Below are 72,089 nucleotides of genomic sequence, written 5' to 3'. Positions count from 1 at the left end.
AGCCGCACCAACATAATAGAGATACAGAAACACCGTGGCCCCTTTCTTTGAGATAACTCTGCACTATTGCGAGCTGGAAATGCCACTTCCAGTTTAGCTGTGCAGAAGAAGAACAACAAGAAGCAAAAATATCTCGAAATATGTCCGTTAGGCCCCTTCCCTTGAGATAAATCTGCAAATATCTCGGAAACGAAGCGAGCTATGGCAAAATGTTAAGAGACCTTTTTTGTAGAGAATTAAGTTTCCTACTTTTTATGTTCTATGATATTTTTTGATCAGATGCGTAGTTCTCGAGATATATCAAGATATTTAAAAGTTCCGAAGCCGCACCAACATAATAGAGATACAGAAACACCGTGGCCCCTTTCTTTGAGATAACTCTGCACTATTGCGAGCTGTAAATGCCACTTCCAGCTTAGCTGTGCAGAAGAAGAACAACAAGAAGAAGAAATATCTCGAAATATGTCCGTCAGGCCCCTTCCCTTGAGATATATCTGCAAATATCTCGGAAACGAAGCGAGCTATGGCAAAATGTTAAGAGACCTTTTTTGTAGAGAATTATGTTTCCTACTTTTTATGTTCTATGATATTTTTTGATCAGATGCGTAGTTCTCGAGATATATCAAGATATTTAAAAGTTCCGAAGCCGCACCAACATAATAGAGATACAGAAACACCGTGGCCCCTTTCTTTCAGATAACTCTGCACTATTGCGAGCTGCAAATGCCACTTCCAGCTTAGCTGTGCAGAAGAAGAACAACAAGAAGAAGAAATATCTCGAAATATGTCCGTCAGGCCAGTTCCTTTGAGCTGAATCTGCAAATATCTCGGAAACGAAGCGAGCTATGGCAAAATGTTAACAGACGTTTTTTGTAGAGAATTATGTTTCCTACAATTTATGTTCTATGATATTTTTTGATCAGAAGCGTAGTTTTCGAGATATATCGAGATATTTAAAAGTTCCGAAGACGCACCAACATAATAGAGATACAGAAACACCGTGGCCCCTTTCTTTGAGATAACTGTGCACTAGTGCGAGCCGCAAATGCCACTTCCAGCTTAGCTGTGCAGAAGAAGAACAACAAGAAGAAGAAATATCTCGAAATATGTCCGTCAGGCCCCTTCCCTTGAGAGATATGTGCAAATATCTCGGAAACGAAGCGAGCTATGGCAAAATGTTTAGAGACCGTTTTTGTAGAGAATTAAGTTTCCTACTTTTTATGTTCTATGATATTTTTCGATCAGAGGCGTAGTTCTCGAGATATATCAAGATATTTAAAAGTTCCGAAGCCGCACCAACATAATAGAGATACAGAAACACCGTGGCCCATTTCTTTGAGATAACTCTGCACTATTGCGAGCTGCAAATGCCGCTTCCAGCTTAGCTGTGCAGAAGAAGAACAACAAGAAGAAGAAATATCTCGAAATATGTCCGTCAGGCCCCTTCCCTTGAGAGATATGTGCAAATATCTCGGAAACGAAGCGAGCTATGGCAAAATGTTTAGAGACCGTTTTTGTAGAGAATTAAGTTTCCTACTTTTTATGTTCTATGATATTTTTCGATCAGAGGCGTAGTTCTCGAGATATATCAAGATATTTAAAAGTTCCGAAGCCGCACCAACATAATAGAGATACAGAAACACCGTGGCCCCTTTCTTTGAGATAACTCTGCACGATTGCGAGCTGGAAATGCCACTTCCAGTTTAGCTGTGCAGAAGAAGAACAACAAGAAGAAGAAATATCTCGAAATATGTCCATCAGGACCCTTCCCTTGAGATAAATCTGCAAATATCTCGGAAACGAAGCGAGCTATGGCAAAATGTTAAGAGACCTTTTTTGTAGAGAATTAAGTTTCCTACTTTTTATGTTCTATGATATTTTTTGATCAGATGCGTAGTTCTCGAGATATATCAAGATATTTAAAAGTTCCGAAGCCGCACCAACATAATAGAGATACAGAAACACCGTGGCCCCTTTCTTTGAGATAACTCTGCACTATTGCGAGCTGCAAATGCCACTTCCAGCTTAGCTGTGCAGAAGAAGAACAACAAGACGAAGAAATATCTCGAAATATGTCCGTCAGACCCCTTCCCTTGAGATGAATCTGCAAATATCTCGGAAACGAAGCGAGCTATGGCAAAATGTTAAGAGACCTTTTTTGTAGAGAATAATGTTTCCTACAATTTACGTTCTATGATATTTTTTGATCAGAAGCGTAGTTTTCGAGATATATCGAGATATTTAAAAGTTCCGAAGCCGCACCAACATAATAGAGATACAGAAACACCGTGGCCCCTTTCTTTGAGATAACTCTGCACTATTGCGAGCTGGAAATGCCACCTCAAGTTTAGCTGTGCAGAAGAAGAACAACAAGAAGAAGAAATATCTCGAAATATGTCCGTTAGGCCCCTTCCCTTGAGATAAATCTGCAAATATCTCGGAAACGAAGCGAGCTATGGCAAAATGCTAAGAGACCTTTTTTGTAGAGAATTAAGTTTCCTACTTTTTATGTTCTATGATATTTTTTGATCAGATGCGTAGTTCTCGAGATATATCAAGATATTTAAAAGTTCCGAAGCCGCACCAACATAATAGAGATACAGAAACACCGTGGCCCCTTTCTTTGAGATAACTCTGCACTATTGCGAGCTGCAAATGCCACTTCCAGCTTAGCTGTGCAGAAGAAGAACAACAAGAAGAAGAAATATCTCGAAATATGTCCGTCAGGCCCCTTCCCTTGAGATATATCTGCAAATATCTCGGAAACGAAGCGAGCTATGGCAAAATGTTAAGAGACCTTTTTTGTAGAGAATTAAGTTTCCTACTTTTTATGTTCTAGGATATTTTTTGATCAGATGCGTAGTTCTCGAGATATATCAAGATATTTAAAAGTTCCGAAGCCGCACCATCATAATAGAGATACAGAAACACCGTGGCCCCTCTCTTTGAGATAACTCTGCACTATTGCGAGCTGGAAATGCCACTTCCAGTTTAGCTGTGCAGAAGAAGAACAACAAGAGGAAGAAATATCTCGAAATATGTCCGTTAGGCCCCTTCCCTTGAGATAAATGTGCAAATATCTCGGAAACGAAGCGAGCTATGGCAAAATGTTAAGAGACCTTTTTTGTAGAGAATTAAGTTTCCTACTTTTTATGTTCTATGATATTTTTTGATCAGATGCGTAGTTCTCGAGATATATCAAGATATTTAAAAGTTCCGAAGCCGCACCAACATAATAGAGATACAGAAACACCGTGACCCCTTTCTTTGAGATAACTCTGCACTATTGCGAGCTGCAAATGCCACTTCCAGCTTAGCTGTGCAGAAGAAGAACAACAAGAAGAAGAAATATCTCGAAATATGTCCGTCAGGCCCCTTCCCTTGAGATAAATCTGCAAATATCTCGGAAACGAAGCGAGCTATGGCAAAATGTTAAGCGACTTTATTTGTAGAGAATTAAGTTTCCTACTTTTTACGTTCTATGATATTTTTTAATCAGATGCGTAGTTCTCGAGATATATAAAGATATTTTAAAGTTCCGAAGCCGCACCAACATAATAGAGATACAGAAACACCGTGGCCCCTTTCTTCGAGCTAACTCTGCACTATTGCGAGCTGCAAATGCCACTTCCAGCTTAGCTGTGCAGAGGAAGAACAACAAGAAGAAGAAATATCTCGAAATATGTCCGTCAGGCCAGTTCCTTTGAGTTGAATCTGCAAATATCTCGGAAACGAAGCGAGCTATGGCAAAATGTTAAGAGACCTTTTGTGTAGAGAATTAAGTTTCCTACTTTTTATCTTCTATGATATTTTTTGATCAGATGCGTAGTTCTCGAGATATATCAAGATATTTAAAAGTTCCGAAGCCGCACCAACATAATAGAGATACAGAAACACCGTGGCCCCTTTCTTTGAGATAACTCTGCACTATGGCGAGCTGCAAATGCCACTTCCAGCTTAGCTGTGCAGAAGAAGAACAACAAGAAGAAGAAATATCTCGAAATATGTCCGTCAGGCCCCTTCCCTTGAGATATATCTGCAAATATCTCGGAAACGAAGCGAGCTATGGCAAAATGTTAAGAGACCTTTTTTGTAGAGAATTAAGTTTCCTACTATTTATGTTCAATGATATTTTTTGATCAGATGCGTAGTTCTCGAGATATATCAAGATATTTAAAAGTTCCGAAGCCGCACCAACATAATAGAGATACAGAAATACCGTGGCCCCTTTCTTTGAGATAACTCTGCACTATTGCGAGCTGCAAATGCCACTTCCAGCTTAGCTGTGCAGAGGAAGAACAACAAGAAGAAGAAATATCTCGAAATATGTCCGTCAGGCCAGCTCCTTTGAGCTGAATCTGCAAATATCTCGGAAACGAAGCGAGCTATGGCAAAATGTTAAGAGACGTTTTTTGTAGAGAATTATGTTTCCTACAATTTATGTTCTATGATATTTTTTGATCAGAAGCGTAGTTTTCGAGATATATCGAGATATTTAAAAGTTCCGAAGACGCACCAACATAATAGAGATACAGAAACACCGTGGCCCCTTTCTTTGAGATAACTGTGCACTAGTGCGAGCCGCAAATGCCACTTCCAGCTTAGCTGTGCAGAAGAAGAACAACAAGAAGAAGAAATATCTCGAAATATGTCCGTCAGGCCCCTTCCCTTGAGAGATATGTGCAAATATCTCGGAAACGAAGCGAGCTATGGCAAAATGTTTAGAGACCGTTTTTGTAGAGAATTAAGTTTCCTACTTTTTATGTTCTATGATATTTTTCGATCAGAGGCGTAGTTCTCGAGATATATCAAGATATTTAAAAGTTCCGAAGCCGCACCAACATAATAGAGATACAGAAACACCGTGGCCCATTTCTTTGAGATAACTCTGCACTATTGCGAGCTGCAAATGCCGCTTCCAGCTTAGCTGTGCAGAAGAAGAACAACAAGAAGAAGAAATATCTCGAAATATGTCCGTCAGGCCCCTTCCCTTGAGATATATCTGCAAATATCTCGGAAACGAAGCGAGCTATGGCAAAATGTTAAGAGACCTTTTTTGTAGAGAATTAAGTTTCCTACTTTTTATGTTCTATGATATTTTTTGATCAGATGCGTAGTTCTCGAGATATATCAAGATATTTAAAAGTTCCGAAGCCGCACCATCATAATAGAGATACAGAAACACCGTGGCCCCTCTCTTTGAGATAACTCTGCACTATTGCGAGCTGGAAATGCCACTTCCAGTTTAGCTGTGCAGAAGAAGAACAACAAGAGGAAGAAATATCTCGAAATATGTCCGTTAGGCCCCTTCCCTTGAGATAAATGTGCAAATATCTCGGAAACGAAGCGAGCTATGGCAAAATGTTAAGAGACCTTTTTTGTAGAGAATTAAGTTTCCTACTTTTTATGTTCTATGATATTTTTTGATCAGATGCGTAGTTCTCGAGATATATCAAGATATTTAAAAGTTCCGAAGCCGCACTAACATAATAGAGATACAGAAACACCGTGGCCCCTTTCTTTGAGATAACTCTGCACTATTGCGAGCTGCAAATGCCACTTCCAGCTTAGCTGTGCAGAAGAAGAACAACAAGAAGAAGAAATATCTCGAAATATGTCCGTCAGGCCCCTTCCCTTGAGATATATCTGCAAATATCTCGGAAACGAAGCGAGCTATGGCAAAATGTTAAGAGACCTTTTTTGTAGAGAATTAAGTTTCCTACTTTTTATGTTCAATGATATTTTTTGATCAGATGCGTAGTTCTCGAGATATATCAAGATATTTAAAAGTTCCGAAGCCGCACCAACATAATAGAGATACAGAAACACCGTGGCCCCTTTCTTTGAGATAACTCTGCACTATTGCGAGCTGCAAATGCCACTTCCAGCTTAGCTGTGCAGAGGAAGAACAACAAGAAGAAGAAATATCTCGAAATATGTCCGTCAGGCCAGCTCCTTTGAGCTGAATCTGCAAATATCTCGGAAACGAAGCGAGCTATGGCAAAATGTTAAGAGACGTTTTTTGTAGAGAATTATGTTTCCTACAATTTATGTTCTATGATATTTTTTGATCAGAAGCGTAGTTTTCGAGATATATCGAGATATTTAAAAGTTCCGAAGACGCACCAACATAATAGAGATACAGAAACACCGTGGCCCCTTTCTTTGAGATAACTGTGCACTAGTGCGAGCCGCAAATGCCACTTCCAGCTTAGCTGTGCAGAAGAAGAACAACAAGAAGAAGAAATATCTCGAAATATGTCCGTCAGGCCCCTTCCCTTGAGAGATATGTGCAAATATCTCGGAAACGAAGCGAGCTATGGCAAAATGTTTAGAGACCGTTTTTGTAGAGAATTAAGTTTCCTACTTTTTATGTTCTATGATATTTTTCGATCAGAGGCGTAGTTCTCGAGATATATCAAGATATTTAAAAGTTCCGAAGCCGCACCAACATAATAGAGATACAGAAACACCGTGGCCCCTTTCTTTGAGATAACTCTGCACGATTGCGAGCTGGAAATGCCACTTCCAGTTTAGCTGTGCAGAAGAAGAACAACAAGAAGAAGAAATATCCCGAAATATGTCCATCAGGACCCTTCCCTTGAGATACATCTGCAAATATCTCGGAAACGAAGCGAGCTATGGCAAAATGTTAAGAGACCTTTTTTGTAGAGAATTAAGTTTCCTACTTTTTATGTTCTATGATATTTTTTGATCAGATGCGTAGTTCTCGAGATATATCAAGATATTTAAAAGTTCCGAAGCCGCACCAACATAATAGAGATACAGAAACACCGTGGCCCCTTTCTTTGAGATAACTCTGCACTATTGCGAGCTGCAAATGCCACTTCCAGCTTAGCTGTGCAGAAGAAGAACAACAAGAAGAAGAAATATCTCGAAATATGTCCGTCAGGCCCCTTCCCTTGAGATATATCTGCAAATATCTCGGAAACGAAGCGAGCTATGGCAAAATGTTAAGAGACCTTTTTTGTAGAGAATTAAGTTTCCTACTTTTTATGTTCAATGATATTTTTTGATCAGATGCGTAGTTCTCGAGATATATCAAGATATTTAAAAGTTCCGAAGCCGCACCAACATAATAGAGATACAGAAACACCGTGGCCCCTTTCTTTGAGATAACTCTGCACTATTGCGAGCTGCAAATGCCACTTCCAGCTTAGCTGTGCAGAGGAAGAACAACAAGAAGAAGAAATATCTCGAAATATGTCCGTCAGGCCAGCTCCTTTGAGCTGAATCTGCAAATATCTCGGAAACGAAGCGAGCTATGGCAAAATGTTAAGAGACGTTTTTTGTAGAGAATTATGTTTCCTACAATTTATGTTCTATGATATTTTTTGATCAGAAGCGTAGTTTTCGAGATATATCGAGATATTTAAAAGTTCCGAAGACGCACCAACATAATAGAGATACAGAAACACCGTGGCCCCTTTCTTTGAGATAACTGTGCACTAGTGCGAGCCGCAAATGCCACTTCCAGCTTAGCTGTGCAGAAGAAGAACAACAAGAAGAAGAAATATCTCGAAATATGTCCGTCAGGCCCCTTCCCTTGAGAGATATGTGCAAATATCTCGGAAACGAAGCGAGCTATGGCAAAATGTTTAGAGACCGTTTTTGTAGAGAATTAAGTTTCCTACTTTTTATGTTCTATGATATTTTTCGATCAGAGGCGTAGTTCTCGAGATATATCAAGATATTTAAAAGTTCCGAAGCCGCACCAACATAATAGAGATACAGAAACACCGTGGCCCCTTTCTTTGAGATAACTCTGCACGATTGCGAGCTGGAAATGCCACTTCCAGTTTAGCTGTGCAGAAGAAGAACAACAAGAAGAAGAAATATCTCGAAATATGTCCATCAGGACCCTTCCCTTGAGATAAATCTGCAAATATCTCGGAAACCAAGCGAGCTATGGCAAAATGTTAAGAGACCTTTTTTGTAGAGAATTATGTTTCCTACTTTATATGTTCGATGATATTTTTTGATCAGATGCGTAGTTCTCGAGATATATCAAGATATTTAAAAGTTCCGAAGCTGCACCAACATAATAGAGGTACAGAATCACCGTGGCCTCTTTCTTTGAGATAACTCTGCACTATTGCGAGCTGCAAATGCCACTTCGAACTTAGCTGTGCAGAAGAAGAACAACAAGAAGAAGAAATATCTCGAAATATGTCCCTCAGACCCCTTCCCTTGAGATGAATCTGCAAATATCTCGGGAACGAAGCGAGCTATGGCAAAATGTTAAGAGACCTTTTTTGTAGAGAATAATGTTTCCTACAATTTACGTTCTATGATATTTTTCGATCAGAAGCGTAGTTCTCGAGATATATCAAGATATTTAAAAGTTCCGAAGCCGCACCAACATAATAGAGATACAGAAACACCGTGGCCCCTTTCTTTGAGATAACTCTGCACTAGTGCGAGCCGCAAATGCCACTTCCAGCTTAGCTGTGCAGAAGAAGAACAACAAGAAGAAGAAATATCTCGAAATATGTCCGTCAGGCCCCTTCCCTTGAGATAAATATGCAAATATCTCGGAAACGAAGCGAGCTATGGCAAAATGTTAAGAGACCTTTTTTGTAGAGAATTAAGTTTCCTACTTTTTATGTTCTATGATATTTTTTGATCAGATGCGTAGTTCTCGAGATATATAAAGATATTTTAAAGTTCCGAAGCCGCACCAACATAATAGAGATACAGAAACACCGTGGCCCCTTTCTTCGAGATAACTCTGCACTATTGCGAGCTGCAAATGCCACTTCCAGCTTAGCTGTGCAGAGGAAGAACAACAAGAAGAAGAAATATCTCGAAATATGTCCGTCAGGCCAGTTCCTTTGAGTTGAATCTGCAAATATCTCGGAAACGAAGCGAGCTATGGCAAAATGTTAAGAGACCTTTTTTGTAGAGAATTATGTTTCCTATAATTTATGTTCTATGATATTTTTTGATCAGAAGCGTAGTTTTCGAGATATATCGAGATATTTAAAAGTTCCGAAGCCGCACCAACATAATAGAGATACAGAAACACCGTGGCCCCTTTCTTTGAGATAACTCTGCACTAGTGCGAGCCGCAAATGCCACTTCCAGCTTAGCTGTGCAGAAGAAGAACAACAAGAAGAAGAAATATCTCGAAATATGTCCGTGAGGCCCCTTCCCTTGAGATAAATCTGCACATATCTCGGAAACGAAGCGAGCTATGGCAAAATGTCAAGAGACCTTTTGTGTAGAGAATTAAGTTTCCTACTTTTTATCCTCTATGATATTTTTTGATCAGATGCGTAGTTCTCGAGATATATCAAGATATTTAAAAGTTCCGAAGCCGCACCAACATAATAGAGATACAGAAACACCGTGGCCCCTCTCTTTGAGATAACTCTGCACTATTGCGAGCTGGAAATGCCACCTCCAGTTTAGCTGTGCAGAAGAAGAACAACAAGAAGAAGAAATATCTCGAAATATGTCCGTTAGGCCCCTTCCCTTGAGATAAATCTGCAAATGTCTCGGAAACGAAGCGAGCTATGGCAAAATGTTAAGAGACCTTTTTTGTAGAGAATTAAGTTTCCTACTTTTTATGTTCTATGATATTTTTTGATCAGATGCGTAGTTCTCGAGATATATCAAGATATTTAAAAGTTCCGAAGCCGCACCAACATAATAGAGATACAGAAACACCGTGGCCCCTTTCTTTGAGATAACTCTGCACTATTGCGAGCTGCAAATGCCACTTCCAGCTTAGCTGTGCAGAGGAAGAACAACAAGAAGAAGAAATATCTCGAAATATGTCCGTCAGGCCAGTTCCTTTGAGTTGAATCTGCAAATATCTCGGAAACGAAGCGAGCTATGGCAAAATGTTAAGAGACCTTTTTTGTAGAGAATTATGTTTCCTATAATTTATGTTCTATGATATTTTTTGATCAGAAGCGTAGTTTTCGAGATATATCGAGATATTTAAAAGTTCCGAAGACGCACCAACATAATAGAGATACAGAAACACCGTGGCCCCTTTCTTTGAGATAACTCTGCACTAGTGCGAGCCGCAAATGCCACTTCCAGCTTAGCTGTGCAGAAGAAGAACAACAAGAAGAAGAAATATCTCGAAATATGTCCGTGAGGCCCCTTCCCTTGAGATAAATCTGCACATATCTCGGAAACGAAGCGAGCTATGGCAAAATGTCAAGAGACCTTTTGTGTAGAGAATTAAGTTTCCTACTTTTTATCCTCTATGATATTTTTTGATCAGATGCGTAGTTCTCGAGATATATCAAGATATTTAAAAGTTCCGAAGCCGCACCAACATAATAGAGATACAGAAACACCGTGGCCCCTCTCTTTGAGATAACTCTGCACTATTGCGAGCTGGAAATGCCACTTCCAGTTTAGCTGTGCAGAAGAAGAACAACAAGAAGAAGAAATATCTCGAAATATGTCCGTTAGGCCCCTTCCCTTGAGATAAATCTGCAAATATCTCGGAAACGAAGCGAGCTATGACAAAATGTTAAGAGACCTTTTTTGTAGAGAATTAAGTTTCCTGCTTTTTATGTTCTATGATATTTTATGATCAGAAGCGTAGTTTTCGAGATATATCGAGATATTTAAAAGTTCCGAAGCCGCACCAACATAATAGAGATACAGAAACACCGTGGCCCCTCTCTTTGAGATAACTCTGCACTATTGCGAGCTGGAAATGCCACTTCCAGTTTAGCTGTGCAGAAGAAGAACAACAAGAAGAAGAAATATCTCGAAATATGTCCGTTAGGCCCCTTCCCTTGAGATAAATCTGCAAATATCTCGGAAACGAAGCGAGCTATGACAAAATGTTAAGAGACCTTTTTTGTAGAGAATTAAGTTTCCTGCTTTTTATGTTCTATGATATTTTATGATCAGAAGCGTAGTTTTCGAGATATATCGAGATATTTAAAAGTTCCGAAGCCGCACCAACATAATAGAGATACAGAAACACCGTGGCCCCTTTCTTTGAGATAACTGTGCACTAGTGCGAGCCGCAAATGCAACTTCCGGCTTCGCTGTGCAGAAGAAGAACAACAAGAAGAAGAAATATCTCGAAATATGTCCGTCAGGCCCCTTCCCTTGAGATATATCTGCAAATATCTCGGAAACGAAGCGAGCTATGGCGAAATGTTAAGAGACCTTTTTTGTAGAGAATTAAGTTTCCCACTTTTTATCTTCTATGATATTTTTTGATCAGATGCGTAGTTCTCGAGATATATCAAGATATTTAAAAGTTCCGAAGCCGCACCAACATAATAGAGATACAGAAACACCGTGGCCCCTCTCTTTGAGATAACTCTGCACTATTGCGAGCTGCAAATGCCACTTCCAGCTTAGCTGTGCAGAAGAAGAACAACAAGAAGAAGAAATATCTCGAAATATGTCCGTCAGGCCCCTTCCCTTGAGATAAATCTGCAAATATCTCGGAAACGAAGCGAGCTATGGCAAAATGTTTAGAGACCTTTCTTGTAGAGAATTAAGTTTCCTACTTTTTATGTAGTATGATATTTTTTGATCAGATGCGTAGTTCTCGAGATATATCAAGATATTTAAAAGTTCCGAAGCCGCACCAACATAATAGAGATACAGAAACACCGTGGCCCCTTTCTTTGGGATAACTCTGCACTATTGCGAGCTGCAAATGCCACTTCCAGCTTAGTTGTGCAGAACAAGAACAACAAGAAGAAGAAATATCTCGAAATATGTCCGTCAGGCCCCTTCCCTTGAGATATATCTGCAAATATCTCGGAAACGAAGCGAGCTATGGCAAAATGTTAAGAGACCTTTTTTGTAGAGAATTATGTTTCCTACAATTTATGTTCTATGATATTTTTTGATCAGAAGCGTAGTTTTCGAGATATATCGAGATATTTAAAAGTTCCGAAGCCGCACCAACATAATAGGGATACAGAAACACCGTGGCCCCTTTCTTTGAGATAACTCTGCACTAGTGCGAGCCGCAAATGCCACTTCCAGCTTAGCTGTGCAGAAGAAGAACAACAAGAAGAAGAAATATCTCGAAATATGTCCGTCAGGCCCCTTCCCTTGTGATAAATCTGCAAATATCTCGGAAACGAAGCGAGCTATGGCAAAATGTTAAGAGACCTTTTTTGTAGAGAATTATGTTTCCTACAATTTATGTTCTATGATATTCTTTGATCAGATGCGTAGTTCTCGAGATATATCAAGATATTTAAAAGTTCCGAAGCCACACCAACATAATAGAGATACAGAAACACCGTGGCCCCTTTCTTTGAGATAACTCTGCACTATTGCGAGCTGTAAATGCCACTGCCAGCTTAGCTGTGCAGAAGAAGAACAACAAGAAGAAGAAATATCTCGAAATATGTCCGTCAGGCCCCTTCCCTTGAGATAAATCTGCAAATATCTCGGAAACGAAGCGAGCTATGGCAAAATGTTAAGAGACCTTTTTTGTAGAGAATTAAGTTTCCTACTTTTTATGTTCTATGATATTTTTTGATCAGATGCGTAGTTCTCGAGATATATCAAGATATTTAAAAGTTCCGAAGCCGCACCAACATAATAGAGATACAGAAACACCGTGGCCCCTTTTTTTGAGATAACTCTGCACTATTGCGAGCTGCAAATGCCACTTCCAGCTTAGCTGTGCAGAGGAAGAACAACAAGAAGAAGAAATATCTCGAAATATGTCCGTCAGGCCAGTTCCTTTGAGGTGAATCTGCAAATATCTCGGAAACGAAGCGAGCTATGGCAAAATGTTAAGAGACGTTTTTTGTAGAGAATTATGTTTCCTACAATTTATGTTCTATGATATTTTTTGATCAGAAGCGTAGTTTTCGAGATATATCGAGATATTTAAAAGTTCCGAAGACGCACCAACATAATAGAGATACAGAAACACCGTGGCCCATTTCGGTGAGATAACTCTGCACTAGTGCGAGCTGCAAATGCCACTTCCAGCTTAGCTGTGCAGAAGAAGAACAACAAGAAGAAGAAATATCTCGAAATATGTCCGTCAGGCCCCTTCCCTTGAGATAAATCTGCAAATATCTCGGAAACGAAGCGAGCTATGGCAAAATGTTAAGCGACCTTTTTTGTAGAGAATTAAGTTTCCTACTTTTTATGTTCTATGATATTTTTTGATCAGATGCGTAGTTCTCGAGATATATCAAGATATTTAAAAGTTCCGAAGCCGCACCAACATACTAGAGATACAGAAACACCGTGGCCCCTTTCTTTGAGATAACTCTGCACTATTGCGAGCTGCAAATGCCACTTCCAGCTTAGCTGTGCAGAGGAAGAACAACAAGAAGAAGAAATATCTCGAAATATGTCCGTCAGGCCAGTTCCTTTGAGGTGAATCTGCAAATATCTCGGAAACGAAGCGAGCTATGGCAAAATGTTAAGAGACCTTTTTTGTAGAGAATTATGTTTCCTACAATTTATGTTCTATGATATTTTTTGATCAGAAGCGTAGTTTTCGAGATATATCGAGATATTTAAAAGTTCCGAAGCCGCACCAACATAATAGAGATACAGAAACACCGTGGCCCCTTTCTTTGGGATAACTCTGCACTATTGCGAGCTGCAAATGCCACTTCCAGCTTAGTTGTGCAGAACAAGAACAACAAGAAGAAGAAATATCTCGAAATATGTCCGTCAGGCCCCTTCCCTAGAGGTATATCTGCAAATATCTCGGAAAAGAAGCGAGCTATGGCAAAATGTTAAGAGAACTTTTTTGTAGAGAATTATGTTTCCTACAATTTATGTTCTATGATATTTTTTGATCAGAAGCGTAGTTTTCGAGATATATCGAGATATTTAAAAGTTCCGAAGCCGCACCAACATAATAGAGATACAGGAACACCGTGGCCCCTTTCTTTGAGATAACTCTGCACTAGTGCGAGCTGCAAATGCCACTTCCAGCTTAGCTGTGCAGAAGAAGAACAACAAGAAGAAGAAATATCTCGAAATATGTCCGTCAGGCCCCTTCCCTTGAGATAAATCTGCAAATATCTCGGAAACGAAGCGAGCTATGGCAAAATGTTAAGAGACCTTTTTTGTAGACAATTATGTTTCCTACAATTTATGTTCTATGATATTTTTTGATCAGAAGCGTAGTTTTCGAGATATATCGAGATATTTAAAAGTTCCGAAGCCGCACCAACATAATAGAGATACAGAAACACCGTGGCCCATTTCGGTGAGATAACTCGGCACTAGTGCGAGCTGCAAATGCCACTTCCAGCTTAGCTGTGCAGAAGAAGAACAACAAGAAGAAGAAATATCTCGAAATATGTCCGTCAGGCCCCTTCCCTTGAGATAAATCTGCAAATATCTCGGAAACGAAGCGAGCTATGGCAAAATGTTTAGAGACCTTTCTTGTAGAGAATTAAGTTTCCTACTTTTTATGTTGTATGATATTTTTTGATCAGATGCGTAGTTCTCGAGATATATCAAGATATTTAAAAGTTCCGAAGCCGCACCAACATAATAGAGATACAGAAACACCGTGGCCCCTTTCTTTGGGATAACTCTGCACTATTGCGAGCTGCAAATGCCACTTCCAGCTTAGTTGTGCAGAACAAGAACAACAAGAAGAAGAAATATCTCGAAATATGTCCGTCAGGCCACTTCCCTTGAGATAAATCTGCAAATATCTCGGAAACGAAGCGAGCTATGGCAAAATGTTAAGAGACCTTTTTTGTAGAGAATTAAGTTTCCTACTATTTATGTTCTATGATATTTTTTGATCAGAAGCGTAGTTTTCGAGATATATCGAGATATTTAAAAGTTCCGAAGCCGCACCAACATAATAGAGATACAGAAACACCGTGGCCCCTTTCTTTGAGATAACTGTGCACTAGTGCGAGCCGCAAATGCAACTTCCGGCTTAGCTGTGCAGAAGAAGAACAACAAGAAGAAGAAATATCTCGAAATATGTCCGTCAGGCCCCTTCCCTTGAGATAAATCTGCAAATGTCTCGGAAACGAAGCGAGCTATGGCAAAATGTTTAGAGACCTTTCTTGTAGAGAATTAAGTTTCCTACTTTTTATGTAGTATGATATTTTTTGATCAGATGCGTAGTTCTCGAGATATATCAAGATATTTAAAAGTTCCGAAGCCGCACCAACATAATAGAGATACAGAAACACCGTGGCCCCTTTCTTTGGGATAACTCTGCACTATTGCGAGCTGCAAATGCCACTTCCAGCTTAGTTGTGCAGAACAAGAACAACAAGAAGAAGAAATATCTCGAAATATGTCCGTCAGGCCCCTTCCCTTGAGATATATCTGCAAATATCTCGGAAACGAAGCGAGCTATGGCAAAATGTTAAGAGACCTTTTTTGTAGAGAATTATGTTTCCTACAATTTATGTTCTATGATATTTTTTGATCAGAAGCGTAGTTTTCGAGATATATCGAGATATTTAAAAGTTCCGAAGCCGCACCAACATAATAGGGATACAGAAACACCGTGGCCCCTTTCTTTGAGATAACTCTGCACTAGTGCGAGCCGCAAATGCCACTTCCAGCTTAGCTGTGCAGAAGAAGAACAACAAGAAGAAGAAATATCTCGAAATATGTCCGTCAGGCCAGTTCCTTTGAGGTGAATCTGCAAATATCTCGGAAACGAAGCGAGCTATGGCAAAATGTTAAGAGACGTTTTTTGTAGAGAATTATGTTTCCTACAATTTATGTTCTATGATATTTTTTGATCAGAAGCGTAGTTTTCGAGATATATCGAGATATTTAAAAGTTCCGAAGACGCACCAACATAATAGAGATACAGAAACACCGTGGCCCATTTCGGTGAGATAACTCTGCACTAGTGCGAGCTGCAAATGCCACTTCCAGCTTAGCTGTGCAGAAGAAGAACAACAAGAAGAAGAAATATCTCGAAATATGTCCGTCAGGCCCCTTCCCTTGAGATAAATCTGCAAATATCTCGGAAACGAAGCGAGCTATGGCAAAATGTTAAGCGACCTTTTTTGTAGAGAATTAAGTTTCCTACTTTTTATGTTCTATGATATTTTTTGATCAGATGCGTAGTTCTCGAGATATATCAAGATATTTAAAAGTTCCGAAGCCGCACCAACATACTAGAGATACAGAAACACCGTGGCCCCTTTCTTTGAGATAACTCTGCACTATTGCGAGCTGCAAATGCCACTTCCAGCTTAGCTGTGCAGAGGAAGAACAACAAGAAGAAGAAATATCTCGAAATATGTCCGTCAGGCCAGTTCCTTTGAGGTGAATCTGCAAATATCTCGGAAACGAAGCGAGCTATGGCAAAATGTTAAGAGACCTTTTTTGTAGAGAATTATGTTTCCTACAATTTATGTTCTATGATATTTTTTGATCAGAAGCGTAGTTTTCGAGATATATCGAGATATTTAAAAGTTCCGAAGCCGCACCAACATAATAGAGATACAGAAACACCGTGGCCCCTTTCTTTGGGATAACTCTGCACTATTGCGAGCTGCAAATGCCACTTCCAGCTTAGTTGTGCAGAACAAGAACAACAAGAAGAAGAAATATCTCGAAATATGTCCGTCAGGCCCCTTCCCTAGAGGTATATCTGCAAATATCTCGGAAAAGAAGCGAGCTATGGCAAAATGTTAAGAGAACTTTTTTGTAGAGAATTATGTTTCCTACAATTTATGTTCTATGATATTTTTTGATCAGAAGCGTAGTTTTCGAGATATATCGAGATATTTAAAAGTTCCGAAGCCGCACCAACATAATAGAGATACAGGAACACCGTGGCCCCTTTCTTTGAGATAACTCTGCACTAGTGCGAGCTGCAAATGCCACTTCCAGCTTAGCTGTGCAGAAGAAGAACAACAAGAAGAAGAAATATCTCGAAATATGTCCGTCAGGCCAGTTCCTTTGAGGTGAATCTGCAAATATCTCGGAAACGAAGCGAGCTATGGCAAAATGTTAAGAGACGTTTTTTGTAGAGAATTATGTTTCCTACAATTTATGTTCTATGATATTTTTTGATCAGAAGCGTAGTTTTCGAGATATATCGAGATATTTAAAAGTTCCGAAGACGCACCAACATAATAGAGATACAGAAACACCGTGGCCCATTTCGGTGAGATAACTCTGCACTAGTGCGAGCTGCAAATGCCACTTCCAGCTTAGCTGTGCAGAAGAAGAACAACAAGAAGAAGAAATATCTCGAAATATGTCCGTCAGGCCCCTTCCCTTGAGATAAATCTGCAAATATCTCGGAAACGAAGCGAGCTATGGCAAAATGTTAAGCGACCTTTTTTGTAGAGAATTAAGTTTCCTACTTTTTATGTTCTATGATATTTTTTGATCAGATGCGTAGTTCTCGAGATATATCAAGATATTTAAAAGTTCCGAAGCCGCACCAACATACTAGAGATACAGAAACACCGTGGCCCCTTTCTTTGAGATAACTCTGCACTATTGCGAGCTGCAAATGCCACTTCCAGCTTAGCTGTGCAGAGGAAGAACAACAAGAAGAAGAAATATCTCGAAATATGTCCGTCAGGCCAGTTCCTTTGAGGTGAATCTGCAAATATCTCGGAAACGAAGCGAGCTATGGCAAAATGTTAAGAGACCTTTTTTGTAGAGAATTATGTTTCCTACAATTTATGTTCTATGATATTTTTTGATCAGAAGCGTAGTTTTCGAGATATATCGAGATATTTAAAAGTTCCGAAGCCGCACCAACATAATAGAGATACAGAAACACCGTGGCCCCTTTCTTTGGGATAACTCTGCACTATTGCGAGCTGCAAATGCCACTTCCAGCTTAGTTGTGCAGAACAAGAACAACAAGAAGAAGAAATATCTCGAAATATGTCCGTCAGGCCCCTTCCCTAGAGGTATATCTGCAAATATCTCGGAAAAGAAGCGAGCTATGGCAAAATGTTAAGAGAACTTTTTTGTAGAGAATTATGTTTCCTACAATTTATGTTCTATGATATTTTTTGATCAGAAGCGTAGTTTTCGAGATATATCGAGATATTTAAAAGTTCCGAAGCCGCACCAACATAATAGAGATACAGGAACACCGTGGCCCCTTTCTTTGAGATAACTCTGCACTAGTGCGAGCTGCAAATGCCACTTCCAGCTTAGCTGTGCAGAAGAAGAACAACAAGAAGAAGAAATATCTCGAAATATGTCCGTCAGGCCCCTTCCCTTGAGATAAATCTGCAAATATCTCGGAAACGAAGCGAGCTATGGCAAAATGTTAAGAGACCTTTTTTGTAGAGAATTATGTTTCCTACAATTTATGTTCTATGATATTTTTTGATCAGAAGCGTAGTTTTCGAGATATATCGAGATATTTAAAAGTTCCGAAGCCGCACCAACATAATAGAGATACAGAAACACCGTGGCCCATTTCGGTGAGATAACTCGGCACTAGTGCGAGCTGCAAATGCCAGTTCCAGCTTAGCTGTGCAGAAGAAGAACAACAAGAAGAAGAAATATCTCGAAATATGTCCGTCAGGCCCCTTCCCTTGAGATAAATCTGCAAATATCTCGGAAACGAAGCGAGCTATGGCAAAATGTTAAGAGACCTTTTTTGTAGAGAATTATGTTTCCTACAATTTATGTTCTATGATATTTTTTGATCAGAAGCGTAGTTTTCGAGATATATCGAGATATTTAAAAGTTCCGAAGCCGCACCAACATAATAGAGATACAGAAACACCGTGGCCCATTTCGGTGAGATAACTCTGCACTAGTGCGAGCTGCAAATGCCACTTCCAGCTTAGCTGTGCAAAAGAAGAACAACAAGAAGAAGAAATATCTCGAAATATGTCCGTCAGGCCCCTTCCCTTGAGATATATCTGCAAATATCTCGGAAACGAAGCGAGCTATGGCGAAATGTTAAGAGACCTTTTTTGTAGAGAATTAAGTTTCCTACTTTTTATCTTCTATGATATTTTTTGATCAGATGCGTAGTTCTCGAGATATATCAAGATATTTAAAAGTTCCGAAGCCGCACCAACATAATAGAGATACAGAAACACCGTGGCCCCTCTCTTTGAGATAACTCTGCACTATTGCGAGCTGCAAATGCCACTTCCAGCTTAGCTGTGCAGAAGAAGAACAACAAGAAGAAGAAATATCTCGAAATATGTCCGTCAGGCCCCTTCCCTTGAGATAAATCTGCAAATATCTCGGAAACGAAGCGAGCTATGGCAAAATGTTTAGAGACCTTTCTTGTAGAGAATTAAGTTTCCTACTTTTTATGTTGTATGATATTTTTTGATCAGATGCGTAGTTCTCGAGATATATCAAGATATTTAAAAGTTCCGAAGCCGCACCAACATAATAGAGATACAGAAACACCGTGGCCCCTTTCTTTGGGATAACTCTGCACTATTGCGAGCTGCAAATGCCACTTCCAGCTTAGTTGTGCAGAACAAGAACAACAAGAAGAAGAAATATCTCGAAATATGTCCGTCAGGCCACTTCCCTTGAGATAAATCTGCAAATATCTCGGAAACGAAGCGAGCTATGGCAAAATGTTAAGAGACCTTTTTTGTAGAGAATTAAGTTTCCTACTATTTATGTTCTATGATATTTTTTGATCAGAAGCGTAGTTTTCGAGATATATCGAGATATTTAAAAGTTCCGAAGCCGCACCAACATAATAGAGATACAGAAACACCGTGGCCCCTTTCTTTGAGATAACTGTGCACTAGTGCGAGCCGCAAATGCAACTTCCGGCTTAGCTGTGCAGAAGAAGAACAACAAGAAGAAGAAATATCTCGAAATATGTCCGTCAGGCCCCTTCCCTTGAGATAAATCTGCAAATGTCTCGGAAACGAAGCGAGCTATGGCAAAATGTTAAGAGACCTTTTTTGTAGAGAATTAAGTTTCCTACTTTTTATGTTCTATGATATTTTTTGATCAGATGCGTAGTTCTCGAGATATATCAAGATATTTAAAAGTTCCGAAGCCGCACCAACATAATAGAGATACAGAAACACCGTGGCCCCTTTCTTTGAGATAACTCTGCACTATTGCGAGCTGCAAATGCCACTTCCAGCTTAGCTGTGCAGAGGAAGAACAACAAGAAGAAGAAATATCTCGAAATATGTCCGTCAGGCCAGTTCCTTTGAGCTGAATCTGCAAATATCTCGGAAACGAAGCGATCTATGGCAAAATGTTAAGAGACGTTTTTTGTAGAGAATTATGTTTCCTACAATTTATGTTCTATGATATTTTTTGATCAGAAGCGTAGTTTTCGAGATATATCGAGATATTTAAAAGTTCCGAAGCCGCACCAACATAATAGAGATACAGAAACACCGTGGCCCATTTCGGTGAGATAACTCGGCACTAGTGCGAGCTGCAAATGCCACTTCCAGCTTAGCTGTGCAGAAGAAGAACAACAAGAAGAAGAAATATCTCGAAATATGTCCGTCAGGCCCCTTCCCTTGAGATAAATCTGCAAATATCTCGGAAACGAAGCGAGCTATGGCAAAATGTTAAGAGACCTTTTTTGTAGAGAATTATGTTTCCTACAATTTATGTTCTATGATATTTTTTGATCAGAAGCGTAGTTTTCGAGATATATCGAGATATTTAAAAGTTCCGAAGCCGCACCAACATAATAGAGATACAGAAACACCGTGGCCCCTTTCTTTGAGATAACTGTGCACTAGTGCGAGCCGCAAATGCCACTTCCAGCTTAGCTGTGCAGAAGAAGAACAACAAGAAGAAGAAATATCTCGAAATATGTCCGTCAGGCCCCTTCCCTTGAGATATATCTGCAAATATCTCGGAAACGAAGCGAGCTATGGCGAAATGTTAAGAGACCTTTTTTGTAGAGAATTAAGTTTCCTACTTTTTATCTTCTATGATATTTTTTGATCAGATGCGTAGTTCTCGAGATATATGAAGATATTTAAAAGTTCCGAAGCCGCACCAACATAATAGAGATACAGAAACACCGTGGCCCCTCTCTTTGAGATAATTCTGCACTATTGCGAGCTGCAAATGCCACTTCCAGCTTAGCTGTGCAGAAGAAGAACAACAAGAAGAAGAAATATCTCGAAATATGTCCGTCAGGCCCCTTCCCTTGAGATAAATCTGCAAATATCTCGGAAACGAAGCGAGCTATGGCAAAATGTTTAGAGACCTTTCTTGTAGAGAATTAAGTTTCCTACTTTTTATGTAGTATGATATTTTTTGATCAGATGCGTAGTTCTCGAGATATATCAAGATATTTAAAAGTTCCGAAGCCGCACCAACATAATAGAGATACAGAAACACCGTGGCCCCTTTCTTTGGGATAACTCTGCACTATTGCGAGCTGCAAATGCCACTTCCAGCTTAGTTGTGCAGAACAAGAACAACAAGAAGAAGAAATATCTCGAAATATGTCCGTCAGGCCCCTTCCCTTGAGATATATCTGCAAATATCTCGGAAACGAAGCGAGCTATGGCAAAATGTTAAGAGACCTTTTTTGTAGAGAATTATGTTTCCTACAATTTATGTTCTATGATATTTTTTGATCAGAAGCGTAGTTTTCGAGATATATCGAGATATTTAAAAGTTCCGAAGCCGCACCAACATAATAGGGATACAGAAACACCGTGGCCCCTTTCTTTGAGATAACTCTGCACTATTGCGAGCTGCAAATGCCACTTCCAGCTTAGTTGTGCAGAACAAGAACAACAAGAAGAAGAAATATCTCGAAATATGTCCGTCAGGCCCCTTCCCTTGAGATATATCTGCAAATATCTCGGAAACGAAGCGAGCTATGGCAAAATGTTAAGAGACCTTTTTTGTAGAGAATTATGTTTCCTACAATTTATGTTCTATGATATTTTTTGATCAGAAGCGTAGTTTTCGAGATATATCGAGATATTTAAAAGTTCCGAAGCCGCACCAACATAATAGGGATACAGAAACACCGTGGCCCCTTTCTTTGAGATAACTCTGCACTAGTGCGAGCCGCAAATGCCACTTCCAGCTTAGCTGTGCAGAAGAAGAACAACAAGAAGAAGAAATATCTCGAAATATGTCCGTCAGGCCCCTTCCCTTGTGATAAATCTGCAAATATCTCGGAAACGAAGCGAGCTATGGCAAAATGTTAAGAGACCTTTTTTGTAGAGAATTATGTTTCCTACAATTTATGTTCTATGATATTCTTTGATCAGATGCGTAGTTCTCGAGATATATCAAGATATTTAAAAGTTCCGAAGCCACACCAACATAATAGAGATACAGAAACACCGTGGCCCCTTTCTTTGAGATAACTCTGCACTATTGCGAGCTGTAAATGCCACTGCCAGCTTAGCTGTGCAGAAGAAGAACAACAAGAAGAAGAAATATCTCGAAATATGTCCGTCAGGCCCCTTCCCTTGAGATAAATCTGCAAATATCTCGGAAACGAAGCGAGCTATGGCAAAATGTTAAGAGACCTTTTTTGTAGAGAATTAAGTTTCCTACTTTTTATATTCTATGATATTTTTTGATCAGATGCGTAGTTCTCGAGATATATCAAGATATTTAAAAGTTCCGAAACCGCACCGACATAATAGAGATACAGAAACACCGTGGCCCCTTTTTTTGAGATAACTCTGCACTATTGCGAGCTGCAAATGCCACTTCCAGCTTAGCTGTGCAGAGGAAGAACAACAAGAAGAAGAAATATCTCGAAATATGTCCGTCAGGCCAGTTCCTTTGAGCTGAATCTGCAAATATCTCGGAAACGAAGCGAGCTATGGCAAAATGTTAAGAGACGTTTTTTGTAGAGAATTATGTTTCCTACAATTTATGTTCTATGATATTTTTTGATCAGAAGCGTAGTTTTCGAGATATATCGAGATATTTAAAAGTTCCGAAGACGCACCAACATAATAGAGATACAGAAACACCGTGGCCCCTTTCTTTGAGATAACTCTGCACTAGTGCGAGCTGCAAATGCCACTTCCAGCTTAGCTGTGCAGAAGAAGAACAACAAGAAGAAGAAATATCTCGAAATATGTCCGCCAGGCCCCTTCCCTTGAGATATATCTGCAAATATCTCGGAAACGAAGCGAGCTATGGCAAAATGTTAAGAGACCTTTTTTGTAGAGAATTATGTTTCCTACAATTTATGTTCTATGATATTTTTTGATCAGAGGCGTAGTTTTCGAGATATATCGAGATATTTAAAAGTTCCGAAGCCGCACCAACATAATAGAGATACAGAAACACCGTGGCCCATTTCGGTGAGATAACTCGGCACTAGTGCGAGCTGCAAATGCCACTTCCAGCTTAGCTGTGCAGAAGAAGAACAACAAGAAGAAGAAATATCTCGAAATATGTCCGTCAGGCCCCTTCCCTTGAGATAAATCTGCAAATATCTCGGAAACGAAGCGAGCTATGGCAAAATGTTAAGAGACCTTTTTTGTAGAGAATTATGTTTCCTACAATTTATGTTCTATGATATTTTTTGATCAGAAGCGTAGTTTTCGAGATATATCGAGATATTTAAAAGTTCCGAAGCCGCACCAACATAATAGAGATACAGAAACACCGTGGCCCATTTCGGTGAGATAACTCTGCACTAGTGCGAGCTGCAAATGCCACTTCCAGCTTAGCTGTGCAGAAGAAGAACAACAAGAAGAAGAAATATCTCGAAATATGTCCGTCAGGCCCCTTCCCTTGAGATAAATCTGCAAATATCTCGGAAACGAAGCGAGCTATGGCAAAATGTTTAGAGACCTTTCTTGTAGAGAATTAAGTTTCCTACTTTTTATGTTGTATGATATTTTTTGATCAGATGCGTAGTTCTCGAGATATATCAAGATATTTAAAAGTTCCGAAGCCGCACCAACATAATAGAGATACAGAAACACCGTGGCCCCTTTCTTTGGGATAACTCTGCACTATTGCGAGCTGCAAATGCCACTTCCAGCTTAGTTGTGCAGAACAAGAACAACAAGAAGAAGAAATATCTCGAAATATGTCCGTCAGGCCACTTCCCTTGAGATAAATCTGCAAATATCTCGGAAACGAAGCGAGCTATGGCAAAATGTTAAGAGACCTTTTTTGTAGAGAATTAAGTTTCCTACTATTTATGTTCTATGATATTTTTTGATCAGAAGCGTAGTTTTCGAGATATATCGAGATATTTAAAAGTTCCGAAGCCGCACCAACATAATAGAGATACAGAAACACCGTGGCCCCTTTCTTTGAGATAACTGTGCACTAGTGCGAGCCGCAAATGCAACTTCCGGCTTAGCTGTGCAGAAGAAGAACAACAAGAAGAAGAAATATCTCGAAATATGTCCGTCAGGCCCCTTCCCTTGAGATAAATCTGCAAATGTCTCGGAAACGAAGCGAGCTATGGCAAAATGTTAAGAGACCTTTTTTGTAGAGAATTAAGTTTCCTACTTTTTATGTTCTATGATATTTTTTGATCAGATGCGTAGTTCTCGAGATATATCAAGATATTTAAAAGTTCCGAAGCCGCACCAACATAATAGAGATACAGAAACACCGTGGCCCCTTTCTTTGAGATAACTCTGCACTATTGCGAGCTGCAAATGCCACTTCCAGCTTAGCTGTGCAGAGGAAGAACAACAAGAAGAAGAAATATCTCGAAATATGTCCGTCAGGCCAGTTCCTTTGAGCTGAATCTGCAAATATCTCGGAAACGAAGCGATCTATGGCAAAATGTTAAGAGACGTTTTTTGTAGAGAATTATGTTTCCTACAATTTATGTTCTATGATATTTTTTGATCAGAAGCGTAGTTTTCGAGATATATCGAGATATTTAAAAGTTCCGAAGCCGCACCAACATAATAGAGATACAGAAACACCGTGGCCCATTTCGGTGAGATAACTCGGCACTAGTGCGAGCTGCAAATGCCACTTCCAGCTTAGCTGTGCAGAAGAAGAACAACAAGAAGAAGAAATATCTCGAAATATGTCCGTCAGGCCCCTTCCCTTGAGATAAATCTGCAAATATCTCGGAAACGAAGCGAGCTATGGCAAAATGTTAAGAGACCTTTTTTGTAGAGAATTATGTTTCCTACAATTTATGTTCTATGATATTTTTTGATCAGAAGCGTAGTTTTCGAGATATATCGAGATATTTAAAAGTTCCGAAGCCGCACCAACATAATAGAGATACAGAAACACCGTGGCCCCTTTCTTTGAGATAACTGTGCACTAGTGCGAGCCGCAAATGCCACTTCCAGCTTAGCTGTGCAGAAGAAGAACAACAAGAAGAAGAAATATCTCGAAATATGTCCGTCAGGCCCCTTCCCTTGAGATATATCTGCAAATATCTCGGAAACGAAGCGAGCTATGGCGAAATGTTAAGAGACCTTTTTTGTAGAGAATTAAGTTTCCTACTTTTTATCTTCTATGATATTTTTTGATCAGATGCGTAGTTCTCGAGATATATCAAGATATTTAAAAGTTCCGAAGCCGCACCAACATAATAGAGATACAGAAACACCGTGGCCCCTCTCTTTGAGATAATTCTGCACTATTGCGAGCTGCAAATGCCACTTCCAGCTTAGCTGTGCAGAAGAAGAACAACAAGAAGAAGAAATATCTCGAAATATGTCCGTCAGGCCCCTTCCCTTGAGATAAATCTGCAAATATCTCGGAAACGAAGCGAGCTATGGCAAAATGTTTAGAGACCTTTCTTGTAGAGAATTAAGTTTCCTACTTTTTATGTAGTATGATATTTTTTGATCAGATGCGTAGTTCTCGAGATATATCAAGATATTTAAAAGTTCCGAAGCCGCACCAACATAATAGAGATACAGAAACACCGTGGCCCCTTTCTTTGGGATAACTCTGCACTATTGCGAGCTGCAAATGCCACTTCCAGCTTAGTTGTGCAGAACAAGAACAACAAGAAGAAGAAATATCTCGAAATATGTCCGTCAGGCCCCTTCCCTTGAGATATATCTGCAAATATCTCGGAAACGAAGCGAGCTATGGCAAAATGTTAAGAGACCTTTTTTGTAGAGAATTATGTTTCCTACAATTTATGTTCTATGATATTTTTTGATCAGAAGCGTAGTTTTCGAGATATATCGAGATATTTAAAAGTTCCGAAGCCGCACCAACATAATAGGGATACAGAAACACCGTGGCCCCTTTCTTTGAGATAACTCTGCACTAGTGCGAGCCGCAAATGCCACTTCCAGCTTAGCTGTGCAGAAGAAGAACAACAAGAAGAAGAAATATCTCGAAATATGTCCGTCAGGCCCCTTCCCTTGTGATAAATCTGCAAATATCTCGGAAACGAAGCGAGCTATGGCAAAATGTTAAGAGACCTTTTTTGTAGAGAATTATGTTTCCTACAATTTATGTTCTATGATATTCTTTGATCAGATGCGTAGTTCTCGAGATATATCAAGATATTTAAAAGTTCCGAAGCCACACCAACATAATAGAGATACAGAAACACCGTGGCCCCTTTCTTTGAGATAACTCTGCACTATTGCGAGCTGTAAATGCCACTGCCAGCTTAGCTGTGCAGAAGAAGAACAACAAGAAGAAGAAATATCTCGAAATATGTCCGTCAGGCCCCTTCCCTTGAGATAAATCTGCAAATATCTCGGAAACGAAGCGAGCTATGGCAAAATGTTAAGAGACCTTTTTTGTAGAGAATTAAGTTTCCTACTTTTTATGTTCTATGATATTTTTTGATCAGATGCGTAGTTCTCGAGATATATCAAGATATTTAAAAGTTCCGAAGCCGCACCGACATAATAGAGATACAGAAACACCGTGGCCCCTTTTTTTGAGATAACTCTGCACTATTGCGAGCTGCAAATGCCACTTCCAGCTTAGCTGTGCAGAGGAAGAACAACAAGAAGAAGAAATATCTCGAAATATGTCCGTCAGGCCAGTTCCTTTGAGCTGAATCTGCAAATATCTCGGAAACGAAGCGAGCTATGGCAAAATGTTAAGAGACGTTTTTTGTAGAGAATTATGTTTCCTACAATTTATGTTCTATGATATTTTTTGATCAGAAGCGTAGTTTTCGAGATATATCGAGATATTTAAAAGTTCCGAAGACGCACCAACATAATAGAGATACAGAAACACCGTGGCCCCTTTCTTTGAGATAACTCTGCACTAGTGCGAGCTGCAAATTCCACTTCCAGCTTAGCTGTGCAGAAGAAGAACAACAAGAAGAAGAAATATCTCGAAATATGTCCGCCAGGCCCCTTCCCTTGAGATATATCTGCAAATATCTCGGAAACGAAGCGAGCTATGGCAAAATGTTAAGAGACCTTTTTTGTAGAGAATTATGTTTCCTACAATTTATGTTCTATGATATTTTTTGATCAGAGGCGTAGTTTTCGAGATATATCGAGATATTTAAAAGTTCCGAAGCCGCACCAACATAATAGAGATACAGAAACACCGTGGCCCATTTCGGTGAGATAACTCGGCACTAGTGCGAGCTGCAAATGCCACTTCCAGCTTAGCTGTGCAGAAGAAGAACAACAAGAAGAAGAAATATCTCGAAATATGTCCGTCAGGCCCCTTCCCTTGAGATAAATCTGCAAATATCTCGGAAACGAAGCGAGCTATGGCAAAATGTTAAGAGACCTTTTTTGTAGAGAATTATGTTTCCTACAATTTATGTTCTATGATATTTTTTGATCAGAAGCGTAGTTTTCGAGATATATCGAGATATTTAAAAGTTCCGAAGCCGCACCAACATAATAGAGATACAGAAACACCGTGGCCCATTTCGGTGAGATAACTCTGCACTAGTGCGAGCTGCAAATGCCACTTCCAGCTTAGCTGTGCAGAAGAAGAACAACAAGAAGAAGAAATATCTCGAAATATGTCCGTCAGGCCAGTTCCTTTGAGGTGAATCTGCAAATATCTCGGAAACGAAGCGAGCTATGGCAAAATGTTAAGAGACCTTTTTTGTAGAGAATTATGTTTCCTACAATTTATGTTCTATGATATTTTTTGATCAGAAGCGTAGTTTTCGAGATATATCGAGATATTTAAAAGTTCCGAAGCCGCACCAACATAATAGAGATACAGAAACACCGTGGCCCATTTCGGTGAGATAACTCTGCACTAGTGCGAGCTGCAAATGCCACTTCCAGCTTAGCTGTGCAGAAGAAGAACAACAAGAAGAAGAAATATCTCGAAATATGTCCGTCAGGCCAGTTCCTTTGAGGTGAATCTGCAAATATCTCGGAAACGAAGCGAGCTATGGCAAAATGTTAAGAGACCTTTTTTGTAGAGAATTATGTTTCCTACAATTTATGTTCTATGATATTTTTTGATCAGAAGCGTAGTTTTCGAGATATATCGAGATATTTAAAAGTTCCGAAGCCGCACCAACATAATAGAGATACAGAAACACCGTGGCCCCTTTCTTTGGGATAACTCTGCACTATTGCGAGCTGCAAATGCCACTTCCAGCTTAGTTGTGCAGAACAAGAACAACAAGAAGAAGAAATATCTCGAAATATGTCCGTCAGGCCCCTTCCCTTGAGATAAATCTGCAAATATCTCGGAAACGAAGCGAGCTATGGCAAAATGTTTAGAGACCTTTCTTGTAGAGAATTAAGTTTCCTACTTTTTATGTAGTATGATATTTTTTGATCAGATGCGTAGTTCTCGAGATATATCAAGATATTTAAAAGTTCCGAAGCCGCACCAACATAATAGAGATACAGAAACACCGTGGCCCCTTTCTTTGGGATAACTCTGCACTATTGCGAGCTGCAAATGCCACTTCCAGCTTAGTTGTGCAGAACAAGAACAACAAGAAGAAGAAATATCTCGAAATATGTCCGTCAGGCCCCTTCCCTTGAGATATATCTGCAAATATCTCGGAAACGAAGCGAGCTATGGCAAAATGTTAAGAGACCTTTTTTGTAGAGAATTATGTTTCCTACAATTTATGTTCTATGATATTTTTTGATCAGAAGCGTAGTTTTCGAGATATATCGAGATATTTAAAAGTTCCGAAGCCGCACCAACATAATAGGGATACAGAAACACCGTGGCCCCTTTCTTTGAGATAACTCTGCACTAGTGCGAGCCGCAAATGCCACTTCCAGCTTAGCTGTGCAGAAGAAGAACAACAAGAAGAAGAAATATCTCGAAATATGTCCGTCAGGCCCCTTCCCTTGTGATAAATCTGCAAATATCTCGGAAACGAAGCGAGCTATGGCAAAATGTTAAGAGACCTTTTTTGTAGAGAATTATGTTTCCTACAATTTATGTTCTATGATATTCTTTGATCAGATGCGTAGTTCTCGAGATATATCAAGATATTTAAAAGTTCCGAAGCCACACCAACATAATAGAGATACAGAAACACCGTGGCCCCTTTCTTTGAGATAACTCTGCACTATTGCGAGCTGTAAATGCCACTGCCAGCTTAGCTGTGCAGAAGAAGAACAACAAGAAGAAGAAATATCTCGAAATATGTCCGTCAGGCCCCTTCCCTTGAGATAAATCTGCAAATATCTCGGAAACGAAGCGAGCTATGGCAAAATGTTAAGAGACCTTTTTTGTAGAGAATTAAGTTTCCTACTTTTTATGTTCTATGATATTTTTTGATCAGATGCGTAGTTCTCGAGATATATCAAGATATTTAAAAGTTCCGAAGCCGCACCGACATAATAGAGATACAGAAACACCGTGGCCCCTTTTTTTGAGATAACTCTGCACTATTGCGAGCTGCAAATGCCACTTCCAGCTTAGCTGTGCAGAGGAAGAACAACAAGAAGAAGAAATATCTCGAAATATGTCCGTCAGGCCAGTTCCTTTGAGCTGAATCTGCAAATATCTCGGAAACGAAGCGAGCTATGGCAAAATGTTAAGAGACGTTTTTTGTAGAGAATTATGTTTCCTACAATTTATGTTCTATGATATTTTTTGATCAGAAGCGTAGTTTTCGAGATATATCGAGATATTTAAAAGTTCCGAAGACGCACCAACATAATAGAGATACAGAAACACCGTGGCCCCTTTCTTTGAGATAACTCTGCACTAGTGCGAGCTGCAAATTCCACTTCCAGCTTAGCTGTGCAGAAGAAGAACAACAAGAAGAAGAAATATCTCGAAATATGTCCGCCAGGCCCCTTCCCTTGAGATATATCTGCAAATATCTCGGAAACGAAGCGAGCTATGGCAAAATGTTAAGAGACCTTTTTTGTAGAGAATTATGTTTCCTACAATTTATGTTCTATGATATTTTTTGATCAGAGGCGTAGTTTTCGAGATATATCGAGATATTTAAAAGTTCCGAAGCCGCACCAACATAATAGAGATACAGAAACACCGTGGCCCATTTCGGTGAGATAACTCGGCACTAGTGCGAGCTGCAAATGCCACTTCCAGCTTAGCTGTGCAGAAGAAGAACAACAAGAAGAAGAAATATCTCGAAATATGTCCGTCAGGCCCCTTCCCTTGAGATAAATCTGCAAATATCTCGGAAACGAAGCGAGCTATGGCAAAATGTTAAGAGACCTTTTTTGTAGAGAATTATGTTTCCTACAATTTATGTTCTATGATATTTTTTGATCAGAAGCGTAGTTTTCGAGATATATCGAGATATTTAAAAGTTCCGAAGCCGCACCAACATAATAGAGATACAGAAACACCGTGGCCCATTTCGGTGAGATAACTCTGCACTAGTGCGAGCTGCAAATGCCACTTCCAGCTTAGCTGTGCAGAAGAAGAACAACAAGAAGAAGAAATATCTCGAAATATGTCCGTCAGGCCAGTTCCTTTGAGGTGAATCTGCAAATATCTCGGAAACGAAGCGAGCTATGGCAAAATGTTAAGAGACCTTTTTTGTAGAGAATTATGTTTCCTACAATTTATGTTCTATGATATTTTTTGATCAGAAGCGTAGTTTTCGAGATATATCGAGATATTTAAAAGTTCCGAAGCCGCACCAACATAATAGAGATACAGAAACACCGTGGCCCATTTCGGTGAGATAACTCTGCACTAGTGCGAGCTGCAAATGCCACTTCCAGCTTAGCTGTGCAGAAGAAGAACAACAAGAAGAAGAAATATCTCGAAATATGTCCGTCAGGCCAGTTCCTTTGAGGTGAATCTGCAAATATCTCGGAAACGAAGCGAGCTATGGCAAAATGTTAAGAGACCTTTTTTGTAGAGAATTATGTTTCCTACAATTTATGTTCTATGATATTTTTTGATCAGAAGCGTAGTTTTCGAGATATATCGAGATATTTAAAAGTTCCGAAGCCGCACCAACATAATAGAGATACAGAAACACCGTGGCCCCTTTCTTTGGGATAACTCTGCACTATTGCGAGCTGCAAATGCCACTTCCAGCTTAGTTGTGCAGAACAAGAACAACAAGAAGAAGAAATATCTCGAAATATGTCCGTCAGGCCCCTTCCCTAGAGATATATCTGCAAATATCTCGGAAACGAACCGAGCTATGGCAAAATGTTAAGAGAACTTTTTTGTAGAGAATTATGTTTCCTACAATTTATGTTCTATGATATTTTTTGATCAGAAGCATAGTTTTCGAGATATATCGAGATATTTAAAAGTTCCGAAGCCGCACCAACATAATAGGGATACAGAAACACCGTGGCCCCTTTCTTTGAGATAACTCTGCACTAGTGCGAGCCGCAAATGCCACTTCCAGCTTAGCTGTGCAGAAGAAGAACAACAAGAAGAAGAAATATCTCGAAATATGTCCGTCAGGCCCCTTCCCTTGTGATAAATCTGCAAATATCTCGGAAACGAAGCGAGCTATGGCAAAATGTTAAGAGACCTTTTTTGTAGAGAATTATGTTTCCTACAATTTATGTTCTATGATATTCTTTGATCAGATGCGTAGTTCTCGAGATATATCAAGATATTTAAAAGTTCCGAAGCCACACCAACATAATAGAGATACAGAAACACCGTGGCCCCTTTCTTTGAGATAACTCTGCACTATTGCGAGCTGTAAATGCCACTGCCAGCTTAGCTGTGCAGAAGAAGAACAACAAGAAGAAGAAATATCTCGAAATATGTCCGTCAGGCCCCTTCCCTTGAGATAAATCTGCAAATATCTCGGAAACGAAGCGAGCTATGGCAAAATGTTAAGAGACCTTTTTTGTAGAGAATTAAGTTTCCTACTTTTTATGTTCTATGATATTTTTTGATCAGATGCGTAGTTCTCGAGATATATCAAGATATTTAAAAGTTCCGAAGCCGCACCAACATAATAGAGATACAGAAACACCGTGGCCCCTTTTTTTGAGATAACTCTGCACTATTGCGAGCTGCAAATGCCACTTCCAGCTTAGCTGTGCAGAGGAAGAACAACAAGAAGAAGAAATATCTCGAAATATGTCCGTCAGGCCAGTTCCTTTGAGCTGAATCTGCAAATATCTCGGAAACGAAGCGAGCTATGGCAAAATGTTAAGAGACGTTTTTTGTAGAGAATTATGTTTCCTACAATTTATGTTCTATGATATTTTTTGATCAGAAGCGTAGTTTTCGAGATATATCGAGATATTTAAAAGTTCCGAAGACGCACCAACATAATAGAGATACAGAAACACCGTGGCCCCTTTCTTTGAGATAACTCTGCACTAGTGCGAGCTGCAAATGCCACTTCCAGCTTAGCTGTGCAGAAGAAGAACAACAAGAAGAAGAAATATCTCGAAATATGTCCGTCAGGCCCCTTCCCTTGAGATAAATCTGCAAATATCTCGGAAACGAAGCGAGCTATGGCAAAATGTTAAGAGACCTTTTTTGTAGAGAATTATGTTTCCTACAATTTATGTTCTATGATATTTTTTGATCAGAAGCGTAGTTTTCGAGATATATCGAGATATTTAAAAGTTCCGAAGCCGCACCAACATAATAGAGATACAGAAACACCGTGGCCCATTTCGGTGAGATAACTCGGCACTAGTGCGAGCTGCAAATGCCACTTCCAGCTTAGCTGTGCAGAAGAAGAACAACAAGAAGAAGAAATATCTCGAAATATGTCCGTCAGGCCCCTTCCCTTGAGATAAATCTGCAAATATCTCGGAAACGAAGCGAGCTATGGCAAAATGTTAAGAGACCTTTTTTGTAGAGAATTATGTTTCCTACAATTTATGTTCTATGATATTTTTTGATCAGAAGCGTAGTTTTCGAGATATATCGAGATATTTAAAAGTTCCGAAGCCGCACCAACATAATAGAGATACAGAAACACCGTGGCCCATTTCGGTGAGATAACTCTGCACTAGTGCGAGCTGCAAATGCCACTTCCAGCTTAGCTGTGCAGAAGAAGAACAACAAGAAGAAGAAATATCTCGAAATATGTCCGTCAGGCCCCTTCCCTTGAGATAAATCTGCAAATATCTCGGAAACGAAGCGAGCTATGGCAAAATGTTAAGCGACCTTTTTTGTAGAGAATTAAGTTTCCTACTTTTTATGTTCTATGATATTTTTTGATCAGATGCGTAGTTCTCGAGATATATCAAGATATTTAAAAGTTCCGAAGCCGCACCAACATAATAGAGATACAGAAACACCGTGGCCCCTTTCTTTGAGATAACTCTGCACTATTGCGAGCTGCAAATGCCACTTCCAGCTTAGCTGTGCAGAGGAAGAACAACAAGAAGAAGAAATATCTCGAAATATGTCCGTCAGGCCAGTTCCTTTGAGGTGAATCTGCAAATATCTCGGAAACGAAGCGAGCTATGGCAAAATGTTAAGAGACGTTTTTTGTAGAGAATTATGTTTCCTACTTTTTATGTTCGGTGATATTTTTTGATCAGATGCGTAGTTCTCGAGATATATCAAGATATTTAAAAGTTCCGAAGCTGCACCAACATAATAGAGGTACAGAAACACCGTGGCTTCTTTCTTTGAGATAACTCTGCACTATTGCGAGCTGCAAATGCCGCTTCGAGCTTAGCTGTGCAGAAGAAGAACAACAAGAAGAAGAAATATCTCGAAATATGTCCGTCAGACCCCTTCCCTTGAGATGAATCTGCAAATATCTCGGAAACAAAGCGAGCTATGGCAAAATGTTAAGAGACCTTTTTTGTAGAGAATAATGTTTCCTACAATTTACGTTCTATGATATTTTTTGATCAGAAGCGTAGTTTTCGAGATATATCGAGATATTTAAAAGTTCCGAAGCCGCACCAACATAATAGAGATACAGAAACACCGTGGCCCCTTTCTTTGAGATAACTCTGCACTATTGCGACCTGCAAATGCCACTTCCAGCTCAGCTGTGCAGAAGAAGAACAACAAGAAGAAGAAATATCTCGAAATACGTCCGTCAGGCCCCTTCCCTTGAGATAAATCTGCAAATATCTCGGAAACGAAGCGAGCTATGGCAAAATGTTAAGAGACCTTTTTTGTAGAGAATTATGTTTCCTACTTTTTATGTTCTATGATATTTTTTGATCAGATGCGTAGTTCTCGAGATATATCAAGATATTTGAAAGTTCCGAAACCGCCCCAACATAATAGAGATACAGAAACACCGTGGCCCCTTTCTTTGAGATAACTCTGCACTAGTGCGAGCCGCAAATGCCACTTCCAGCTTAGCTGTGCAGAAGAAGAACAACAAGAAGAAGAAATATCTCGAAATATGTCCGTCAGGCCCCTTCCCTTGAGATAAATATGCAAATATCTCGGAAACGAAGCGAGCTATGGCAAAATGTTAAGAGACCTTTTTTGTAGACAATTAAGTTTCCTACTTTTTATCTTCTATGACATTTTTTGATCAGATGCGTAGTTCTCGAGATATATCAAGATATTTAAAAGTTCCGAAGCCGCACCAACATAATAGAGATACAGAAACACCGTGGCCCCTTTCTTTAAGATAACTCTGCACTATTGCGAGCTGCAAATGCCACTTCCAGCTTAGCTGTGCAGAGGAGGAACAGCAAGAAGAAGAAATATCTCGAAATATGTCCGTCAGGCCAGTTCCTTTGAGCTGAATCTGCAAATATCTCGGAAACGAAGCGAGCTATGGCAAAATGTTAAGAGACCTTTTTTGTAGAGAATTATGTTTCCTACAATTTATGTTGTATGATATTTTTTGATCAGAAGCGTAGTTTTCGAGATATATCGAGATATTTAAAAGTTCCGAAGCCGCACCAACATAATAGAGATACAGAAACACCGTGGCCCCTTTCTTTGAGATAACTCTGCACTAGTGCGAGCCGCAAATGCCACTTCCAGCTTAGCTGTGCAGAAGAAGAACAACAAGAAGAAGAAATATCTCGAAATATGTCCGTCAGGCCCCTTCCCTTGAGATAAATCTGTAAATGTCTCGGAAACGAAGCGAGCTATGGCAAAATGTTAAGAGACCTTTTTTGTAGAGAATTAAGTTTCCTACTTTTTATGTTCTATGATATTTTTTGATCAGATGCGTAGTTCTCGAGATATATCAAGATATTTAAAAGTTCCGAAGCCGCACCAACATAATAGAGATACAGAAACACCGTGGCCCCTTTCTTTGAGATAACTCTGCACGATTGCGAGCTGGAAATGCCACTTCCAGTTTAGCTGTGCAGAAGAAGAACAACAAGAAGAAGAAATATCTCGAAATATGTCCATCAGGACCCTTCCCTTGAGATAAATCTGCAAATATCTCGGAAACAAAGCGAGCTATGGCAAAATGTTAAGAGACCTTTTTTGTAGAGAATTATGTTTCCTACAATTTATGTTCTATGATATTTTTTGATCAGAAGCGTAGTTTTCGAGATATATCGAGATATTTAAAAGTTCCGAAGCCGCAACAACATAATAGAGATACAGAAACACCGTGGCCCCTTTCTTTGAGATAACTCTGCACTAGTGAGAGCCGCAAATGCCACTTCCAGCTTAGCTGTGCAGAAGAAGAACAACAAGAAGAAGAAATATCTCGAAATATGTCCGTCAGGCCCCTTCCCTTGAGATAAATATGCAAATATCTCGGAAACGAAGCGAGCTATGGCAAAATGTTAAGAGACCTTTTTTGTAGAGAATTAAGTTTCCTACTTTTTATGTTCTATGATATTTTTTGATCAGATGCGTAGTTCTCGAGATATATCAAGATATTTAAAAGTTCCGAAGCCGCACCAACATAATAGATACAGAAACACCGTGGCCCCTTTCTTTGAGATAACTCTGCACTATTGCGAGCTGCAAATGCCACTTCCAGCTTAGCTGTGCAGAGGAAGAACAACAAGAAGAAGAAATATCTCGAAATATGTCCGTCAGGCCAGTTCCTTTGAGATAAATATGCAAATATCTCGGAAACGAAGCGAGCTATGGCAAAATGTTAAGAGACCTTTTTTGTAGAGAATTAAGTTTCCTACTTTTTATGTTCTATGACGTTTTTTGATCAGATGCGTAGTTCTCGAGATATATCAAGATATTTAAAAGTTCCGAAGCCGCACCAACATAATAGAGATACAGAAACACCGTGGCCCCTTTCTTTAAGATAACTCTGCACTATTGCGAGCTGCAAATGCCACTTCCAGCTTAGCTGTGCAGAGGAGGAACAACAAGAAGAAGAAATATCTCGAAATATGTCCGTCAGGCCAGTTCCTTTGAGCTGAATCTGCAAATATCTCGGAAACGAAGCGAGCTATGGCAAAATGTTAAGAGACCTTTTTTGTAGAGAATTATGTTTCCTACAATTTATGTTGTATGATATTTTTTGATCAGAAGCGTAGTTTTCGAGATATATCGAGATATTTAAAAGTTCCGAAGCCGCACCAACATAATAGAGATACAGAAACACCGTGGCCCCTTTCTTTGAGATAACTCTGCACTAGTGCGAGCCGCAAATGCCACTTCCAGCTTAGCTGTGCAGAAGAAGAACAACAAGAAGAAGAAATATCTCGAAATATGTCCGTCAGGCCCCTTCCCTTGAGATAAATCTGCAAATATCTCGGAAACGAAGCGAGCTATGGCAAAATGTTGAGAGACCTTTTTTGCAGAGAATTAAGTTTCCTACTTTTTATGTTCTATGATATTTTTTGATCAGATGCGTAGTTCTCGAGATATATCAAGATATTTAAAAGTTCCGAAACCGCACCAACATAATAGAGATACAGAAACACCGTGGCCCCTTTCTTTGAGATAACTCTGCACTATTGCGAGCTGGAAATGCCACTTCCAGTTTAGCTGTGCAGAAGAAGAACAACAAGAAGAAGAAATATCTCGAAATATGTCCGTCAGGCCCCTTCCCTTGAGATAAATCTGCAAATATCTCGGAAACGAAGCGAGCTATGGCAAAATGTTAAGAGACCTTTTTTGTAGAGAATTGAGTTTCCTACTTTTTATGTTCTATGATATTTTTTGATCAGATGCGTAGTTCTCGAGATATATCAAGATATTTAAAAGTTCCGAAGCCGCACCAACATAATAGAGATACAGAAACACCGTGGCCCCTTTCTTTGAGATAACTCTGCACTATTGCGAGCTGCAAATGCCACTTCCAGCTTAGCTGTGCAGAGGAAGAACAACAAGAAGAAGAAATATCTCGAAATATGTCCGTCAGGCCAGTTCCTTTGAGCTGAATCTGCAAATATCTCGGAAACGAAGCGAGCTATGGCAAAATGTTAAGAGACGTTTTTTGTAGAGAATTATGTTTCCTACAATTTATGTTCTATGATATTTTTTGATCAGAAGCGTAGTTTTCGAGATATATCGAGATATTTAAAAGTTCCGAAGACGCACCAACATAATAGAGATACAGAAACACCGTGGCCCCTTTCTTTGAGATAACTCTGCACTAGTGCGAGCTGCAAATGCCACTTCCAGCTTAGCTGTGCAGAAGAAGAACAACAAGAAGAAGAAATATCTCGAAATATGTCCGTCAGGCCCCTTCCCTTGAGATAAATCTGCAAATATCTCGGAAACGAAGCGAGCTATGGCAAAATGTTAAGAGACCTTTTTTGTAGAGAATTATGTTTCCTACTATTTATGTTCTATGATATTTTTTGATCAGAAGCGTAGTTTTCGAGATATATCGAGATATTTAAAAGTTCCGAAGCCGCACCAACATAATAGAGATACAGAAACACCGTGGCCCCTTTCTTTGAGATAACTGTGCACTAGTGCGAGCCGCAAATGCAACTTCCGGCTTAGCTGTGCAGAAGAAGAACAACAAGAAGAAGAAATATCTCGAAATATGTCCGTCAGGCCACTTCCCTTGAGATAAATCTGCAAATGTCTCGGAAACGAAGCGAGCTATGGCAAAATGTTAAGAGACCTTTTTTGTAGAGAATTAAGTTTCCTACTTTTTATGTTCTATGATATTTTTTGATCAGATGCGTAGTTCTCGAGATATATCAAGATATTTAAAAGTTCCGAAGCCGCACCAACATAATAGAGATACAGAAACACCGTGGCCCCTTTCTTTGAGATAACTCTGCACTATTGCGAGCTGCAAATGCCACTTCCAGCTTAGCTGTGCAGAGGAGGAACAACAAGAAGAAGAAATATCTCGAAATATGTCCGTCAGGCCAGTTCCTTTGAGCTGAATCTGCAAATATCTCGGAAACGAAGCGATCTATGGCAAAATGTTAAGAGACGTTTTTTGTAGAGAATTATGTTTCCTACAATTTATGTTCTATGATATTTTTTGATCAGAAGCGTAGTTTTCGAGATATATCGAGATATTTAAAAGTTCCGAAGCCGCACCAACATAATAGGGATACAGAAACACCGTGGCCCCTTTCTTTGAGATACCTCTGCACTAGTGCGAGCCGCAAATGCCACTTCCAGCTTAGCTGTGCAGAAGAAGAACAACAAGAAGAAGAAATATCTCGAAATATGTCCGTTAGGCCCCTTCCCTTGAGATAAATCTGCAAATATCTCGGAAACGAAGCGAGCTATGGCAAAATGTTAAGAGACCTTTTTTGTAGAGAATTAAGTTTCCTACTTTTTATGTTCTATGATATTTTTTGATCAGAAGCGTAGTTGTCGAGATATATCGAGATATTTAAAAGTTCCGAAGCCGCACCAACATAATAAAGATACAGAAACACCGTGGCCCCTTTCTTTGAGATAACTCTGCACTAGTGCGAGCCGCAAATGCCACTTCCAGCTTAGCTGTGCAGAAGAAGAACAACAAGAAGAAGAAATATCTCGAAATATGTCCGTCAGGCCCCTTCCCTTGAGATAAATATGCAAATATCTCGCAAACGAAGCGAGCTATGGCAAAATGTTAAGAGACCTTTTTTGTAGAGAATTAAGTTTCCTACTTTTTATGCTCTATGACATTTTTTGATCAGATGCGTAGTTCTCGAGATATATCAAGATATTTAAAAGTTCCGAAGCCGCACCAACATAATAAAGATACAGAAACACCGTGGCCCCTTTCTTTGAGATAACTCTGCACTAGTGCGAGCCGCAAATGCCACTTCCAGCTTAGCTGTGCAGAAGAAGAACAACAAGAAGAAGAAATATCTCGAAATATGTCCGTCAGGCCCCTTCCCTTGAGATAAATATGCAAATATCTCGGAAACGAAGCGAGCTATGGCAAAATGTTAAGAGACCTTTTTTGTAGAGAATTAAGTTTCCTACTTTTTATGTTCTATGACATTTTTTGATCAGATGCGTAGTTCTCGAGATATATCAAGATATTTAAAAGTTCCGAAGCCGCACCAACATAATAGAGATACAGAAACACCGTGGCCCCTTTCTTTGAGATAACTCTGCACTATTGCGAGCTGCAAATGCCACTTCCAGCTTAGCTGTGCAGAGGAAGAACAACAAGGAAAAGAAGTATCTCGAAATATGTCCGTCAGGCCCGTTCCTTTGAGCTGAATCTGCAAATATCTCGGAAACGAAGCGAGCTATGGCAAAATGTTAAGAGACGTTTTTTGTAGAGAATTATGTTTCCTACAATTTACGTTGTATGATATTTTTCGATCAGAAGCGTAGTTTTCGAGATATATCGAGATATTTAAAAGTTCCGAAGCCGCACCAACATAATAGAGATACAGAAACACCGTGGCCCCTTTCTTTGAGATAACTCTGCACTATTGCGAGCTGCAAATGCCACTTCCAGCTTAGCTGTGCAGAAGAAGAACAACAAGAAGAAGAAATATCTCGAAATATGTCCGTCAGACCCCTTCCCTTGAGATGAATCTGCAAATATCTCGGAAACGAAGCGAGCTATGGCAAAATGTTAAGAGACCTTTTTTGTAGAGAATAATGTTTCCTACAATTTACGTTCTATGATATTTTTTGATCAGAAGCGTAGTTTTCGAGATATATCGAGATATTTAAAAGTTCCGAAGCCGCACCAACATAATAGAGATACAGAAACACCGTGGCCCCTTTCTTTGAGATAACTCTGCACTATTGCGAGCTGCAAATGCCACTTCCAGCTCAGCTGTGCAGAAGAAGAACAACAAGAAGAAGAAATATCTCGAAATATGTCCGTCAGGCCCCTTCCCTTGAGATAAATCTGCAAATATCTCGGAAACGAAGCGAGCTATGGCAAAATGTTAAGAGACCTTTTTTGTAGAGAATTAAGTTTCCTACTTTTTATGTTCTATGATATTTTTTGATCAGATGCGTAGTTCTCGAGATATATCAAGATATTTAAAAGTTCCGAAGCCGCACCAACATAATAGAGATACAGAAACACCGTGGCCCCTTTCTTTGAGATAACTCTGCACTATTGCGAGCTGGAAATGCCACTTCCAGTTTAGCTGTGCAGAAGAAGAACAACAAGAAGAAGAAATATCTCGAAATATGTCCGTTAGGCCCCTTCCCTTGAGATAAATCTGCAAATATCTCGGAAACGAAGCGAGCTATGGCAAAATGTTAAGAGACCTTTTTTGTAGAGAATTAAGTTTCCTACTTTTTATGTGCTATGATATTTTTTGATCAGAAGCGTAGTTTTCGAGATATATCGAGATATTTAAAAGTTCCGAAGCCGCACCAACATAATAGAGATACAGAAACACCGTGGCCCCTTTCTTTGAGATAACTCTGCACTATTGCGAGCTGCAAATGCCACTTCCAGCTTAGCTGTGCAGAAGAAGAACAACAAGAAGAAGAAATATCTCGAAATATGTCCGTCAGGCCCCTTCCCTTGAGATAAATCTGCAAATATCTCGGAAACGAAGCGAGCTATGGCAAAATGTTTAGAGACCTTTCTTGTAGAGAATTAAGTTTCCTACTTTTTATGTAGTATGATATTTTTTGATCAGATGCGTAGTTCTCGAGATATATCAAGATATTTAAAAGTTCCGAAGCCGCACCAACATAATAGAGATACAGAAACACCGTGGCCCCTTTCTTTGGGATAACTCTGCACTATTGCGAGCTGCAAATGCCACTTCCAGCTTAGCTGTGCAGAAGAAGAACAACAAGAAGAAGAAATATCTCGAAATATGTCCGTCAGGCCACTTCCCTTGAGATGAATCTGCAAATATCTCGGAAACGAAGCGAGCTATGGCAAAATGTTAAGAGACCTTTTTTGTAGAGAATTAAGTTTCCTACTTTTTATGTTCTATGATATTTTTTGATCAGAAGCGTAGTTTTCGAGATATATCGAGATATTTAAAAGTTCCGAAGCCGCACCAACATAATAGAGATACAGAAACACCGTGGCCCCTTTCTTTGAGATAACTCTGCACTATTGCGAGCTGCAAATGCCACTTCCAGCTTAGCTGTGCAGAAGAAGAACAACAAGAAGAAGAAATATCTCGAAATATGTCCGTCAGGCCCCTTCCCTTGAGATAAATCTGCAAATATCTCGGAAACGAAGCGAGCTATGGCAAAATGTTTAGAGACCTTTCTTGTAGAGAATTAAGTTTCCTACTTTTTATGTAGTATGATATTCTTTGATCAGATGCGTAGTTCTCGAGATATATCAAGATATTTAAAAGTTCCGAAGCCGCACCAACATAATAGAGATACAGAAACACCGTGGCCCCTTTCTTTGGGATAACTCTGCACTATTGCGAGCTGCAAATGCCACTTCCAGCTTAGCTGTGCAGAAGAAGAACAACAAGAAGAAGAAATATCTCGAAATATGTCCGTCAGGCCACTTCCCTTGAGATAAATCTGCAAATATCTCGGAAACGAAGCGAGCTATGGCAAAATGTTAAGAGACCTTTTTTGTAGAGAATTAAGTTTCCTACTTTTTATGTTCTATGATATTTTTTGATCAGAAGCGTAGTTTTCGAGATATATCGAGATATTTAAAAGTTCCGAAGCCGCACCAACATAATAGAGATACAGAAACACCGTGGCCCCTTTCTTTGAGATAACTCTGCACTATTGCGAGCTGCAAATGCCACTTCCAGCTTAGCTGTGCAGAAGAAGAACAACAAGAAGAAGAAATATCTCGAAATATGTCCGTCAGGCCCCTTCCCTTGAGATAAATCTGCAAATATCTCGGAAACGAAGCGAGCTATGGCAAAATGTTTAGAGACCTTTCTTGTAGAGAATTAAGTTTCCTACTTTTTATGTAGTATGATATTTTTTGATCAGATGCGTAGTTCTCGAGATATATCAAGATATTTAAAAGTTCCGAAGCCGCACCAACATAATAGAGATACAGAAACACCGTGGCCCCTTTCTTTGGGATAACTCTGCACTATTGCGAGCTGCAAATGCCACTTCCAGCTTAGCTGTGCAGAAGAAGAACAACAAGAAGAAGAAATATCTCGAAATATGTCCGTCAGGCCACTTCCCTTGAGATAAATCTGCAAATATCTCCGAAACGAAGCGAGCTATGGCAAACTCTTAAGAGACCTTTTTTGTAGAGAATTATGTTTCCTACAATTTATGTTCTATGATATTTTTTGATCAGAAGCGTAGTTTTCGAGATATATCGAGATATTTAAAAGTTTCGAAGCCGCACCAACATAATAGAGATACAGAAACACCGTGGCCCATTTCGGTGAGATAACTCTGCACTAGTGCGAGCTGCAAATGCCACTTCCAGCTTAGCTGTGCAGAAGAAGAACAACAAGAAGAAGAAATATCTCGAAATATGTCCGTCAGGCCCCTTCCCTTGAGATAAATCTGCAAATATCTCGGAAACGAAGCGAGCTATGGCAAAATGTTAAGAGACCTTTTTTGTAGAGAATTATGTTTCCTACTATTTATGTTCTATGATATTTTTTGATCAGAAGCGTAGTTTTCGAGATATATCGAGATATTTAAAAGTTCCGAAGCCGCACCAACATAATAGAGATACAGAAACACCGTGGCCCCTTTCTTTGAGATAACTGTGCACTAGTGCGAGCCGCAAATGCAACTTCCGGCTTAGCTGTGCAGAAGAAGAACAACAAGAAGAAGAAATATCTCGAAATATGTCCGTCAGGCCACTTCCCTTGAGATAAATCTGCAAATGTCTCGGAAACGAAGCGAGCTATGGCAAAATGTTAAGAGACCTTTTTTGTAGAGAATTAAGTTTCCTACTTTTTATGTTCTATGATATTTTTTGATCAGATGCGTAGTTCTCGAGATATATCAAGATATTTAAAAGTTCCGAAGCCGCACCAACATAATAGAGATACAGAAACACCGTGGCCCCTTTCTTTGAGATAACTCTGCACTATTGCGAGCTGCAAATGCCACTTCCAGCTTAGCTGTGCAGAGGAGGAACAACAAGAAGAAGAAATATCTCGAAATATGTCCGTCAGGCCAGTTCCTTTGAGCTGAATCTGCAAATATCTCGGAAACGAAGCGATCTATGGCAAAATGTTAAGAGACGTTTTTTGTAGAGAATTATGTTTCCTACAATTTATGTTCTATGATATTTTTTGATCAGAAGCGTAGTTTTCGAGATATATCGAGATATTTAAAAGTTCCGAAGCCGCACCAACATAATAGGGATACAGAAACACCGTGGCCCCTTTCTTTGAGATACCTCTGCACTAGTGCGAGCCGCAAATGCCACTTCCAGCTTAGCTGTGCAGAAGAAGAACAACAAGAAGAAGAAATATCTCGAAATATGTCCGTTAGGCCCCTTCCCTTGAGATAAATCTGCAAATATCTCGGAAACGAAGCGAGCTATGGCAAAATGTTAAGAGACCTTTTTTGTAGAGAATTAAGTTTCCTACTTTTTATGTTCTATGATATTTTTTGATCAGAAGCGTAGTTGTCGAGATATATCGAGATATTTAAAAGTTCCGAAGCCGCACCAACATAATAAAGATACAGAAACACCGTGGCCCCTTTCTTTGAGATAACTCTGCACTAGTGCGAGCCGCAAATGCCACTTCCAGCTTAGCTGTGCAGAAGAAGAACAACAAGAAGAAGAAATATCTCGAAATATGTCCGTCAGGCCCCTTCCCTTGAGATAAATATGCAAATATCTCGCAAACGAAGCGAGCTATGGCAAAATGTTAAGAGACCTTTTTTGTAGAGAATTAAGTTTCCTACTTTTTATGCTCTATGACATTTTTTGATCAGATGCGTAGTTCTCGAGATATATCAAGATATTTAAAAGTTCCGAAGCCGCACCAACATAATAAAGATACAGAAACACCGTGGCCCCTTTCTTTGAGATAACTCTGCACTAGTGCGAGCCGCAAATGCCACTTCCAGCTTAGCTGTGCAGAAGAAGAACAACAAGAAGAAGAAATATCTCGAAATATGTCCGTCAGGCCCCTTCCCTTGAGATAAATATGCAAATATCTCGGAAACGAAGCGAGCTATGGCAAAATGTTAAGAGACCTTTTTTGTAGAGAATTAAGTTTCCTACTTTTTATGTTCTATGACATTTTTTGATCAGATGCGTAGTTCTCGAGATATATCAAGATATTTAAAAGTTCCGAAGCCGCACCAACATAATAGAGATACAGAAACACCGTGGCCCCTTTCTTTGAGATAACTCTGCACTATTGCGAGCTGCAAATGCCACTTCCAGCTTAGCTGTGCAGAGGAAGAACAACAAGGAAAAGAAGTATCTCGAAATATGTCCGTCAGGCCCGTTCCTTTGAGCTGAATCTGCAAATATCTCGGAAACGAAGCGAGCTATGGCAAAATGTTAAGAGACGTTTTTTGTAGAGAATTATGTTTCCTACAATTTACGTTGTATGATATTTTTCGATCAGAAGCGTAGTTTTCGAGATATATCGAGATATTTAAAAGTTCCGAAGCCGCACCAACATAATAGAGATACAGAAACACCGTGGCCCCTTTCTTTGAGATAACTCTGCACTATTGCGAGCTGCAAATGCCACTTCCAGCTTAGCTGTGCAGAAGAAGAACAACAAGAAGAAGAAATATCTCGAAATATGTCCGTCAGACCCCTTCCCTTGAGATGAATCTGCAAATATCTCGGAAACGAAGCGAGCTATGGCAAAATGTTAAGAGACCTTTTTTGTAGAGAATAATGTTTCCTACAATTTACGTTCTATGATATTTTTTGATCAGAAGCGTAGTTTTCGAGATATATCGAGATATTTAAAAGTTCCGAAGCCGCACCAACATAATAGAGATACAGAAACACCGTGGCCCCTTTCTTTGAGATAACTCTGCACTATTGCGAGCTGCAAATGCCACTTCCAGCTCAGCTGTGCAGAAGAAGAACAACAAGAAGAAGAAATATCTCGAAATATGTCCGTCTGGCCCCTTCCCTTGAGATAAATCTGCAAATATCTCGGAAACGAAGCGAGCTATGGCAAAATGTTAAGAGACCTTTTTTGTAGAGAATTAAGTTTCCTACTTTTTATGTTCTATGATATTTTTTGATCAGATGCGTAGTTCTCGAGATATATCAAGATATTTAAAAGTTCCGAAGCCGCACCAACATAATAGAGATACAGAAACACCGTGGCCCCTTTCTTTGAGATAACTCTGCACTATTGCGAGCTGGAAATGCCACTTCCAGTTTAGCTGTGCAGAAGAAGAACAACAAGAAGAAGAAATATCTCGAAATATGTCCGTTAGGCCCCTTCCCTTGAGATAAATCTGCAAATATCTCGGAAACGAAGCGAGCTATGGCAAAATGTTAAGAGACCTTTTTTGTAGAGAATTAAGTTTCCTACTTTTTATGTTCTATGATATTTTTTGATCAGAAGCGTAGTTTTCGAGATATATCGAGATATTTAAAAGTTCCGAAGCCGCACCAACATAATAGAGATACAGAAACACCGTGGCCCCTTTCTTTGAGATAACTCTGCACTATTGCGAGCTGCAAATGCCACTTCCAGCTTAGCTGTGCAGAAGAAGAACAACAAGAAGAAGAAATATCTCGAAATATGTCCGTCAGGCCCCTTCCCTTGAGATAAATCTGCAAATATCTCGGAAACGAAGCGAGCTATGGCAAAATGTTTAGAGACCTTTCTTGTAGAGAATTAAGTTTCCTACTTTTTATGTAGTATGATATTTTTTGATCAGATGCGTAGTTCTCGAGATATATCAAGATATTTAAAAGTTCCGAAGCCGCACCAACATAATAGAGATACAGAAACACCGTGGCCCCTTTCTTTGGGATAACTCTGCACTATTGCGAGCTGCAAATGCCACTTCCAGCTTAGCTGTGCAGAAGAAGAACAACAAGAAGAAGAAATATCTCGAAATATGTCCGTCAGGCCACTTCCCTTGAGATGAATCTGCAAATATCTCGGAAACGAAGCGAGCTATGGCAAAATGTTAAGAGACCTTTTTTGTAGAGAATTAAGTTTCCTACTTTTTATGTTCTATGATATTTTTTGATCAGAAGCGTAGTTTTCGAGATATATCGAGATATTTAAAAGTTCCGAAGCCGCACCAACATAATAGAGATACAGAAACACCGTGGCCCCTTTCTTTGAGATAACTCTGCACTATTGCGAGCTGCAAATGCCACTTCCAGCTTAGCTGTGCAGAAGAAGAACAACAAGAAGAAGAAATATCTCGAAATATGTCCGTCAGGCCCCTTCCCTTGAGATAAATCTGCAAATATCTCGGAAACGAAGCGAGCTATGGCAAAATGTTTAGAGACCTTTCTTGTAGAGAATTAAGTTTCCTACTTTTTATGTAGTATGATATTCTTTGATCAGATGCGTAGTTCTCGAGATATATCAAGATATTTAAAAGTTCCGAAGCCGCACCAACATAATAGAGATACAGAAACACCGTGGCCCCTTTCTTTGGGATAACTCTGCACTATTGCGAGCTGCAAATGCCACTTCCAGCTTAGCTGTGCAGAAGAAGAACAACAAGAAGAAGAAATATCTCGAAATATGTCCGTCAGGCCACTTCCCTTGAGATAAATCTGCAAATATCTCGGAAACGAAGCGAGCTATGGCAAAATGTTAAGAGACCTTTTTTGTAGAGAATTAAGTTTCCTACTTTTTATGTTCTATGATATTTTTTGATCAGAAGCGTAGTTTTCGAGATATATCGAGATATTTAAAAGTTCCGAAGCCGCACCAACATAATAGAGATACAGAAACACCGTGGCCCCTTTCTTTGAGATAACTCTGCACTATTGCGAGCTGCAAATGCCACTTCCAGCTTAGCTGTGCAGAAGAAGAACAACAAGAAGAAGAAATATCTCGAAATATGTCCGTCAGGCCCCTTCCCTTGAGATAAATCTGCAAATATCTCGGAAACGAAGCGAGCTATGGCAAAATGTTTAGAGACCTTTCTTGTAGAGAATTAAGTTTCCTACTTTTTATGTAGTATGATATTTTTTGATCAGATGCGTAGTTCTCGAGATATATCAAGATATTTAAAAGTTCCGAAGCCGCACCAACATAATAGAGATACAGAAACACCGTGGCCCCTTTCTTTGGGATAACTCTGCACTATTGCGAGCTGCAAATGCCACTTCCAGCTTAGCTGTGCAGAAGAAGAACAACAAGAAGAAGAAATATCTCGAAATATGTCCGTCAGGCCACTTCCCTTGAGATAAATCTGCAAATATCTCGGAAACGAAGCGAGCTATGGCAAAATCATAAGAGACCTTTTTTGTAGAGAATTAAGTTTCCTACTTTTTATGTTCGATGATATTTTTTGATCAGATGCGTAGTTCTCGAGATATATCAAGATATTTAAAAGTTCCGAAGCTGCACCAACATAATAGAGGTACAGAAACACCGTGGCCTCTTTCTTTGAGATAACTCTGCACTATTGCGAGCTGCAAATGCCGCTTCGAGCTTAGCTGTGCAGAAGAAGAACAACAAGAAGAAGAAATATCTCGAAATATGTCCGTCAGACCCCTTCCCTTGAGATGAATCTGCAAATATCTCGGAAACGAAGCGAGCTATGGCAAAATGTTAAGAGACCTTTTGTGTAGAGAATTAAGTTTCCTACTTTTTATGTTCTATGATATTTTTTGATCAGAAGCGTAGTTTTCGAGATATATCGAGATATTTAAAAGTTCCGAAGCCGCACCAACATAATAGAGATACAGAAACACCGTGGCCCCTTTCTTTGAGATAACTCTGCACTATTGCGAGCTGCAAATGCCACTTCCAGCTTAGCTGTGCAGAAGAAGAACAACAAGAAGAAGAAATATCTCGAAATATGTCCGTCAGGCCCCTTCCCTTGAGATAAATCTGCAAATATCTCGGAAACGAAGCGAGCTATGGCAAAATGTTTAGAGACCTTTCTTGTAGAGAATTAAGTTTCCTACTTTTTATGTGGTATGATATTTTTTGATCAGATGCGTAGTTCTCGAGATATATCAAGATATTTAAAAGTTCCGAAGCCGCACCAACATAATAGAGATACAGAAACACCGTGGCCCCTTTCTTTGGGATAACTCTGCACTATTGCGAGCTGCAAATGCCACTTCCAGCTTAGCTGTGCAGAAGAAGAACTACAAGAAGAAGAAATATCTCGAAATATGTCCGTCAGGCCACTTCCCTTGAGATAAATCTGCAAATATCTCGGAAACGAAGCGAGCTATGGCAAAATGTTAAGAGACCTTTTTTGTAGAGAATTAAGTTTCCTACTTTTTATGTTCTATGATATTTTTTGATCAGAAGCGTAGTTGTCGAGATATATCGAGATATTTAAAAGTTCCGAAGCCGCACCAACATAATAAAGATACAGAAACACCGTGGCCCCTTTCTTTGAGATAACTCTGCACTAGTGCGAGCCGCAAATGCCACTTCCAGCTTAGCTGTGCAGAAGAAGAACAACAAGAAGACGAAATATCTCGAAATATGTCCGTCAGGCCCCTTCCCTTGAGATAAATATGCAAATATCTCGGAAACGAAGCGAGCTATGGCAAAATCTTAAGAGACCTTTTTTGTAGAGAATTAAGTTTCCTACTTTTTATGCTCTATGACATTTTTTGATCAGATGCGTAGTTCTCGAGATATATCGAGATATTTAAAAGTTCCGAAGCCGCACCAACATAATAGAGATACAGAAACACCGTGGCCCCTTTCTTTGAGATAACTCTGCACTATTGCGAGCCGCAAATGCCACTTCCAGCTTAGCTGTGCAGAAGAAGAACAACAAGAAGAAGAAATATCTCGAAATATGTCCGTTAGGCCCCTTCCCTTGAGATAAATCTGCAAATATCTCGGAAACGAAGCGAGCTATGGCAAAATGTTAAGAGACCTTTTTTGTAGAGAATTAAGTTTCCTACTTTTTATGTTCTATGATATTTTTTGATCAGAAGCGTAGTTGTCGAGATATATCGAGATATTTAAAAGTTCCGAAGCCGCACCAACATAATAAAGATACAGAAACACCGTGGCCCCTTTCTTTGAGATAACTCTGCACTAGTGCGAGCCGCAAATGCCACTTCCAGCTTAGCTGTGCAGAAGAAGAACAACAAGAAGAAGAAATATCTCGAAATATGTCCGTCAGGCCCCTTCCCTTGAGATAAATATGCAAATATCTCGGAAACGAAGCGAGCTATGGCAAAATGTTAAGAGACCTTTTTTGTAGAGAATTAAGTTTCCTACTTTTTATGTTCTATGACATTTTTTGATCAGATGCGTAGTTCTCGAGATATATCAAGATATTTAAAAGTTCCGAAGCCGCACCAACATAATAGAGATACAGAAACACCGTGGCCCCTTTCTTTGAGATAACTCTGCACTATTGCGAGCTGCAAATGCCACTTCCAGCTTAGCTGTGCAGAGGAAGAACAACAAGGAAAAGAAGTATCTCGAAACATGTCCGTCAGGCCCGTTCCTTTGAGCTGAATCTGCAAATATCTCGGAAACGAAGCGAGCTATGGCAAAATGTTAAGAGACGTTTTTTGTAGAGAATTATGTTTCCTACAATTTACGTTGTATGATATTTTTCGATCAGAAGCGTAGTTTTCGAGATATATCGAGATATTTAAAAGTTCCGAAGCCGCACCAACATAATAGAGATACAGAAACACCGTGGCCCCTTTCTTTGAGATAACTCTGCACTATTGCGAGCTGGAAATGCCACTTCCAGTTTAGCTGTGCAGAAGAAGAACAACAAGAAGAAGAAATATCTCGAAATATGTCCGTTAGGCCCCTTCCCTTGAGATAAATCTGCAAATATCTCGGAAACGAAGCGAGCTATGGCAAAATGTTAAGAGACCTTTTTTGAAGAGAATTAAGTTTCCTACTTTTTATGTTCTATGATATTTTTTGATCAGAAGCGTAGTTTTCGAGATATATCGAGATATTTAAAAGTTCCGAAGCCGCACCAACATAATAGAGATACAGAAACACCGTGGCCCCTTTCTTTGAGATAACTCTGCACTATTGCGAGCTGCAAATGCCACTTCCAGCTTAGCTGTGCAGAAGAAGAACAACAAGAAGAAGAAATATCTCGAAATATGTCCGTCAGGCCCCTTCCCTTGAGATAAATCTGCAAATATCTCGGAAACGAAGCGAGCTATGGCAAAATGCTTAGAGACCTTTCTTGTAGAGAATTAAGTTTCCTACTTTTTATGTAGTATGATATTTTTTGATCAGATGCGTAGTTCTCGAGATATATCAAGATATTTAAAAGTTCCGAAGCCGCACCAACATAATAGAGATACAGAAACACCGTGGCCCCTTTCTTTGGGATAACTCTGCACTATTGCGAGCTGCAAATGCCACTTCCAGCTTAGCTGTGCAGAAGAAGAACAACAAGAAGAAGAAATATCTCGAAATATGTCCGTCAGGCCACTTCCCTTGAGATAAATCTGCAAATATCTCGGAAACGAAGCGAGCTATGGCAAAATGTTAAGAGACCTTTTTTGTAGAGAATTAAGTTTCCTCCTTTTTATGTTCGATGATATTTTTTGATCAGATGCGTAGTTCTCGAGATATATCAAGATATTTAAAAGTTCCGAAGCTGCACCAACATAATAGAGGTACAGAAACACCGTGGCCTCTTTCTTTGAGATAACTCAGCACTATTGCGAGCTGCAAATGCCGCTTCGAGCTTAGCTGTGCAGAAGAAGAACAACAAGAAGAAGAAATATCTCGAAATATGTCCGTCAGACCCCTTCCCTTGAGATGAATCTGCAAATATCTCGGAAACGAAGCGAACTATGGCAAAATGTTAAGAGACCTTTTTTGTAGAGAACTAAGTTTCCTACTTTTTATGTTCTATGATATTTTTTGATCAGAAGCGTAGTTTTCGAGATATATCGAGATATTTAAAAGTTCCGAAGCCGCACCAACATAATAGAGATACAGAAACACCGTGGCCCCTTTCTTTGAGATAACTCTGCACTATTGCGAGCTGCAAATGCCACTTCCAGCTTAGCTGTGCAGAAGAAGAACAACAAGAAGAAGAAATATCTCGAAATATGTCCGTCAGGCCCCTTCCCTTGAGATAAATCTGCAAATATCTCGGAAACGAAGCGAGCTATGGCAAAATGTTTAGAGACCTTTCTTGTAGAGAATTAAGTTTCCTACTTTTTATGTAGTATGATATTTTTTGATCAGATGCGTAGTTCTCGAGATATATCAAGATATTTAAAAGTTCCGAAGCCGCACCAACATAATAGAGATACAGAAACACCGTGGCCCCTTTCTTTGGGATAACTCTGCACTATTGCGAGCTGCAAATGCCACTTCCAGCTTAGCTGTGCAGAAGAAGAACAACAAGAAGAAGAAATATCTCGAAATATGTCCGTCAGGCCACTTCCCTTGAGATAAATCTGCAAATATCTCGGAAACGAAGCGAGCTATGGCAAAATCATAAGAGACCTTTTTTGTAGAGAATTAAGTTTCCTACTTTTTATGTTCGATGATATTTTTTGATCAGATGCGTAGTTCTCGAGATATATCAAGATATTTAAAAGTTCCGAAGCTGCACCAACATAATAGAGGTACAGAAACACCGTGGCCTCTTTCTTTGAGATAACTCTGCATTATTGCGAGCTGCAAATGCCGCTTCGAGCTTAGCTGTGCAGAAGAAGAACAACAAGAAGAAGAAATATCTCGAAATATGTCCGTCAGACCCCTTCCCTTGAGATGAATCTGCAAATATCTCGGAAACGAAGCGAGCTATGGCAAAATGTTAAGAGACCTTTTGTGTAGAGAATTAAGTTTCCTACTTTTTATGTTCTATGATATTTTTTGATCAGAAGCGTAGTTTTCGAGATATATCGAGATATTTAAAAGTTCCGAAGCCGCACCAACATAATAGAGATACAGAAACACCGTGGCCCCTTTCTTTGAGATAACTCTGCACTATTGCGAGCTGCAAATGCCACTTCCAGCTTAGCTGTGCAGAAGAAGAACAACAAGAAGAAGAAATATCTCGAAATATGTCCGTCAGGCCCCTTCCCTTGAGATAAATCTGCAAATATCTCGGAAACGAAGCGAGCTATGGCAAAATGTTTAGAGACCTTTCTTGTAGAGAATTAAGTTTCCTACTTTTTATGTGGTATGATATTTTTTGATCAGATGCGTAGTTCTCGAGATATATCAAGATATTTAAAAGTTCCGAAGCCGCACCAACATAATAGAGATACAGAAACACCGTGGCCCCTTTCTTTGGGATAACTCTGCACTATTGCGAGCTGCAAATGCCACTTCCAGCTTAGCTGTGCAGAAGAAGAACAACAAGAAGAAGAAATATCTCGAAATATGTCCGTCAGGCCACTTCCCTTGAGATAAATCTGCAAATATCTCGGAAACGAAGCGAGCTATGGCAAAATCTTAAGAGACCTTTTTTGTAGAGAATTAAGTTTCCTACTTTTTATGTTCGATGATATTTTTTGATCAGATGCGTAGTTCTCGAGATATATCAAGATATTTAAAAGTTCCGAAGCTGCACCAACATAATAGAGGTACAGAAACACCGTGGCCTCTTTCTTTGAGATAACTCTGCACTATTGCGAGCTGCAAATGCCGCTTCGAGCTTAGCTGTGCAGAAGAAGAACAACAAGAAGAAGAAATATCTCGAAATATGTCCGTCAGACCCCTTCCCTTGAGATGAATCTGCAAATATCTCGGAAACGAAGCGAGCTATGGCAAAATGTTAAGAGACCTTTTCTGTAGAGAATAATGTTTCCTACAATTTACGTTCTATGATATTTTTTGATCAGAAGCGTAGTTTTCGAGATATATCGAGATATTTAAAAGTTCCGAAGCCGCACCAACATAATAGAGATACAGAAACACCGTGGCCCCTTTCTTTGAGATAACTCTGCACTATTGCGACCTGCAAATGCCACTTCCAGCTCAGCTGTGCAGAAGAAGAACAACAAGAAGAAGAAATATCTCGAAATATGTCCGTCAGGCCCCTTCCCTTGAGATAAATCTGCAAATATCTCGGAAACGAAGCGAGCTATGGCAAAATGTTAGGAGACCTTTTTTGTAGAGAATTAAGTTTCCTACTTTTTGTGTTCTATGATATTTTTTGATCAGATGCGTAGTTCTCGAGATATATCAAGATATTTAAAAGTTCCGAAGCCGCACCAACATAATAGATACAGAAACACCGTGGCCCCTTTCTTTGAGATAACTCTGCACTATTGCGAGCTGCAAATGCCACTTCCAGCTTAGCTGTGCAGAGGAAGAACAACAAGAAGAAGAAATATCTCGAAATATGTCCGTCAGGCCAGTTCCTTTGAGCTGAATCTGCAAATATCTCGGAAACGAAGCGAGCTATGGCAAAATGTTAAGAGACGTTTTTTGTAGAGAATTATGTTTCCTACAATTTATGTTCTATGATATTTTTTGATCAGAAGCGTAGTTTTCGAGATATATCGAGATACTTAAAAGTTCCGAAGCCGCACCAACATATTAGAGATACAGAAACACCGTGGCCCCTTTCTTTGAGATAACTGTGCACTAGTGCGAGCCGCAAATGCCACTTCCAGCTTAGCTGTGCAGAAGAAGAACAACAAGAAGAAGAAACTTCTCGAAATATGTCCGTCAGGCCCCTTCCCTTGAGATAAATCTGCAAATATCTCGGAAACGAAGCGAGCTATGGCAAAATGTTAAGAGACCTTTTTTGTAGAGAATTATGTTTCCTACTTTTTATGTTCTATGATATTTTTTGAATAGACGCGTAGTTCTCGAGATATATCAAGATATTTAAAAGTTCCGAAGCCGCACCAACATAATAGAGATACAGAAACACCGTGGCCCCTTTCTTTGAGATATTTCTGCACTATTGCGAGCTGCAAATGCCACTTCCAGCTTAGCTGTGCAGAAGAAGAACAACAAGAAGAAGAAATATCTCGAAATATGTCCGTGAGGCCCCTTCCCTTGAGATAAATCTGCAAATATCTCGGAAACGAAGCGAGCTATGGCAAAATGTTAAGAGACCTTATTTGTAGAGAATTAAGTTTCCTACTTTTTATGTTCTATGATATTTTTTGATCAGATGCGTAGTTCTCGAGATATATCAAGATATTTAAAAGTTCCGAAACCGCACCAACATAATAGAGATACAGAAACACCGTGGCCCCTTTCTTTGAGATAACTCTGCACTATTGCGAGCTGTAAATGCCACTTCCAGCTTAGCTGTGCAGAAGAAGAACAACAAGAAGAAGAAATATCTCGAAATATGTCCGTCAGGCCCCTGCCCTTGAGATATATCTGCTAATATCTCGGAAACCAAGCGAGCTATGGCAAAATGTTAAGAGACCTTTTTTGTAGAGAACTTTGTTTCCTACAATTTATGTTCTATGATATTTTTTGACCAGAAGCGTAGTTTTCGAGATATATCGAGATATTTAAAAGTTACGAAGCCGCACCAACATAATAGAGATACAGAATCACCGTGGCCCCTTTCTTTGAGATAACTCTGCAATAGTGCGAGCCGCAAATGCCACTTCCAGCTTAGCTGTGCAGAAGAAGAACAACAAGAAGAAGAAATATTTCGAAATATGTCCGTCAGGCCCCTTCCCTTGAGATAAATCTGCAAATATCTCGGAAACGAAGCGAGCTATGGCAAAATGTTAAGAGACCTTTTTTGTAGAGAATCAAGTTTCCTACTTTTTATGTTCTATGATATTTTTTGATCAGATGCGTAGTTCTCGAGATATATCAAGATATTTAAAAGTTCCGAAGCCGCACCAACATAATAGAGATACAGAAACACCGTGGCCCCTTTCTTTGAGATAACTCTGCACTATTGCGAGCTGTAAATGCCACTTCCAGCTTAGCTGTGCAGAAGAAGAACAACAAGAAGAAGAAATATCTCGAAATATGTCCGTCAGGCCCCTGCCCTTGAGATATATCTGCAAATAGCTCGGAAACCAAGCGAGCTATGGCAAAATGTTAAGAGACCTTTTTTGTAGAGAATTATGTTTCCTACAATTTATGTTCTATGATATTTTTTGATCAGAAGCGTAGTTTTCGAGATATATCGAGATATTTAAAAGTTACGAAGCCGCACCAACATAATAGAGATACAGAAACACCGTGGCCCCTTTCTTTGAGATAACTCTGCAATAGTGCGAGCCGCAAATGCCACTTCCAGCTTAGCTGTGCAGAAGAAGAACAACAAGAAGAAGAAATATTTCGAAATATGTCCGTCAGGCCCCTTCCCTTGAGATAAATCTGCAAATATCTCGGAAACGAAGCGAGCTATGGCAAAATGTTAAGAGACCTTTTTTGTAGAGAATTAAGTTTCCTACTTTTTATGTTCTATGATATTTTTTGATCAGATGCGTAGTTCTCGAGATATATCAAGATATTTAAAAGTTCCGAAGCCGCACCAGCATAATACAGATACAGAAACACCGTGGCCCCTTTCTTTGAGATAACTCTGCACTATTGCGAGCTGCAAATGCCACTTCCAGCTGAGCTGTGCAGAGGAAGAACAACAAGAAGAAGAAATATCTCGAAATATGTCCGTCAGGCCAGTTCCTTTGAGCTTAATCTGCAAATATCTCGGAAACGAAGCGAGCTATGGCAAAATGTTAAGAGACGTTTTTTGTAGAGAATTATGTTTCCTACAATTTATCTTCTATGATATTCTTTGATCAGAAGCGTAGTTTTCGAGATATATCGAGATACTTAAAAGTTCCGAAGCCGCACCAACATATTAGAGATACAGAAACACCGTGGCCCCTTTCTTTGAGATAACTGTGCACTAGTGCGAGCCGCAAATGCCACTTCCAGCTTAGCTGTGCAGAAGAAGAACAACAAGAAGAAGAAATATCTCGAAATATGTCCGTCAGGCCCCTTCCCTTGAGATAAATCTGCAAATATCTCGGAAACGAAGCGAGCTATGGCAAAATGTTAAGAGACCTTTTTTGTAGAGAATTAAGTTTCCTACTTTTTATGTTCTATGATATTCTTTGATCAGATGCGTAGTTCTCGAGATATATCAAGATATTTAAAAGTTCCGAAGCCGCACCAACATAATACAGATACAGAAACACCGTGGCCCCTTTCTTTGAGATAACTCTGCACTATTGCGAGCTGCAAATGCCACTTCCAGCTTAGCTGTGCAGAGGAAGAACAACAAGAAAAAGAAGTATCTCGAAATATGTCCGTCAGGCCCGTTCCTTTGAGCTGAATCTGCAAATATCTCCGAAACGAAGCGAGCTATGGCAAAATGTTTAGAGACGTTTTTTGTAGAGAATTATGTTTCCTACAATTTATGTTCTATGATATTTTTCGATCAGAAGCGTAGTTTTCGAGATATATCGAGATATTTAAAAGTTCCGAAGCCGCACCAACATAATAGAGATACCGAAACACCGTGGCCCCTTTCTTTGAGATAACTCTGCACTAGTGCGAGCCGCAAATGCCACCTCCAGCTTAGCTGTGCAGAAGAAGAACAACAAGAAGAAGAAATATCTCGAAATATGTCCGACAGGCCCCTTCCCTTGAGATAAATCTGCAAATATCTCGGAAACGAAGCGAGGTATGGCAAAATGTTAAGAGACCTTTCTTGTAGAGAATTAAGTTTCCTACTTTTTATGTTCTATGATATTTTTTGATCAGATGCGTAGTTCTCGAGATATATCAAGATATTTAAAAGTTCCGAAGCTTCACCAACATAATAGAGATACAGAAACACCGTGGCCCCTTTCTTTGAGATAACTCTGCAATAGTGCGAGCCGCAAATGCCACTTCCAGCTTAGCTGTGCAGAAGAAGAACAACAAGAAGAAGAAATATCTCGAAATATGTCCGTCAGGCCCCTTCCCTTGAGATAAATCTGCAAATATCTCGGAAACGAAGCGAGCTATGGCAAAATGTTAAGAGACCTTTTTTGTAGAGAATTAAGTTTCCTACTTTTTATGTTCTATGATATTTTTTGATCAGAAGCGTAGTTTTCGAGATATATCGAGATATTTAAAAGTTCCGAAGCCGCACCAACATAATAGAGATACAGAAACACCGTGGCCCCTTTCTTTGAGATAACTCTGCACTAGTGCGAGCCGCAAATGCCACTTCCAGCTTAGCTGTGCAGAAGAAGAACAACAAGAAGAAGAAATATCTCGAAATATGTCCGTCAGGCCCCTTCCCTTGAGATAAATCTGCAAATATCTCGGAAACGAAGCGAGGTATGGCAAAATGTTAAGAGACCTTTTTTGTAGAGAATTAAGTTTCCTACTTTTTATGTTCTATGATATTTTTTGATCAGATGCGTAGTTCTCGAGATATATCAAGATATTGAAAAGTTCCGAAGCCGCACCAACATAATAGAGATACAGAAACACCGTGGCCCCTTTCTTTGAGATAACTCTGCAATAGTGCGAGCCGCAAATGCCACTTCCAGCTTAGCTGTGCAGAAGAAGAACAACAAGAAGAAGAAATATCTCGAAATATGTCCGTTAGGCCCCTTCCCTTGAGATAAATCTGCAAATATCTCGGAAACGAAGCGAGCTATGGCAAAATGTTAAGAGACCTTTTTTGTAGAGAATTAAGTTTCCTACTTTTTATGTTCTATGATATTTTTTGATCAGATACGCAGTTTTCGAGATATATCGAGATATTTAAAAGTTCCGAAGCCGCACCAACATAATAGAGATACAGAAACACCGTGGCCCCTTTCTTTGAGATAACTCTGCAATAGTGCGAGCCGCAAATGCCACTTCCAGCTTAGCTGTGCAGAAGAAGAACAACAAGAAGAAGAAATATCTCGAAATATGTCCGTCAGGCCCCTTCCCTTGAGATAAATCTGCAAATATCTCGGAAACGAAGCGAGCTATGGCAAAATGTTAAGAGACCTTTTTTGTAGAGAATTAAGTTTCCTACTTTTTATGTTCTATGATATTTTTTGATCAGATGCGTAGTTCTCGAGATATATCAAGATATTTAAAAGTTCCGAAGCCCCACCAACATAATAGAGATACAGAAACACCGTGGCCCCTTTCTTTGAGATAACTCTGCACTAGTGCGAGCCGCAAATGCCACTTCCAGCTTAGCTGTGCAGAAGAAGAACAACAAGAAGAAGAAATATCTCGAAATATGTCCGTCAGGCCCCTTCCCTTGAGATAAATCTGCAAATATCTCGGAAACGAAGCGAGCTTGGCAAAATATTAAGAGACCTTTTTTGTAGAGAATTAAGTTTCCTACTTTTTATGTTCTATGATATTTTTTGATCAGATGCGTAGTTCTCGAGATATATCAAGATATTTAAAAGTTCCGAAGCCGCACCAACATAATAGAGATACAGAAACACCGTGGCCCCTTTCTTTGAGATAACTCTGCACTATTGCGAGCTGCAAATGCCACTTCCAGCTTAGCTGTGCAGAGGAAGAACAACAAGAAAAAGAAGTATCTCGAAATATGTCCGTCAGGCCCGTTCCTTTGAGCTGAATCTGCAAATATCTCGGAAACGAAGCGAGCTATGGCAAAATGTTAAGAGACGTTTTTTGTAGAGAATTATGTTTCCTACAATTTATGTTCTATGATATTTTTTGATCAGGAGCGTAGTTCTCGAGATATATCGAGATATTTAAAAGTTCCGAAGCCGCACCAACATAATAGAGATACAGAAACACCGTGGCCCCTTTCTTTGAGATAACTGTGCACTAGTGCGAGCCGCAAATGCCACTTCCAGCTTAGCTGTGCAGAAGAAGAACAACAAGAAGAAGAAATATCTCGAAATATGTCCGTCAGGCCCCTTCCCTTGAGATAAATCTGCAAATATCTCGGAAACGAAGCGAGCTATGGCAAAATGTTAAGAGACCTTTTTTGTAGAGAATTATGTTTCCTACATTTTATGTTCTATGATATTTTTTGATCAGACGCGTAGTTCTCGAGATATATCAAGATATTTAAAAGTTCCGAAGCCGCACCAACATAATACAGATACAGAAACACCGTGGCCCCTTTCTTTGAGATAACTCTGCACTAGTGCGAGCCGCAAATGCCACTTCCAGCTTAGCTGTGCAGAAGAAGAACAACAAGAAGAAGAAATATCTCGAGATATGTCCGTCAGGCCCCTTCCCTTGAGATAAATCTGCAAATATCTCGGAAACGAAGTGAGCTATGGCAAAATGTTAAGAGACCTTTTTTGTAGAGAATTAAGTTTCCTACTTTTTATGTTCTATGATATTCTTTGATCAGATGCGTAGTTCTCGAGATATATCAAGATATTTAAAAGTTCCGAAGCCGCACCAACATAATACAGATACAGAAACACCGTGGCCCCTTTCTTTGAGATAACTCTGCACTAGTGCGAGCCGCAAATGCCACTTCCAGCTTAGCTGTGCAGAAGAAGAACAACAAGAAGAAGAAATATCTCGAAATATGTCCGTTAGGCCCCTTCCCTTGAGATAAATCTGCAAATATCTCGGAAACGAAGCGAGCTATGGCAAAATGTTAAGAGACCTTTTTTGTAGAGAATTAAGTTTCCTACTTTTTATGTTCTATGATATTTTTTGATCAGATGCGTAGTTCTCGAGATATATCAAGATATTTAAAAGTTCCGAAGCCGCACCAACATAATAGAGATACAGAAACACCGTGGCCCCTTTCTTTGAGATAACTCTGCACTATTGCTAGCTGCAAATGCCACTTCCAGCTTAGCTGTGCAGAGGAAGGACAACAAGAAGAAGAAGTATCTCGAAATATGTCCGTCAGGCCCGTTCCTTTGAGCTGAATCTGCAAATATCTCCGAAACGAAGCGAGCTATGGCAAAATGTTTAGAGACGTTTTTTGTAGAGAATTATGTTTCCTACAATTTATGTTCTATGATATTTTTCGATCAGAAGCGTACTTTTCGAGATATATCGAGATATTTAAAAGTTCCGAAGCCGCACCAACATAATAGAGATACCGAAACACCGTGGCCCCTTTCTTTGAGATAACTCTGCACTAGTGCGAGCCGCAAATGCCACTTCCAGCTTAGCTGTGCAGAAGAAGAACAACAAGAAGAAGAAATATCTCGAAATATGTCCGACAGGCCCCTTCCCTTGAGATAAATCTGCAAATATCTCGGAAACGAAGCGAGATATGGCAAAATGTTAAGAGACCTTTTTTGTAGAGAATTAAGTTTCCTACTTTTTATGTTCTATGATATTTTTTGATCAGATGCGCAGTTCTCGAGATATATCAAGATATTTAAAAGTTCCGAAGCCGCACCAACATAATAGAGATACAGAAACACCGTGGCCCCTTTCTTTGAGATAACTCTGCACTATTGCGAGCTGTAAATGCCACTTCCAGCTTAGCTGTGCAGAAGAAGAACAACAAGAAGAAGAAATATCTCGAAATATGTCCGTCAGGCCCCTGCCCTTGAGATATATCTGCAAATATCTCGGAAACGAAGCGAGCTATGGCAAAATGTTGAGAGACCTTTTTTGTAGAGAATTATGTTTCCTACAATTTATGTTCTATGATATTTTTTGATCAGAAGCGTAGTTTTCGAGATATATCGAGATATTTAAAAGTTCCGAAGCCGCACCAACATAATAGAGATACAGAAACACCGTGGCCCCTTTCTTTGAGATAACTCTGCACTAGTGCGAGCCGCAAATGCCACTTCCAGCTTAGCTGTGCAGAAGAAGAACAACAAGAAGAAGAAATATCTCGAAATATGTCCGTCAGGCCCCTTCCCTTGAGATAAATCTGCAAATATCTCGGAAACGAAGCGAGCTATGGCAAAATGTTAAGAGACCTTTTTTGTAGAGAATTAAGTTTCCTACTTTTTATGTTCTATGATATTTTTTGATCAGATGCGTAGTTCTCGAGATATATCAAGATATTTAAAAGTTCCGAAGCCGCACCAACATAATACAGATACAGAAACACCGTGGCCCCTTTCTTTGAGATAACTCTGCACTATTGCGAGCTGCAAATGCCACTTCCAGCTTAGCTGTGCAGAGGAAGAACAACAAGAAAAAGAAGTATCTCGAAATATGTCCGTCAGGCCCGTTCCTTTGAGCTGAATCTGCAAATATCTCGGAAACGAAGCGAGCTATGGCAAAATGTTAAGAGACGTTTTTTGTAGAGAATTATGTTTCCTACAATTTATGTTCTATGATATTTTTTGATCAGAAGCGTAGTTTTCGAGATATATCGAGATATTTAAAAGTTCCGAAGCCGCACCAACATAATAGAGATACAGAAACACCGTGGCCCCTTTCTTTGAGATAACTCTGCACTAGTGCGAGCCGCAAATGCCACTTCCAGCTTAGCTGTGCAGAAGAAGAACAACAAGAAGAAGAAATATCTCGAAATATGTCCGTCAGGCCCCTTCCCTTGAGATAAATCTGCAAATATCTCGGAAACGAAGCGAGCTATGGCAAAATGTTGAGAGACCTTTTTTGTAGAGAATTAAGTTTCCTACTTTTTATGTTCTATGATATTTTTTGATCAGAAGCGTAGTTTTCGAGATATATCGAGATATTTAAAAGTTCCGAAGCCGCACCAACATAATAGAGATACAGAAACACCGTGGCCCCTTTCTTTGAGATAACTCTGCACTAGTGCGAGCCGCAAATGCCACTTCCAGCTTAGCTGTGCAGAAGAAGAACAACAAGAAGAAGAAATATCTCGAAATATGTCCGTCAGGCCCCTTCCCTTGAGATAAATCTGCAAATATCTCGGAAACGAAGCGAGGTATGGCAAAATGTTAAGAGACCTTTTTTGTAGAGAATTAAGTTTCCTACTTTTTATGTTCTATGATATTTTTTGATCAGATGCGTAGTTCTCGAGATATATCAAGATATTTAAAAGTTCCGAAGCCGCACCAACATAATAGAGATACAGAAACACCGTGGCCCCTTTCTTTGAGATAACTCTGCAATAGTGCGAGCCGCAAATGCCACTTCCAGCTTAGCTGTGCAGAAGAAGAACAACAAGAAGAAGAAATATCTCGAAATATGTCCGTTAGGCCCCTTCCCTTGAGATAAATCTGCAAATATCTCGGAAACGAAGCGAGCTATGGCAAAATGTTAAGAGACCTTTTTTGTAGAGAATTAAGTTTCCTACTTTTTATGTTCTATGATATTTTTTGATCAGATGCGCAGTTCTCGAGATATATCAAGATATTTAAAAGTTCCGAAGCCGCACCAACATAATAGAGATACAGAAACACCGTGGCCCCTTTCTTTGAGATAACTCTGCACTATTGCGAGCTGTAAATGCCACTTCCAGCTTAGCTGTGCAGAAGAAGAACAACAAGAAGAAGAAATATCTCGAAATATGTCCGTCAGGCCCCTGCCCTTGAGATATATCTGCAAATATCTCGGAAACGAAGCGAGCTATGGCAAAATGTTGAGAGACCTTTTTTGTAGCGAATTATGTTTCCTACAATTTATGTTCTATGATATTTTTTGATCAGAAGCGTAGTTTTCGAGATATATCGAGATATTTAAAAGTTCCGAAGCCGCACCAACATAATAGAGATACAGAAACACCGTGGCCCCTTTCTTTGAGATAACTCTGCACTATTGCGAGCTGCAAATGCCACTTCCAGCTTAGCTGTGCAGAGGAAGAACAACAAGAAGAAGAAGTATCTCGAAATATGTCCGTCAGGCCCGTTCCTTTGAGCTGAATCTGCAAATATCTCGGAAACGAAGCGAGCTATGGCAAAATGTTAAGAGACGTTTTTTGTAGAGAATTATGTTTCCTACAATTTATGTTCTATGATATTTTTTGATCAGAAGCGTAGTTTTCGAGATATATCGAGATATTTAAAAGTTCCGAAGCCGCACCAACATAATAGAGATACAGAAACACCGTGGCCCCTTTCTTTGAGATAACTCTGCACTAGTGCGAGCCGCAAATGCCACTTCCAGCTTAGCTGTGCAGAAGAAGAACAACAAGAAAAAGAAATATCTCGAAATATGTCCGTCGGGCCCCTTCCCTTGAGGTAAATCTGCAAATATCTCGGAAACCAAGCGAGCTATGGCAAAATGTTAAGAGACCTTTTTTGTAGAGAATTAAGTTTCCTACTTTTTATGTTCTATGATATTTTTTGATCAGATGCGTAGTTCTCGAGATATATCAAGATATTTAAAAGTTCCGAAGCCGCACCAACATAATAGAGATACAGAAACACCGTGGCCCCTCTCTTTGAGATAACTCTGCACTATTGCGAGCTGTAAATGCCACTTCCAGCTTAGCTGTGCAGAAGAAGAACAACAAGAAGAAGAAATATCTCGAAATATGTCCGTCAGGCCCCTGCCCTTGAGATATATCTGCAAATATCTCGGAAACGAAGCGAGCTATGGCAAAATGTTGAGAGACCTTTTTTGTAGAGAATTATGTTTCCTACAATTTATGTTCTATGATATTTTTTGATCAGAAGCGTAGTTTTCGAGATATATCGAGATATTTAAAAGTTCCGAAGCCGCACCAACATAATAGAGATACAGAAACACCGTGGCCCCTTTCTTCGAGATAACTCTGCAATAGTGCGAGCCGCAAATGCCACTTCCAGCTTAGCTGTGCAGAAGAAGAACAACAAGAAGAAGAAATATCTCGAAATATGTCCGTCAGGCCCCTTCCCTTGAGATAAATCTGCAAATATCTCGGAAACGAAGCGAGCTATGGCAAAATGTTAAGAGACCTTTTTTGTAGAGAATTATGTTTCCTACAATTTATGTTCTATGATATTTTTTGATCAGAAGCGTAGTTTTCGAGATATATCGAGATATTTAAAAGTTCCGAAGCCGCACCAACATAATAGAGATACAGAAACACCGTGGCCCCTTTCTTTGAGATAACTGTGCACTAGTGCGAGCCGCAAATGCCACTTCCAGCTTAGCTGTGCAGAAGAAGAACAACAAGAAGAAGAAATATCTCGAAATATGTCCGTCAGGCCCCTTCCCTTGAGATAAATCTGCAAATATCTCGGAAACGAAGCGAGCTATGGCAAAATGTTAAGAGACCTTTTTTGTAGAGAATTATGTTTCCTACATTTTATGTTCTATGATATTTTTTGATCAGACGCGTAGTTCTCGAGATATATCAAGATATTTAAAAGTTCCGAAGCCGCACCAACATAATACAGATACAGAAACACCGTGGCCCCTTTCTTTGAGATAACTCTGCACTAGTGCGAGCCGCAAATGCCACTTCCAGCTTAGCTGTGCAGAAGAAGAACAACAAGAAGAAGAAATATCTCGAGATATGTCCGTCAGGCCCCTTCCCTTGAGATAAATCTGCAAATATCTCGGAAACGAAGTGAGCTATGGCAAAATGTTAAGAGACCTTTTTTGTAGAGAATTAAGTTTCCTACTTTTTATGTTCTATGATATTCTTTGATCAGATGCGTAGTTCTCGAGATATATCAAGATATTTAAAAGTTCCGAAGCCGCACCAACATAATACAGATACAGAAACACCGTGGCCCCTTTCTTTGAGATAACTCTGCACTATTGCGAGCTGCAAATGCCACTTCCAGCTTAGCTGTGCAGAGGAAGAACAACAAGAAGAAGAAGTATCTCGAAATATGTCCGTCAGGCCCGTTCCTTTGAGCTGAATCTGCAAATATCTCCGAAACGAAGCGAGCTATGGCAAAATGTTTAGAGACGTTTTTTGTAGAGAATTATGTTTCCTACAATTTATGTTCTATGATATTTTTCGATCAGAAGCGTAGTTTTCGAGATATATCGAGATATTTAAAAGTTCCGAAGCCGCACCAACATAATAGAGATACCGAAACACCGTGGCCCCTTTCTTTGAGATAACTCTGCACTAGTGCGAGCCGCAAATGCCACTTCCAGCTTAGCTGTGCAGAAGAAGAACAACAAGAAGAAGAAATATCTCGAAATATGTCCGACAGGCCCCTTCCCTTGAGATAAATCTGCAAATATCTCGGAAACGAAGCGAGATATGGCAAAATGTTAAGAGACCTTTTTTGTAGAGAATTAAGTTTCCTACTTTTTATGTTCTATGATATTTTTTGATCAGATGCGTAGTTCTCGAGATATATCAAGATATTTAAAAGTTCCGAAGCCTCACCAACATAATAGAGATACAGAAACACCGTGGCCCCTTTCTTTGAGATAACTCTGCAATAGTGCGAGCCGCAAATGCCACTTCCAGCTTAGCTGTGCAGAAGAAGAACAACAAGAAGAAGAAATATCTCGAAATATGTCCGTTGGGCCCCTTCCCTTGAGATAAATCTGCAAATATCTCGGAAACGAAGCGAGCTATGGCAAAATGTTAAGAGACCTTTTTTGTAGAGAATTAAGTTTCCTACTTTTTATGTTCTATGATATTTTTTGATCAGATGCGCAGTTCTCGAGATATATCAAGATATTTAAAAGTTCCGAAGCCGCACCAACATAATAGAGATACAGAAACACCGTGGCCCCTTTCTTTGAGATAACTCTGCACTATTGCGAGCTGTAAATGCCACTTCCAGCTTAGCTGTGCAGAAGAAGAACAACAAGAAGAAGAAATATCTCGAAATATGTCCGTCAGGCCCCTGCCCTTGAGATATATCTGCAAATATCTCGGAAACGAAGCGAGCTATGGCAAAATGTTGAGAGACCTTTTTTGTAGAGAATTATGTTTCCTACAATTTATGTTCTATGATATTTTTTGATCAGAAGCGTAGTTTTCGAGATATATCGAGATATTTAAAAGTTCCGAAGCCGCACCAACATAATAGAGATACAGAAACACCGTGGCCCCTTTCTTTGAGATAACTCTGCACTAGTGCGAGCCGCAAATGCCACTTCCAGCTTAGCTGTGCAGAAGAAGAACAACAAGAAGAAGAAATATCTCGAAATATGTCCGTCAGGCCCCTTCCCTTGAGATAAATCTGCAAATATCTCGGAAACGAAGCGAGCTATGGCAAAATGTTAAGAGACCTTTTTTGTAGAGAATTAAGTTTCCTACTTTTTATGTTCTATGATATTTTTTGATCAGATGCGTAGTTCTCGAGATATATCAAGATATTTAAAAGTTCCGAAGCCGCACCAACATAATAGAGATACAGAAACACCGTGGCCCCTTTCTTTGAGATAACTCTGCACTATTGCGAGCTGCAAATGCCACTTCCAGCTTAGCTGTGCAGAGGAAGAACAACAAGAAAAAGAAGTATCTCGAAATATGTCCGTCAGGCCCGTTCCTTTGAGCTGAATCTGCAAATATCTCGCAAACGAAGCGAGCTATGGCAAAATGTTAAGAGACGTTTTTTGTAGAGAATTATGTTTCCTACAATTTATGTTCTATGATATTTTTTGATCAGAAGCGTAGTTTTCGAGATATATCGAGATATTTAAAAGTTCCGAAGCCGCACCAACATAATAGAGATACAGAAACACCGTGGCCCCTTTCTTTGAGATAACTCTGCACTAGTGCGAGCCGCAAATGCCACTTCCAGCTTAGCTGTGCAGAAGAAGAACAACAAGAAGAAGAAATATCTCGAAATATGTCCGTCAGGCCCCTTCCCTTGAGATAAATCTGCAAATATCTCGGAAACGAAGCGAGCTATGGCAAAATGTTGAGAGACCTTTTTTGTAGAGAATTAAGTTTCCTACTTTTTATGTTCTATGATATTTTTTGATCAGAAGCGTAGTTTTCGAGATATATCGAGATATTTAAAAGTTCCGAAGCCGCACCAACATAATAGAGATACAGAAACACCGTGGCCCCTTTCTTTGAGATAACTCTGCACTAGTGCGAGCCGCAAATGCCACTTCCAGCTTAGCTGTGCAGAAGAAGAACAACAAGAAGAAGAAATATCTCGAAATATGTCCGTCAGGCCCCTTCCCTTGAGATAAATCTGCAAATATCTCGGAAACGAAGCGAGGTATTGCAAAATGTTAAGAGACCTTTTTTGTAGAGAATTAAGTTTCCTACTTTTTATGTTCTATGATATTTTTTGATCAGATGCGTAGTTCTCGAGATATATCAAGATATTTAAAAGTTCCGAAGCCGCACCAACATAATAGAGATACAGAAACACCGTGGCCCCTTTCTTTGAGATAACTCTGCAATAGTGCGAGCCGCAAATGCCACTTCCAGCTTAGCTGTGCAGAAGAAGAACAACAAGAAGAAGAAATATCTCGAAATATGTCCGTTAGGCCCCTTCCCTTGAGATAAATCTGCAAATATCTCGGAAACGAAGCGAGCTATGGCAAAATGTTAAGAGACCTTTTTTGTAGAGAATTAAGTTTCCTACTTTTTATGTTCTATGATATTTTTTGATCAGATGCGCAGTTCTCGAGATATATCAAGATATTTAAAAGTTCCGAAGCCGCACCAACATAATAGAGATACAGAAACACCGTGGCCCCTTTCTTTGAGATAACTCTGCACTATTGCGAGCTGTAAATGCCACTTCCAGCTTAGCTGTGCAGAAGAAGAACAACAAGAAGAAGAAATATCTCGAAATATGTCCGTCAGGCCCCTGCCCTTGAGATATATCTGCAAATATCTCGGAAACGAAGCGAGCTATGGCAAAATGTTGAGAGACCTTTTTTGTAGAGAATTATGTTTCCTACAATTTATGTTCTATGATATTTTTTGATCAGAAGCGTAGTTTTCGAGATATATCGAGATATTTAAAAGTTCCGAAGCCGCACCAACATAATAGAGATACAGAAACACCGTGGCCCCTTTCTTTGAGATAACTCTGCAATAGTGCGAGCCGCAAATGCCACTTCCAGCTTAGCTGTGCAGAAGAAGAACAACAAGAAGAAGAAATATCTCGAAATATGTCCGTCAGGCCCCTTCCCTTGAGATATATCTGCAAATATCTCGGAAACGAAGCGAGCTATGGCAAAATGTTGAGAGACCTTTTTTGTAGCGAATTATGTTTCCTACAATTTATGTTCTATGATATTTTTTGATCAGAAGCGTAGTTTTCGAGATATATCGAGATATTTAAAAGTTCCGAAGCCGCACCAACATAATAGAGATACAGAAACACCGTGGCCCCTTTCTTTGAGATAACTCTGCACTATTGCGAGCTGCAAATGCCACTTCCAGCTTAGCTGTGCAGAGGAAGAACAACAAGAAGAAGAAGTATCTCGAAATATGTCCGTCAGGCCCGTTCCTTTGAGCTGAATCTGCAAATATCTCGGAAACGAAGCGAGCTATGGCAAAATGTTAAGAGACGTTTTTTGTAGAGAATTATGTTTCCTACAATTTATGTTCTATGATATTTTTTGATCAGAAGCGTAGTTTTCGAGATATATCGAGATATTTAAAAGTTCCGAAGCCGCACCAACATAATAGAGATACAGAAACACCGTGGCCCCTTTCTTTGAGATAACTCTGCACTAGTGCGAGCCGCAAATGCCACTTCCAGCTTAGCTGTGCAGAAGAAGAACAACAAGAAAAAGAAATATCTCGAAATATGTCCGTCGGGCCCCTTCCCTTGAGGTAAATCTGCAAATATCTCGGAAACCAAGCGAGCTATGGCAAAATGTTAAGAGACCTTTTTTGTAGAGAATTAAGTTTCGTACTTTTTATGTTCTATGATATTTTTTGATCAGATGCGTAGTTCTCGAGATATATCAAGATATTTAAAAGTTCCGAAGCCGCACCAACATAATAGAGATACAGAAACACCGTGGCCCCTCTCTTTGAGATAACTCTGCACTATTGCGAGCTGTAAATGCCACTTCCAGCTTAGCTGTGCAGAAGAAGAACAACAAGAAGAAGAAATATCTCGAAATATGTCCGTCAGGCCCCTGCCCTTGAGATATATCTGCAAATATCTCGGAAACGAAGCGAGCTATGGCAAAATGTTGAGAGACCTTTTTTGTAGAGAATTATGTTTCCTACAATTTATGTTCTATGATATTTTTTGATCAGAAGCGTAGTTTTCGAGATATATCGAGATATTTAAAAGTTCCGAAGCCGCACCAACATAATAGAGATACAGAAACACCGTGGCCCCTTTCTTTGAGATAACTCTGCAATAGTGCGAGCCGCAAATGCCACTTCCAGCTTAGCTGTGCAGAAGAAGAACAACAAGAAGAAGAAATATCTCGAAATATGTCCGTCAGGCCCCTTCCCTTGAGATAAATCTGCAAATATCTCGGAAACGAAGCGAGCTATGGCAAAATGTTAAGAGACCTTTTTTGTAGAGAATTAAGTTTCCTACTTTTTATGTTCTATGATATTTTTTGATCAGATGCGTAGTTCTCGAGATATATCAAGATATTTAAAAGTTCCGAAGCCCCACCAACATAATAGAGATACAGAAACACCGTGGCCCCTTTCTTTGAGATAACTCTGCACTAGTGCGAGCCGCAAATGCCACTTCCAGCTTAGCTGTGCAGAAGAAGAACAACAAGAAGAAGAAATATCTCGAAATATGTCCGTCAGGCCCCTTCCCTTGAGATAAATCTGCAAATATCTCGGAAACGAAGCGAGCTATGGCAAAATATTAAGAGACCTTTTTTGTAGAGAATTAAGTTTCCTACTTTTTATGTTCTATGATATTTTTTCATCAGATGCGTAGTTCTCGAGATATATCAAGATATTTAAAAGTTCCGAAGCCGCACCAACATAATAGAGATACAGAAACACCGTGGCCCCTTTCTTTGAGATAACTCTGCACTATTGCGAGCTGCAAATGCCACTTCCAGCTTAGCTGTGCAGAGGAAGAACAACAAGAAAAAGAAGTATCTCGAAATATGTCCGTCAGGCCCGTTCCTTTGAGCTGAATCTGCAAATATCTCGGAAACGAAGCGAGCTATGGCAAAATGTTAAGAGACGTTTTTTGTAGAGAATTATGTTTCCTACAATTTATGGTCTATGATATTTTTTGATCAGAAGCGTAGTTTTCGAGATATATCGAGATATTTAAAAGTTCCGAAGCCGCACCAACATAATAGAGATACAGAAACACCGTGGCCCCTTTCTTTGAGATAACTCTGCACTAGTGCGAGCCGCAAATGCCACTTCCAGCTTAGCTGTGCAGAAGAAGAACAACAAGAAGAAGAAATATCTCGAAATATGTCCGTCAGGCCCCTTCCCTTGAGATAAATCTGCAAATATCTCGGAAACGAAGCGTGCTATGGCAAAATGTTAAGAGACCTTTTTTGTAGAGAATTAAGTTTCCTACTTTTTATGTTCTATGATATTTTTTGATCAGAAGCGTAGTTTTCGAGATATATCGAGATATTTAAAAGTTCCGAAGCCGCACCAACATAATAGAGATACAGAAACACCGTGGCCCCTTTCTTTGAGATAACTCTGCACTAGTGCGAGCCGCAAATGCCACTTCCAGCTTAGCTGTGCAGAAGAAGAACAACAAGAAGAAGAAATATCTCGAAATATGTCCGTCAGGCCCCTTCCCTTGAGATAAATCTGCAAATATCTCGGAAACGAAGCGAGCTATGGCAAAATGTTAAGAGACCTTTTTTGTAGAGAATTAAGTTTCCTACTTTTTACCTTCTATGATATTTTTTGATCAGATGCGTAGTTCTCGAGATATATCAAGATATTTAAAAGTTCCGAAGCCGCACCAACATAATAGAGATACAGAAACACCGTGGCCCCTTTCTTTGAGATAACTCTGCACTATTGCGAGCTGTAAATGCCACTTCCAGCTTAGCTGTGCAGAAGAAGAACAACAAGAAGAAGAAATATCTCGAAATATGTCCGTCAGGCCCCTTCCCTTGAGATATATCTGCAAATATCTCGGAAACGAAGCGAGCTATGGCAAAATGTTAAGAGACCTTTTTTGTAGAGAATTCTGTTTCCTACAATTTATGCTCTATGATATTTTTTGATCAGAAGCGTAGTTTTCGAGATATATCGAGATATTTAAAAGTTCCGAAGCCGCACCAACATAATAGAGATACAGAAACACCGTGGCCCCTTTCTTTGAGATAACTCTGCACTAGTGCGAGCCGCAAATGCCACTTCCAGCTTAGCTGTGTAGAAGAAGAACAACAAGAAGAAGAAGTATCTCGAAATATGTCCGTCAGGCCCCTTCCCTTGAGATAAATCTGCAAATATCTCGGAAACGAAGCGAGCTATGGCAAAATGTTAAGAGACCTTTTTTGTAGAGAATTAAGTTTCCTACTTTTTATGGTCTATGATATTTTTTGATCAGATGCGTAGTTCTCGAGATATATCAAGATATTTAAAAGTTCCGAAGCCGCACCAACAAAATAGAGATACAGAAACACCGTTGCCCCTTTCTTTGAGATAACTCTGCACTAGTGCGAGCCGCAAATGCCACTTCCAGCTTAGCTGTGCAGAAGAAGAACAACAAGAAGAAGAAATATCTCGAAATATGTCCGTCAGGCCCCTTCCCTTGAGATAAATCTGCAAATATCTCGGAAACGAAGCGAGCTATGGCAAAATGTTAAGAGACCTTTTTTGTAGAGAATTAAGTTTCCTACTTTTTATGTTCTATGATATTTTTTGATCAGATGCGTAGT

This window comes from Osmia lignaria, unplaced genomic scaffold, assembly GCF_051020975.1.
Source record: "Osmia lignaria lignaria isolate PbOS001 unplaced genomic scaffold, iyOsmLign1 scaffold0006, whole genome shotgun sequence".
Taxonomy (NCBI): domain Eukaryota; kingdom Metazoa; phylum Arthropoda; class Insecta; order Hymenoptera; family Megachilidae; genus Osmia; species Osmia lignaria.
The sequence above is the reverse complement of the archived record's forward strand: the minus strand, read 5'-3'. Positions refer to the sequence as shown.